The 72,089-nt window shown below is 43.4% G+C and overlaps 1 protein-coding gene across 1 annotated transcript in view; it reads left to right on the plus strand.

Annotated features, from left to right (window-relative positions):
* The first annotated feature begins 71,103 nt into the window (after positions 1 to 71,103).
* LOC123142033 (uncharacterized) overlaps positions 71,104 to 72,089 on the plus strand; it is a 2,312-nt gene continuing 1,326 nt past the window's right edge. Inside the window, exons 1-2 of the mRNA XM_044561068.1 lie at positions 71,104 to 71,290; positions 71,378 to 71,596. Of these exons, the coding sequence (XP_044417003.1) occupies positions 71,406 to 71,596 (191 nt within the window). The 5' untranslated portion in view covers positions 71,104 to 71,290; positions 71,378 to 71,405. The remainder of the gene's footprint in view (positions 71,291 to 71,377; positions 71,597 to 72,089) is intronic.

Here is a 72,089-nt window from a genome sequence, read left to right on the forward strand (position 1 = left end):
GCACCGGCCAAGAGAGTCTGCTCCGCCGCCGGTCCTTTCGCAGCTGCGGGCACTTGCGCCGGAAGTGCCCGTGCTCCCCTCACTTGTAGCAGCGCCTGTGCCTGTTACCGCCGCTCCCCGACGCCACGCTGCGCCTGTCGTCGTCGTCCCGAGCACCACCGTGTCGACGCTCCCGTGCTTCCCACTGCGCCGCTGTGATGAGCAGCTGCTCACCAACGCGCTCGCCGCCGTCTTGTCTATGGTGCCGAACCCGCTCGTCGAACGCACGCAGCCGCCCGAGCGCTTCATCGAACGCCATGGTCGTCACGTCGTGGAACTGCTCGATGCCAGCGACGACGGGGAAGAGGCGATTCGGCACCGTATCCAGCAACTTCTTGACAAGTGTTGTGTCGCCTAGCATCTCCCCGAGGTTGGCATACCTCGCCGCCATCACCGCGAGCCTCCCGACGTACATGTCGAGCTCCTCACCGACCGCCATCTTCATCCGGTCGAATTCGCCGCGCAGCGTCCCCAGCCTCGCCGCGCGGACCCGATCGGCGTCGACGAACCTCACCTTCAGGGAGTCCCATACCTCCCTGGCGGTGAGCTTCGTCGACACCTGCAACAGCACATCCTCCGGCAACGCCTCGAGGAGAAACGCGCGTGCCATCTTGTCCTTCTTGGTGTTCATCGCCGCGTCACCCGGTACCACCGCCTCCCATACGGTGTGGACGTCAAGGATCGCCTGCGCTTTGATGGCCCAGACCGTGTAGTTGTCCGCGGTCAGCATTGGCATCGCCATCGTCGCTGATCCGCCCACGTCGCCACCGTGTGAGACGAGCACCATGGTTGTCGGTGATCGCCCGAATCGAAGTTCTGTATACCAATTGTTGTTTCAGCTTTCTCTCTCTCGTAGCTAGAGGTAGAAGAAGGAGGAGCACACAGTACACTAGAGTTTCACCCGGCTTCACAGCCCCGTTACTTTTCCTTTCCAAAGCACACAACTCATACAAGCCCACGTCCGTAGCTTTATAGTCCTAGCAGATGCAACGCTCATGTTTTCTCCTGTGCGCACATGCACGAAACGGCCAGCTAGTTTCTGCTTGTAAGCGAGCGGTTCGGCCGGCCATGCACAGGACGCGTGATCCACACGAACCGGCCTCCACTCGTGCACGTACGAAGCGGCCTTCCTCCGAGCTGATCGCAAGCCACTACCTGCTCTACTACCTAAGCATGCAACTAATCATTTGGAGACTCACTCCACTAATGCATGCAACACACGCACACCTTGCGGGCACACACACACACCCTACACACATACACACACGCCACGCTGCTGCGTTTCACACATCCCGTTCGTCCCGTGCGTCACCGACACGCCCGACGAACCCGACGAGCCCAACGCTACCGGTGTGTCCCGCCCGTCCCGCGCGCACCCGACACGCCCGACGAGCCCGACAACACACGTCGTGGCTTATTCCAACAAAGCGCAGCCGCGGCCAGCGCGGCGGCAGTAGTCGAGGCGGCTGATGGAGTCGCAGAAGACGACGCGGATGCGAGGGCCATGGGCAGCGCCGCGAGAGCCTTGAGGGGAGAAGGGTGCAGCTGAGAAAGGACACGGAGAGCAGCCTGGATCTGGTCTTGGCAGCCGAAATGGCGGCCGGAGGAAGGAGATCAATGCGGCGCCGTCAGCCGCGGGCGTGAGGTCGCGGGAGCCATATCCATCGGGATAGTATGTTGCTGTTGGACTCAGTTTTCTCATTAATGCATCTAACAGCGTTTTTAAATCAAAAAGCCCACAAGCCCTGTTCCATTTTCATTGAAAACGAAACCAGAGCTAACCAGTGTTACAAGGTTCATTACAGTAAAGCAGCAAGAAAACAGCACTAGAGCATCTCCAACAGCCACGCTATATGCCGCGCACAAAAAACCTGTTTGCCGCGCGCGCTTCGGCTGGTTTAGCACGGCCGCCAGCGCTGGCTCCAGCGGCTGCGCTATAATGCAGCGCGCGCGCCGCTCCAGCAGCGCGCAAAAATACAGCGCGCGCGACTCGCCGGGCATGTCATTTTAGCCACAAAATGAGTTTGAAACAATCATCAAAATGCAATGAACATGTGAAATTTGTCACAAACAAGTTGACGAAAATAAAAGTTCATGCCCACAAGTTCATCCAACCAAGTTCAAAATGCAAACTAAAGTTCAAGACATAAAATGAAAGACACATCAAACATCTTCCTCGTCTTCGTCCTCATCTTCCGAAGACGATTCTTCCACCTCCAAAGATGAATCTTCCTCCCTATCCTCATCACGCATCGCATCACGTGAAGCTCCGACGGTGTTGGCAAGATCTTCAATGACATCTTCATGGGAATGTGTGTGAGGAGCGAAACTCATGCCTCCCATGGCCGAAGGTGCACCCATGCCTCCCATAAGAGAAGCGAAACTCATGCCTCCCATGGCGGCATATCGTCAGAGGGTGCTCCAAAGCCACCCATGCCTCCCATGGCGGCCGGAGGTGCACCCATGCCTCCCATGGCTCCCAAGCCACCCATGCCTCCCATGGTGCCAAGGCCACCGCCACCCATGTCGCTGAGGCCACCGCCACCCATGCCGCCGAGGCCACCGCCACCCATGGCGTGGATCATTGCACTTTTTTGGATCAAGACTTCTTCACGGGCAAGGTTGACATATTCCTTTTGCGCATCATTGAACAAAGATGTGTCCAAGAAGAACAAGTGCTTCTCCCATTCCAACAACCTAGATTGCTCCTCCATGCCCACCTTCCTCTCCTCCAATGCCACTTTCCTCTCCTCGACGGCCACCCTCCTCTCCTCGGCCGCCAACCTCCTCTCCTTGGTGGCAAGAAGAGGCTGCGCATGAGGCCGACGCTCGGGGGAGCTCCGGCGGTGGCGATGCCAACGCTCCCCGCGCTAGGGTTTCCGGCGGCGGCGGCGGCAGCGGAGGGGGGGGGGGGGTCGCGGCTGTACAGCGGGGTGAGCGGGGTGCCGGTGTGCGCGTCCATGGGTGGCAGGGCGCCGGCGCCGGCGTGCGCGGGGCATAGGAGGAGGAGAGGAGAGAGTGCGGCGCGAGCAGTCGAGTGTGCCGCGCGCTGTAGCAGGCGCCTGAAATACACCGCGCGGGATAGTGCTTTCGACCGCGCGCCCAACTTGTTATAGCGCACGCGCTGTTTTTGCGCACCCGCTGGAGCGACCTGCCGTGTTGCGCGCGCTCTAAAACGGTCTAATTTGCGGCGCAGCGCTAGTATAGCGCGGCTGTTGGAGATGCTCTTAAGAAAACATAAGAAGAGCTCCTACACTGCTAAAGCATCAGGAAAACAACAAATTTTGGCACCCAAGCCTCGGAGCATTGATCAACAATAGATGCACACAGGTTCAGTGCTGCCTTCGTCAGTCGCCGAGAAAATGCTTTAGGGCGTTCGCGGCCACTCCACCGCCAACATGAGGGCAACTCCAATGCATGACCCCAAAGGACGTTCGTTTTGTTCGGATTTGGTTCGTTTGAGGATGACAATGGGGTAGCATCTGTCTGGATTTTTGGATGCGCCGATTGTGCACCAAATGAGCGGTTGTATTTCGACTGCATCTTGTTCGGCTGCATGTAAATTTTTCAAAGCAACAAAGATGTAGCTAATGCCAGCGGCCATAGTTCACGTCAGCAGTCGTGGTTCATGCCGGCCGGCAACAAAGCCAACAGCCTACAGAATGGTCACACCCTAGTTTCACACCAATAACAAAGTCAGCGGCCGACACACTAGCCAGCCTTCAAAATGAATAAGTTTTTGGCGCCGACAACAAAGCCTGTGGCCGGCACACTGCCAGCCTTCAAAATGAACAACCATAGTCCACGGCCGAGATCTCACCTAGTTCATGCCGTCTTGGGTGAATATCTCCTTCTGCCGGTTTGCGAACCAAGTCTTCCCCTCCGGTGACATGTGGGTCTTATCGATGCTCATGATTGTGAGTGCCACCTCCTGGCTTTTGTGTCGGCATTGGTGGCCTCGATCGCGAGCTTCTTTAATTGAGAGACCTCCTCAATGTCAAGCTTCCTCCTCTTCACAGCTCCTCCATGTCAAGCTTCTTTGTTTGGAGGTCTAAATATATCTTCATTTGCTCCTCCTTCCCTTTGCTCCTCCTCTCCTCCCTCACTTCCTTTTGACTCATCATGCCTTCCAAAGTTGCTTGCAAGGCCATGAATGACGCATGACGCTTCTCATCGGCCTTCGAATTGGTCTTGCCACTCTACCTCTTGAGCAAGTCACCCTCCTCAGCCACGGCCATCACCCTCCTTTCTTATTAAGAGCGGCATATTGGTCTTTGAACTTCGGACAATCTTTGATGACCGACCAACAACGCATAAGAGTAAATGCCTTGTTCTTGTGCCGAGCTTTGAAGGCTTCCAAAGATTGGAAAGCCTACACAATCAAAGATAGTGTTGCAAATGTAATACTGAAGGACACAAGATGCATCAAACATAAAGATGGCATGCAATGGAAAATACGAGAGAATTGTACCAAGTCACCAACGCCTAGGCCACTCACGGGACAGGCTTGGACACTCTCAAGCGCTGCACAATACTTGTTGCGCCCTTGTTGAATGAACCCCCATCTCTTTTCGATTGAGTTTATGACGCGGGTGCTCGCAAAGTTGTAGGGGGCAAACTTCCTTCGCTCAGGAAAGGTTTTGTGAACTCACATCCAAAATATGGATCTTTTTTATTCGGCACCTTTCATGGGATCTTGGCCTATCTCCATCCAACTGTCGCAAATCAAAAGTGTCCTCCTCTTGGGTGTATGATCCTGTGCGAATAATTTGCCTCCTCCTTTGTGCATCGGCCCTTTGGGTGAGCTCATCGATAAACACCAATGGCTCCTATGAAATGTCGACCTCTTCTTGTCACATTGAGGTCGATGATTCTCGCGGTCGGGATGGCAGGGGTGGCCGGCGTGACCACGCTGCCGTCTGGCGTCGTGGGGAACCGGGTCTAGCCATGGCCATGCAGCGGTGGTGCACGATACCTGGGCATCTCCCGTGTGACGGGCGAGCTCGGGGACCGGTATTGGGATCGGCACTGTGGAGGACAAACGGCCGATAAGCTTGTGCTAGCCGCGGCCATGGCAGCGACCGAGAGAATATCCGACGGGGGTCGGCACAACCCTAACATGAGGAGGGTTTGCGCCTTAGCGATGATGGACTCCTTGTCACTAACGTCAGCCAGGTGCTGCATAACATGTAGCGCGGTCTCCATGGCAGCGCAGCCAACATTGGCTTTCTTCTCCGCCACCCTTGTCTGTCGACTCCTCCTCACAGTTGATTCAGTGTCGAGCTTGATGAGCTCAGCCGGTGTGAGCTCCGACCACAACTTCTTGGGACCCTTCTTCGCCGCGGGATTCTATGGGGCGCTGGCCATGGAGGACGGAGAGGAGGGGGCGCCGAAGGGTTTTGGGTGAAATGGAGGGAAAGTGGGTGCGTGTGACCCTGATGGGCGAGCCAGGGAAGGATAAGGGCGTGCATCCCGCCCGTCCGCGCGTTGTCTATTTCGACGCAAGCGCGACCAAAATTGGCCCGAGAATGGGTCGAAAGCGTACCGAAAGCATATATTTGTCTGTTTGCTTCCATGCGTTGGGCCACGTTTTGTGTCCGTTTACCCCTAAACTGATGCGGCCGGACCATTTGAGGTCGTGCGTTGGAGTTTCCCTAAGCCTCCACTTTTCAGCAGGGCAGTGTTGGGGTTGCTCCTGCCATCTTTTCCAGGGTCAGCATAGATTGGTCCAGGACCGGCAGTTTGCTTGTTGGTCATAGCAAACACCAGCTCCCGAGGGTCTGCTCTAGTCAATGCCAAAATACAAGTGATCAGACAAGAGTAAAATTCATCAGTGGTACCTCAACTTGCATCGGGCGGTCACTTTGGTCACTGTACACAAGAACTCACGCAATACGGTCACTGTGTACGGTGAACAGTGAAAATATGGTCGCTGTGCGCCATAGACCGCTCGTACGCCGCAAATTTGACCAGTCCGCGGGCTCCACGTAGGCGGGCAGAGGATTATGTTAAAGTGTCCTTTTATGGGAGGGTGTTTTTGGAAAAAAACTGTTTAGATAGAAATCCCCAATTCTCCCCCTCTAAATCCCTAGTTCTTGCCGTCACGCGCCCATCCCGCCCTCGCCGCCGTGCGCCCATCCCGCCCTCGCCCCCGACGACGACTTCGCCATGTCTTTTGCTAGTTCTACCCGGTCAGGTTTCCGTGGTCGGACAATGGTGGTGCCACTCATCCCATGTACTCACTGCCATGCGACGGTGAGGTACTATGTTTTGAACACAGAGGATCATGAGGGCTGGGTGTTCTACAAATGTCCTAATCACTCCATAAGTAACTTGAGTTGATTTTGTTCTTGGCAGCAGTTTTCTCCTCTCGTTGGTCAAAGTTCACTTTTTTGTTGTTGGTTTGAAGCCTACTGGGTGTGATTTCTGGTTTTGGGAGATGGAATATTTTGCATACCTAGTGGATGCTCATTTCTTGGTTGGGAACCAAGTTGTGGATGCCGTTGGAGAAACATAGGAGAGGAGGGAAGAACTCATGAGGGCTATGAATGAAAGGACAAGGATTACAGCTCAACTGGCAACTAGTAGAGCTGCTTTGGCAAGGTCTGGCTCTCTACAGTAGAACATGAGCAGGCACCAAGAAAGTGCATTGATTAGATTAGGTGCAGAGATCTTGGTGCTGCTAAAGCTTTTGTTAGGTAGTGTGATGTTGTTGTGTGCCCTCTGTGTTCTTCCATTGATGAAGAAGTGAGGACAAGTGCTCTTTGCAACAGAAGAAGTGATGAAGGAGTACTGTAGAAGAAGAATAAGAAGAAGAAGTGATGAAGACAAGTGCTCATTTTGGTAGTGGAGAAGTGAAGGCCAGCTTCAGTAGTTTAGCATGTTAAGTACTTTCAGTAGCATTAGCATGTTTACTACTTTCAGTAGTTTAATGTTAGGACATGGCTATGAAGTCAGTTTGGTTTTATCAAATGTTATGGTTGTCAAGGCCAAAAATGTATGAAGTGATCTATCTATATATCTTTAATGGAAACATTGTCTTTGTATTCTGTTATCTTTCTGACATGATAATTGTAATGTGGAAGCAGCAAGAATGGGTAATGTTTCATATCATCTTTATGAAATGAAAAGAATGGCAGAAAGAATGTAATGTGGAAGCAGTATTGACATCAACAATAGAATGACAAGAATGGGTAGACAGACAAGACAGTTTTCATACCAAAATATAGATTCTGTAGTTCATCATCATACCATAAGATCTTGAGATAACAAGAAAGGGAAACACAATCATATTTTACATTGTTGAAAGAGTACTCTTGCTAAAACAAGACAAACAGTCTCATAGATCATCTAAAGATGACAAACATGCTTGATCTTTGTGGCACATGCCCAGCTTCCTCCATGTTTGGTGCCCTTTTTGTGCTTATTTCCTCAGCTGCTCCTTCTTTGCTGCAAGGGATTGTCTCTCTGCTTCTTTCTTTGCAGCAAGGGCTTGTTTCTCTTCCTGCTTCTTTGCTAGGAGTGCTTGTCTCTCTGCTTCCTTCTATGCAACAATGTCTTTCTTCTCTTCTAGTTTCTTTGCAGCAGCAGCCTCCTTTTGTGCCTTCTTCTCAGCAGCCAGTTTCTCCTTCCTCTCAGCAGAAAGCTCTCTTTGTGTCTCCACTATTATCTGCCTTATCTCTGCTTTTTCCTGCCTCAGGATTGCCATTGATTCCCTCTTCAGTGCAGCTGCCTCTCTCTTCTTCTCAGATTATCTAGCCTTCTTTTCTACTTTCTCATGCCTTATTCTAGCATCCTCTTCTGCTTTCTTAAACTCTGCTTCTATCCTTGCCCCTAGTATAGCTTGTTTCATGTCTTCAAGTTCCTTCTCTCTTTGCTGCTTCATGGCCATGATCTTCTTAGCTAGCTCTCCCTGCCTGATTGTGTTAGTGCTTGTCTAGAACTGGTTAAGCATTGCTTTTGCATTTCTTAAGAATGTCGATTCTGTAATTGGTGTGTGCTGAAGCACTCTAGGCAAAGGCCTTTGTACATAAACATGTCAAGTGTCAACAAATGGAAACTAACTATGTCACTAAAGCATGACTGAAACAGAGCAAGTGAGCAAGAGTACTCATGTTTAAATTACCTGTTGAAGCATGTGATCCACCATAAGATCTTCTACTACTGTACTGGTCACTGCACTTGTGTTGGCCTACTTTTCATCAAACAAAAAGCTTGTTAGAGTCTGCTGGTCCATAAGATCTGCTAGAGGTTGTGTACAAGAAAACGACAACTACATGGGCTTCTCCTGGAGGTGGCTGTTGCTCCATGTTAGTTTGTGAAGTTTCCAAATTGTCATCATGTTGGGGTGGAGGAGCTTGTGCATTGGGAGGTGGTAGACTAGCTTTCATATATTTGCATCCCTTGATATTGTGGTCAGGCTCACCATAGTAACTGCAGTGCATGATGACACCATGCCTTGACATCCTCCTGCCTCCATTACTACAAATAATCTCTTCTGGTCTCTTCCCTCTGCTTTTGCAAGGCCTTCCAACATGCTTCTGGTAGTCTGGCGGATTAATTGCAGGCCCATTCATCTTCTCCCACTCAGTGATGTCCTTGCAAGGGTAGATGATGTTGCTATAAGCCTTCTTGAACATGGACACTGAGTAACATTGATCCACTAAGGTTAGTGGATATACTCTCTCATTCCTACAACATGCTATAACATGTATGCAAGTCACTCCACTTTTTTGCCATCTCATACAGCTGCAGGACTTGTTGTGCCAGTCTACTATGTAATCTGTTCCTCTATCCACCACTTGAAACACTCCATCTCCTGATTCATACACATAGCATGTGTTGGCCAGCTCTGTCAACTAGTTTCTTGATCTTAGGGCACATTACTCCTTGCATCTTCTCACCCTCACAATGCATGGTGTAGTGCCTTGCAGTCCACTATTACTTGATCCTCTCAAACATTGAAAGAATTGGCAATTCTCTTGCATCCAAGATATATATGCACAAGCATTGCATGTTATGTTAACAACAGTGATAGGAAAGCATTGCATCTTATGTTAAAAAGAGTGGGAGGAAAGCATTGGAACTTACTTGTTGAACACCTCACACAAATTGTTGAGCAGAATGTCACACTTAGGTATATCACTTTGGAAAGCTCTCACCCAAGTGTTTGGCTCCAACTCTTTCAACCATTTGTATGCACCCTCATTTAGCACCTTCATCTCAAGCATGTACTGCTCATACTTAATAACTGTTGTGCTCCTAGCTATCTTCCACAATTGGTTCTTCAAAGCATCACCTTTGTACAGTTGTTGGAAATTCTTCCACATATGCCTAACACAGAACCTATGTTTTGACTCAGGGAATACTTCAATCACAACATTTATCAGACCCTACAAAACAACATAGACCAATACAGAAAGTGTTAAACAAATGTACTCAAGTACACTAATCTAATTAGACCATCAGGCAATGTGGTTGCATATACCTTCTGCTTGTCAGACATTACTGTCCATGAGGATGTGTTGATAATACCAAGATCACTCTTCAGCCTCTCAAGAAACCAAACCCAGTTAGGCTTGTCTACTGCAACCAGCAACTGCCCTCTATATCTTGTTTTAATATGGCAGCCATCTATGAAGATCATAGGCCTGCAACCTTGAAGGTAGACTCTCTTGTATGCATCAAGGCACATGTAGGCTTTGTTAAACCTAGCTTGATTATCTGGTGCAAGGAAAAATGAGCTACCAGGATTACTTATCCTTATCTCATGTCCATAATCCCACAACATCTTGTACTGCCCTTCTTCATCTCCATGGATTATTTTCATAGCCAGCCTTCTTTCCCTCTGAAGCATGGACCTAGTTGATGTCATGTGCCATTCCTTTTGAATAACCCTTGAGAAGTTTCTAAGATTCATATCCCGATCAGCCCTGAAACTCTCAAGGTACTTTCTGGCTAGAAAAGGTGTTGTGAGCCTTGATTTTCCATTTTTTGCAGCAACTATGTTCTTCAACATATTTCTTTACCATGAAACATTTGGTTCTGCTGTCATAAGAAGCCCACAAATACCAGGTACAATTATCATCACAGACTGCTTTGACTCTCTTCATGTCATTCACTGGTAACTTGACATCAACACTGTTCTTGCAGCTGTATTCCTTAATTGCTTTCCTAAGCAAATCAATATTTTCAAACACTTGTCCAACATGAAATTTTGGACAAGTCAAATCCTCCTTTCTAAATGCTCTAAATTTGGTTTGTGCTTCATCATCTGAATCAGGTGCCCAAAGATCTTCACCTTCAGATTCATAATTTGACATGTTTTCTTCCTTTCCTTCCCCTACAACTCCTTTATCTTTTGCTGTTGTTTTCATCTTCACCTCATCCACATTGTCAGCATAAAGGTCATCATAATCATCACTGATTTCAAAGTCACTATCTACCATGTCACCAGGATCAAAGTCACTGTCATCTGAGTCACTATTTGTTCCTACATTGCCTTCAAAACATCTCTTCTTTGCTCTGGTGCTCCTCAATTGATGTGCTTCTGCATCTTCATCTACTGCATGTTGCTCTGCTTCTCTTTGTTGTTGTACTTGCCCTGCATCTTCATGTGGCTCTGCTTCATCTTCTTGCCCTACATGCTCTGCATCATCATGTTGCTATACATCTCCATGTTGTTATGCATTCTCCTCTGATCCTTCACCAAAGGTGAACTGCCTTCTTACAAACATGAATGGATCTTCTTCCCTGTCTAGCACATTCTTTGGATACACAACCTGAATTGGTATAGGGCAGTCTTCTTCTGAATTTCTAGGCTTGCTACTATGAGGATTAGTACCATCCTTTGAAGGGCTAGACACTGGTGAAAGTTCAGCCCTTGGAAATTGGACCATGGCATAAACAACCTTCTTAGTAATCAAGGTGTCATCATGATCAAGATAAATACTGAAGAAATGATGCCCAATAGATAGAAACACCATCATTTGATCAGTATCTTCCTTAGATCTGATAAGTCTCAAATAATTCTGAGTAATGTCAAGTACTGGGATTTGATAATATGCCTTCAACCTACCTGCCATCTCCCATTCAATCTCTTCTACTAGATGTTCCACCATTATTGGAGACCAGGTGAGCTTATCCAAACTGTCGTACCAAACTTGATGTCCATCAACATAATCCCTATTGCTTCCTTCACCCATAAAAATACCACCATGATGAAACTGCACAAAAAACTTCTCACTTCTTGCTCCTGCAAAAACAAATCATAAATGATCACATCAAAATTGACCAAAAATGACCTTTTTGAACAGGACAGCACCAGAAATCCCCAATTTCCTCCATAAACCAGAACTCCAAACCTATGCCTATTCCAATAAAGGTGCACATATAGGTACAACTGCCAGAAACCTAAGCCTATTTCATGTGGAATCAATGAAAATTTGACCCGTTCGACAAGAACCTAAAACCCTATCAGAAACCCTATCAAAAACCCTAAATCGCCATACACACGACAAATACTACCACATATCATAGGCGAGCACAATGCCAACCCTATCAAACAAGAATGGAAGAGAAAGAAGAAGATTTACGGCAGGATTCAGCACTTACGGTAAACGGGGGCAAGGGCACCGTCGGGGCGACGAACAGGAGACATGGCGGCGGCGCCTCCTCTTCCACTACAAGAAATATGTCAACTTGTGACCACCACTATTGGTCACTGAATGGTCATTGTCTTCCATTTGTGACCTTTTTGTGACCAAAACAGAAGGTCAAAAGCTGACCGTCGTAAACTGACATTAACGACCTTCACTGTGACAAGGTCATATACGTTTACGACCAAAACAGAAGGTAGTTGAATCCATGACCTTTTGTTCTGGTCACTGGCTAAATGCCCAGGCCACATCAGATCCAACGTGGCAATCTGACGTGGCAAAATTATGACCAATTGAAAAGGTTGTTACTTAGAATCAGCCCGGTCCATTTTGGTGCTTTAGATGGGCCGAGCCCATTAATTCAGCCTTTCTATATAGTTTTTTCGTGTCAATTTTTGGTCGATTTCATGGGCCTAGCCCAACATTATACCCTTTTTATCTTTGGGCCATAGCCTTTGTTTCTCTTTTTTTTAATGCATGCCAATTGTCAAATTCTGGTAAGTGGATTCCAAATGTGACGTTCTAGTTTGTGGGACCCTACTGTCAAGGTCATGTTCTTTCATATTTCAATATGCAAATACAGAAAACAGACACAATATTTGAAATAACAGCAGGAAGCAATCTACTACATCATATAACATACATAAAAATGTGGTCAGCATCAAGTTTACAATTAGATAACACACATACAGCCCAAGTGTATCAGCCCAAGTCTATCACAGGAGCCCTACAAGTTCTGCTACATCATATAACACACAAATAGGATCAGCTCCCAGAACTAGCACACATACAAGTTCTGCTACAAGGAGTTCGTTACTCCCAGAACTAGCTCAATGAGGTAAAACTATGCTTCATCAAACTTCTTTGTCCTGAATGAAGTGCCAGCATCTGCACATTGTAGAACAAAATGTTTAGGAACAAAATAAAAGTAAATGGAACAGCAAAGTATCAAAAAAAACCAAAGTATTAAAAACTGCAGTAATTTACTCGTAGTTGGCAGGTACATAATACCATGATTTTAATTTAAAATACAGAGCAAGTGTTTGGCTATAACATAGAATGATGTAAAATTTGTTGACTAGCCCTTAAGCAGTCGCATCTAGCTAGCCGATGTGGCAGCCAATGCAAACACGAGCTGGCCGGTTGTATACTGTTCATGTTATGTTAATCTAGCTAAGTAGGTTGGCTAGCCCTTGCCATATTAACCGAAGCATACATAGACTGCAGATTTTGGCATGCTAGAATTCTTACAGCAAACAAGATTGTTTGTCCAGTAAATTATTCGTTAGGAACATCTCAGGTATACAAGAAATGGGATAATGATTCATTATCCATATGAGGTTTGTTGGAAATATGCCCTAGGGGCAATAATAAAATGATTATTATTATATTTCCTTGTTCATGATAATTGTCTATTATTCATGCTATAATTGTGTTACCCGGAAATCGTAATACATGTGTGAATACATAGACCACAACATGTCCCTAGTGAGCCTCTAGTTGACTAGCTCGTTGATCAACAAATAGTCATGGTTTCCTGACTATGGACATTGGATGTCATTGATAACGGGATCACATCATTAGGAGAATGATGTGATGGACAAGACCCAATCCTAAGCATAGCACAAGATCGTGTAGTTCGTTTGTTAGAGCTTTTCCAATGTCAAGTATCATTTCCTTAGACCATGAGATCGTGTAACTCCCAGATACCGTAGGAGTGCTTTGGGTGTACCAAACGTCACAACGTAACTGGGTGACTATAAAGGTATACTATAGGTATCCCCAAAAGTATCTGTTGGGTTGACACATATCGAGACTAGGATTTGTCACTCCGTATGACGGAGAGGTATCTCTGGGCCCACTCGGTAATGCATCATTATAATGAGCACAATGTGACCAGGTGGTTGGTCACGTGATCATGCATTGCGGTATGAGTAAAGTGACTTGCCGGTAATGAGATTGAACGAGGTATTGGGATACCGACGATCGAATCTCGGGCAAGTAACGTACCGATTGACAAAGGGAATTGTATACGGGATTACTTGAATCCTCGACATCGTGGTTCATTCGATGAGATCATCGTGGAACATGTGGGAACCAACATGGGTATCCAGATCCCGCTGTTGGTTATTGGACGGAGAACTGTCTCAGTCATGTCTACGTGATTCCCGAACCCGTAGGGTCTACACACTTAAGGTTCGGTGACGCTAGGGTTGTAGAGATATTAGTATGCGGTAACCCAAAAGTTGTTCAGAGTCCCGGATGAGATCCCAAATGTCACGAGGAGTTCTGGAATGGTCCGGAGGTGAAGAATTGTATATAGGAAGTCCAGTTTCGGCCACCGGGAAAGTTTCGGGGGTCACCGGTATTGTACCGGGACCACCGGAAGGGTCCCGGGGGTCCATCGGGTGGAGCCACCTATCCCGGAGGGCCCCACGGGCTGAAGTGGGAAGGGAACCAGCCCCTGGTGGGCTGGTGCACCCCCCTTGGGCCTCCCCCTGCGCCTAGGGTTGGAAACCCTAGGGGTGGGGGCGCCCCACCTGACTTGGGGGGCAAGTCCCCCCTTTGGCCGTCGTCCCCCCCCCCCTTGAGATTGGATCTCTAGGGGCCCCCCCAGGGCCCCTATATAAAGAAGGGGAGGGAGGGCTGCGCACCCTAGTCCCTGGAGCCTCCTGATACGTCTCCAACGTATCTACTTTTCCAAACACTTTTGCCCTTGTTTTGGACTCTAACTTGCATGATTTGAATGAAACTAACCCGGACTGACGCTGTTTCAGCAAAACTACCATGATGTTGTTTTATGTGTAGAAAAGAAAAGTTCTCAGAATGACCTGAAAATCCACGAAGGGACTTTTCAGAATTAATAAGAATTTTTGGCGAAAAAATCAGGGCCAGGGGGCCCAGGGACTGTCCACGAAACAGGGGGCGCCCCCTAGGGCGCGCCCCCCTATCTCGTGGGCCCCCTGGACCTCCTCTGACCTCAACTCCAACTCCATACATACCGTCTCACGGAGAAAAAAATTAGAGAGAAAGTTTCATCACATTTTACGATACGGAGCCACCTCCAAGCCCTAATCTCTCTCGGGAGGGCTGATCTGGAGTCCGTTCGGGGCTCCGAAGAGGGGGATTCGTCGCCGTCGTCATCATCAACCATCCTCCATCACCAATTTCATGATGCTCACTGCCATGAGTGAGTAATTCCATCGTAGGCTTGCTGGATGGTGATGGGTTGGATGAGATTTACCATGTAATCAAGTTAGTTTTGTTAGGGTTTGATCCCTAGTATCCACTATGTTCTGAGATTGATGTTGCTATGACTTTGCTATGCTTAATGCTTGTCACTAGGGCCCGAGTGCCATGATTTCAGATCTGAACCTATTATGTTTTCATCAATATATGTGTGTTCTTGATCCTATCTTGCAAGTCTATAGTCACCTATTATGTGTTATGATCCGACAACCCCGAAGTGACAATAATCGGGACACTTCTCGGTGATGACCGTAGTTTGAGGAGTTCATGTATTCACCATGTGTTAATGCTTTGGTCCGGTTCTCTATTAAAAGGAGGCCTTAATATCCCTTAGTTTCCACTAGGACCCCGTTGCCACGGGAGGGTAGGACAAAAGATGTCATGCAAGTTCTTTTCCATAAGCACGTATGACTATTTACGGAATACATGCCTACATTACATTGATGAATTGGAGCTAGTTCTATATCACCCTATGTTATAACTATTGCATGAGGAATCGCATCCGGCATAATTATCCATCACTGATCCATTGCCTACGAGCTTTTCATATATTGTTCTTCGCTTATTTACTTTTCCGTTGCTACTGTTACAACTACTACAAAACCCAAAAACATTTACCTTTCTGTTGCTACTGTTACCATTATTATCATACCACTTTTGCTACTAAATACTTTGCTGCAGATACTAAGTTATCCAGGTGTGGTTGAATTGACAACTCAACTGCTAATACTCAAGAATATTCTTTGGCTCCCCTTGTGTCGAATCAATAAATTTGGGTTGAATACTCTACCCTCGAAAGCTGTTGCGATCCCCTATACTTGTGGGTTATCAAGACTAATTTCTGGCGCCGTTGCCGGGGAGCATAGCTCTATTCTCTGAGTCACTTGTTATTTATATCTGTTGGTCACTATGAAGAACTTGAAAGACGCTAAGACCAAGATTTTGCCCTCAACTACGAGGGGAGGTAAGGAACTGCCATCTAGCTCTGCACTAGATTCTCCTTCCGTTATTAGTAGGCTTGCGACACCTAAACCTGCTACTGCTATGAATTCTGATATGTCGCATGTTATTGATGATGCCACTTCTGCTTGCATGACTATGATGAAACTACTTCTGTGCGTGATACTACTTTGCCATTAGGTGAATTTCTTGATGAACAACTTGCTAGAGTTAGGGGGAATGAAAATATTGAAGAATCTATTATTGATGATAGTGATGATGAATGTTCCCCCAATGATTATGTATTACCTGTTGTTCCTAAGGGTTATGTTATGAACAAAGAAGCTGCTGAAGCTATTCTTGCTTGCAATGATAGAAATGATCTTAAGAAATTATTAGCTAAATGGAAGCAGCAGTCTCTTAATGCTAGAATGAAACCCGATCCTACTTTTGCTACTTCACCTATCTGTGTTACTGATAAGGATTATGAATTCTCTGTTGATCCTGATATTATTACTTTAGTTGAATCTGATCCTTTTTATGGCCTTGAATCTGAAACTGTTGTGGCACATCTTACCAAGTTGAATGATATAGCCACCCTATTTACTCATGATGAGAAGTCTCGCTATTTATATATCCTTAAGATATTTCCGTTCTCATTAAAGGGTGATGCTAAGACTTGGTATAATTCTCTTGCTCCTGGTTGTGTGCGTAGTCCCCAGGATATGATTTATTACTTCTCTGCTAAATATTTCCCTGCTCATAAGAAACAAGCTGCCTTGCGGGAAATATATAATTTTGTGCAAATCAAAGAAGAGAGTCTCCCACAAGCTTGGGGGAGGCTTCTCCGGTTGCTTTATGCTTTGCCTGATCATCATCTTAAGAAAAATGAAATACTTGATATCTTTTATAATGGACTAACCGATGCTTCCAAGGACCACTTGGATAGTTGTGCTGGTTGTGTTTTCAGGGAAAGAACAGTCGACGAAGCTGAAATATTATTGAATAATATGTTGACTAATGAAAATAATTGGACTCTTCCTGAGCCAGTTCCTGAAGTAATTCCTGAACCAATTGAGCCAACTCCTGAGCCTATTCCTAAACCCACTCCGAAGAAGAGAGGTGTTTTATTTCTCAGTCCTGAAGATATGCAAGAGGCAAAGAAATCAATGAAAGAAAAAGGTATTAAAGCTGAAGATGTTAAGAATTTACCACCTATTGAAGAAATACATGGTCTTAATTTACCGCCTGAAGAACCACATTGTCTTGATAACCCGACACAGGTAGTAAAGGTAAATTCTCTCTATAGATATGATAAAGTTGAAATACCCTCTACTAAATTTCATAGCCCATGCTTAGATGAATTTGATGACTTTATGGCTAGACAAGAAAGTTTTAATGCTTATGTTGGTAGAGAGTTAAATAATAATGCTTTTGATATAGGACGCGTAGGTGATAATCTGGCTAGAGTTAAAGATGAACTTCACCGCGTTAGCAAATATGCTTCTATGGTTGCTACTCAAGCTGAGCAAGTGCTCAAGGCTCAAAATGATTTGCTTGATGAATTGAATAATAAAAATGACTTTGCCGTTAGAGTGGCTACTAGAACTGGTAGAATGACTCAGGAACCTTTGTATCCTGAAGGCCACCCTAAAAGAATTGAACAAGATTCTCAGAATAATAATCTAGATGTTCCTAGTTCTTCTAAGAAGAAGAAAAAGAAGAATGATAGGACTGTGCAAACTTCTAGTGAACCTAATGCAGAAATACTTGAGAATCCCAATGATACTTCTATCTCTGATGCTGAAACACAATCCGGAGATGAACATGAACCTGATGTTAGTGCTAATAATGATGTTCATGTAGATGCTCAACCTAGTAATAACAATGATGTAGAGATTGAACCTGCTGTTGATCTTGATAACCCACAATCAAGAAACCAACGTTATGATAAGAGAGATTTTGTTGCTAGGAAGCACGGTAAAGAAAGAGAACCATGGGTTCAGAAACCCATGCCCTTTCCTCCTAAACCATCCAAGTCAAAGGATGATGAGGATTTTGAGCGCTTTGCTGAAATGATTAGACCTATTTTCTTACGTATGCGCTTAACTGATATGCTTAAAGTAAATCCTTATGCTAAATATATGAAGGATATCATCACAAATAAAAGAAAGATACCGGAAGCTGAAATTTCCACCATGCTTGCTAATTACACTTTTAAGGGTGGAATACCAAAGAAACTTGGAGATCCGGGTGTTCCAACTATACCATGCTCCATTAAAAGAAATTATGTTAGAACTGCTTTATGTGATCTTGGAGCCGGTGTTAGTGTTATGCCTCTCTCTTTATATCGTAGACTTGAATTGAATAAGTTGACACCTACTGAAATATCTTTGCAAATGGCTGATAAATCAACTGCTATACCTGTCGGTATTTGTGAGGATGTGCCTGTTGTGGTTGCAAATGTCACTATCTTAACGGACTTTGTTATTCTTGATATTCCCGAGGACGATAGTATGTCTATTATCCTTGGTAGACCTTTTCTTAATACTGCAGGGGCTGTTATTGATTGCAACAAAGGCAATGTCACTTTTCATGTTAATGGCAATGAGCATACGGTACACTTTCAGAGGAAACAATCTCAAGTTCATAGCATCAATTCTATTGAAAAAGTTCCAACTATCATTTTTGGAGGTTTTGAATTTCCTCTCCCTACTGTCAAGAAAAAGTATGATATTCTTATTGTTGGGGATTTTCATATCCCCGTTGAGGTAACTTAGTGTTATTCAAAATTTCTCCGGTTCCGTCTTATTCGGAATGAGTTTGTTAACAAGACTTGATCAACCTTGTTAGTGGATTCATTTTGATGACCACGAGATGGATGAAACTAGAAGGCACAACCTTCTATACCCTCTTTTTACTTTCTGTTTTTAGATTAAATAAAGCAAAAATAGTATTACCTGTCTATTTTCTGATTTATCCGTGCAATAAAAAATAGTCCAAAAATAAAAGTGCTCCAAATGTCCTGCAAATTTAGTTTGATTTTTTCTGGAATATTTGAGGATTTTAGGCACTGCAAACACTGCAGGAGGGCCAAGCACCAGGCCACGAGAGAGGAGGGCGCACCCCCTGTCTCGTGGGCCCCTGGTGGCTCCCCTCCACTTATGCCAGCACCCACATACTACATCTTCTACCCCAAAAAATCCCCATCCAGCTCAAGCACGAGTTCTGGCTCGTTTTGCTGCGATTTTTTATCTCCTTGCTCAAAGCTCCATTCACAAAACTGCTTTAGAAGATTGTTGCTTGGTATGTGACTCCTCCATTGATCTAATTAGTTTTTGTTCTAGTGCTTTATTCATTGCAATTCCTTGCTGTCTTGGTGACCCTGTTCTTGAGCTTGCATGTTAAATTTTTGAGGTCCCAAGCAATTCCAATGCATGATATGGGCTCTAGGCACTTGTAGGAGTAGTTGCTATCAATCTTGTTTAGTTTTATACACTTTTATTTTGAAGTTACTAAAATTTCAGAAAATTTCAGAAAATGTTGAGGAAACTTTTGAGGGGCTCTTCTAGCCAAAGCTCCCAGGAAAAACAAGCTAAGGAGAAGGAAAAAGCCAAGTATAATCTTCCTCGCTTAGCGGAAGTACGACCTTGTGAATGGCCATGTGATGATTTCTTGAGAGAGGCTGGAATTCATGAAGACTTTTATGCTTTAATCGAGACTGCAGGCCTCACCGGTTTCATCAACGACCGAATCAATCAGTATCTCTTACTCACCAGTACTTTCGTGCAAAACTTTTATTTTTATCCTAAGAAGTCACCGCCTGAAGTATCATTTTATTTATATGACGAGTTCAAAGAAATGTCTTTACGTCATTTTTGCGCGGTATGAAGGATACCTTATGAGGGAGAACTAGAAGAACCCCATCGTGAAGATGTGGCTGGCTTTTTTAATATTATTGTTGTAGAAGAGCCAAAGAAGGGTTCCGAAGCAAAAGTCTCTAGCATACACTTTCCTGTTTTATGCTACTTTGCCATATTTGCTAGTAGATGCTTGATCGGTCGTGGGAATAGTGGAAACTTGAGTGTTCCTGATATTATCATTCTTCAACATGCTTTGCTTGGAGACAATAGTTTTAATATGGGTGCCATCGTTGCTAAACGGCTAGCCCTTAATCGTACAAAAGGCCCCATATTTGGAGGTATCTATGCTGCACGTCTTGCTAGACATTTTCAGATACCCATTAGGCACCATGAGGAAAAGGAGACAATATTGCCTCCTCACATTCTAGATTACAAGAGCATGGTAGCACATAAGTTTATTGTTGACAACGAAGATAGGATGCTATTGTATAAACTTAGATTCAATAAGAAACACTTTGAGATTATTATCTTGCCTGCACCTCTGTTGTTTGATTTGCTTGCAGAAAAATTCCCTGTCACACCGGAGGCGGTAAACAATCATCGAGCTCAAGCTTTTACTCCAGAACCTGAACCTGAACCGGAACCTGAGCTGGACCCCTATCGTGCATCATCTGTCCAATGGGATCCGGAGATGACCAACCATTGGTATCCTGATTACACCTCTCATTACACCGGAGAGAGTAGCGGCGGTCCTTGGTATTAAACCAACTTAGGCCAAAAGCCTAAGCTTGGGGGAGTACGTATTTCTCACTGACATTACATTCATGTTCACACACTAGTCATCGGTGCTTGATACGTCTCCAACATATCTATAATTTTTGATTGCTCCATACTACTTTATCTATTGTTTTGGACTATAATGGGCTTTATTTTCCACTTTTATATTATTTAAGGGACTAACCTATTAACCGGAGGCCCAGCCCAGAATTGCTGTTTTTTTGCCTATTTCAGTGTTTCGAAGAAACGGAATATCAAACAGAGTCCAAATAGAATGAAACCTTCGGGAACATGATCTTCTCACCGAACGTGATCCAGGAGACTTGGACCCTACTCCAATAAGTGCCAGAGGCGGTCACGAGGGTGGGGGGCGTGCCCTCCCCCCTAGGCGCGCCCCCTACCTCGTGGGCCCCCTGATGCTCCACCGACGTACTCCTTCCTCCTATATATACCTACGTACCCCCAACAGATCGGGGACGGAGCCAAAAACCTAATTCCACCGCCGTAACTTCCTGTATCCACGAGATCCCATCTTGGGGCCTGTTCCGGAGCTCCGCCCGAGGGGGCATCCACCACGGAGGGCTTCTACATCATCACCATAGCCCCTCCGATGAAGTGTGAGTAGTTTACTTCAGACCTTCGGGTCCATAGTTAGTAGCTAGATGGCTTCTTCTCTCTTTTTGGATCTCAATACAATGTTCTCCCCCTCTCTCATCGAGATCTATTCGATGTAATCTTCTTTTTGTGGTGTGTTTGTTGAGACCGATGAATTGTGGGTTTATGATCCAGCTTATCTATGGAAAATATTTGATTCTTCTCTGAATTCTTTTATGTATGATTGAGTTATCTTTGCAAGTCTCTTCGAATTATCCGTTTGGTTTGGCCAACTAGATTGGTAGTTCTTGTAATGGGAGAAGTGCTTAGCTTTGGGTTCAATCTTGCGGTGACCTTACCCAGTGACAGAAAGGGTTGCAAGGCACGTATTGTATTGTTGCCATCGAGGATAACAAGATGGGGTATTTATCATATTGCATGAATTTATTCCTCTACATCATGTCATCTTGCTTAAGGCGTTACTCTATTTTTAACTTAATACTCTAGATGCATGCTGGATAGCGGTCGATGAGTGGAGTAATAGTAGTAGATGCAGAATCGTTTCGGTCTACTTGTCACGGACGTGATGCCTATATACATGATCATTGCCTGGATAACCTCATAACTATGCTCAATTCTGTCAATTGCTCAACAGTAATTTGTTCACCCACCGTAGAATACTTATGCTCTTGAGAGAAGCCACTAGTGAAACCTATGGCCCCCGGGTCTATTCTCATCATATCAATCTCCATCACTTTATTTACTTACTTTTGCTTTTACTTTTTACTTTGCATCTTTATACCAAAAATACCAAAAATATTATCTCTATCAGATCTCACCCTCGTAAGTGACCGTGAAGGGATTGACAACCCCTAAGCGTTGGTTGCGAGTAGCTATCGTTTTGTGCAGGTACGAGGGACTTGCGCGTGGTCTCCTACTGGATTGATACCTTGGTTCTCAAAAACTGAGGGAAATACTTACGCTACTGTGATGCATCATCCTCTCCTCTTCGGGGAAATCCAATGCAAGCTCGAGACGTAGCAAGAAGAATTTCTAGCGCCGTTGCTGGGGAGGCTTACGCAAAAGTCAACATACCAAGTACCCATCACAATCCCTATCTCTCGCATTACATTATTTGCCATTTTCCTCTCGTTTTCCTCTCCCCCACTTCACCTTTGCCGTTTTATTCGCCCTCTCTTTCCCAATCTCCTCCTCCTTTTTCCTTTGCCTTTTGTTTGCTCGTGTGTTAGTTCGCTTGCTTGTCGTCATGACTAGTCTCATATCTTCTCTGCTATCTCCTGAGAATGAAGTTCTAAATTTTAAGCAAAGGGAGGGAGAAAATCTAAAAGATGCTTGGTATAGAATTTGCAATGCTCAAAATAGATCTACCAGGAAGCAATCTACTTCAGTTCTTCTTCATAATTTTTACGTAGGTGCCAATCCTTGGTATAGATATATCCTTGATACCATTACCGGAGGAAATTTCTTGGGTAGCCATACTTTTGATTCTTATAATGCTTTAATAGATTTATTTGGCTCACCTCCTCTTTTGGTTAATGGCACTATGTTAACTTTGGAGCATGTTATGCAAAGGCTTGAAATTATTGAAAACAAAGTTGCTATCATTGAATCCATTGAAAATCTAGATAAAAAGATCCATAATCAAATTACTCAATATGGATCTAAGGTAGGAATGACTTTGAAAAATATTAAGGAAAAGGAACCCATGGTTAATGAGAAAATAAATATAGACTCTACTCGAATCGATAAACCTGAGGGTATCATTACCAACTTGGGAACCGCTTTTTCTTCCGTAAAGAATACTCCTAGTCCTCCCACTAAAATTGCCAAGCTTATGTATGTTCCTAAAAATAAGGGTGAATCATCTAGTAAGGAAAATGCGGATCTTATATCTATAAGTATTCATCCCGATCTTTTTACTATCATTAAGGAACCATTTGCCATGAATGAATTTTTCGATCTTGTGCCTAAAAGTTTGATAATTACTAGAAATAAAGAAAATTCTAAAGGAGGAAGGTGACTCATTAAAGGATTGCCTACCAAAGATGGCAATACCTAGATCTATCCTTGCTTTTATGCCTAGCTAGGGGCGTTAAACGATAGCGCTTGTTGTGAGGCAACCCAATTTTATTTTTTGTTCTTTGTTTTTTGTTCCTGTTTAGTTATAAATTTTGTTTCTACTTTCTGTTTAGATGTGGTTTTATGTTTTAATTAGTGTTTGTGCCAAGTAGAACCTATAGGATAAGCTATGATGATAGTTGATTTGATTCTGCTGAAAAACAGAAACTTTTCGCTCACGAGAAACAATTCAATAAATCACAGGAACGTGCTTTTGCATTGATTCGTTTTGCTGCTGATCAATAAACAAATTGTCCAGTACTTCCTATTTTGGTTGGAATTTTTAGAGTTCCAGAAGTTTGCGTTAGTTACAGATTGGTACAGACTGTTCTGTTTTTGACAGATTCTGTTTTTCGTGTGTTGTTTGCTTATTTCAATGCATCTATGGCTAATAAATTAGTTTATAATCCATAGAGAAGTTGGAATAAAGTAGGTTTAACACCAATATAAATAAAGAATGAGTTAATTACAGTACCTTAAAGTAGTCTTTTGTTTTCTTTCTCTAACGGAGCTCACGAGATTTCTATTGAGTTTTGTGTTGTGAAGTTTTCAAGTTTTGGGTGAATTCTTTTGATGGATTATGGAACAAGGAGTGGCAAGAGCCTAAGCTTGGGGATGCCCATGGCACCCCCAAGATAATCCAAGGACACCAAAAAGTCAAAGCTTGGGGATGCCCCGGTAGGCATCCCCTCTTTCGTCCACTTCCATCGGTAATTTACTTGGAGCTATATTTTTATTCACCAACATGATATGTGTTTTGCTTGGAGCATCTTGTATTATTTGAGTATTTGCTTGTTAGTTTACCACAATCATCCTTGCTGTACACACCTTTTGAGAGAGCCATACATGATTTGGAATTTGATAGAATACTCTATGTGCTTCACTTATATCTTTTGAGCTTGATAGTTGCTCATAGTGCTTCACTTATATCTTTTTGAGTGTGATAATTTTTTGCTCTAGTACTTCACTTAGATATTTTAGAGCATGGTGGTGGATTTGTTTTAAAGAAACTTGATCTCTCATGCTTCACTTAGATTATTTTGAGAGTCGTTAATAGCATGGTAATTTGCTTAATGTTAATATACTTGGTGTTCAAGATATGTGAAACTTTCTTTTGAGTGCGTTGAATACTAAGATAAGTTTGATGCTTGATAATTGTTTTGAGATATGGAGGTAATAATATCAAAGTCATGCTAGTTGAGTAGTTGTGAATTTGAGAAATACTTGTGTTGAAGTTTGTAAGTCCCGTAGCATGCACGTATGGTTAAAGTTGTGTACAAAATTTGAAACATGAAGTGTACCTGGCTTGTGCATCCTTATGAGTGGCGGTCGGGGACAAGCGATGGTCTTTTCCTACCAATCTATCCCCCTAGGAGCATGCGCGTAGTACTTGATTTTTGATGACTTCTAAATTTTTGCAATAAGTATATGAGTTCTTTTGACTAATGTTGAGTCCATGGATTATACACACTTTTACCTTTCCGCCATTGCTAGCCTCTTCGGTACCGTGCATTGCCCTTTCTCACATTGAGAGTTGGCGCAAACTTCGCCGGTGCATCCAAACTCCGTGATACGATACGCTCTATCACACATAAACCTCCCTATATCTTCCTCAAAACAGCCACCATACCTACCTATTATGGCATTTCCATAGCCATTCCGAGATATATTGCCATGCAACTTTCCACCGTTCCGTTCATCATTATTATGACCAATATTTTAAATAGCGCGCTACAAAATATAGCGAGGCCCTTCTCTAAATGCTACACAAGTTATAGCGCGCTAATAGCGTGCTATATTTCAAAATAGCGTTTGCAAAAAAAATTAAATATATCTTGAAATAAAGTATTTAAGCAACTAAATTTTTCATAGGAGCAAGCAATATATGCATCTCATAAAAGGAGTGAGAAAGCTAGTGGGAGAATCTGATAAAAGGAGTGAGAAAGCTAGTGGTCGTGGGTTGGTTTTGGCCTGCTGGGCTTGCTGGGCTGTGCTTATTTCAGTTTTGCATGGTCTGCACACTATAACGTTACAATGTTACAACGTTATAGCGTGTGTAGCGCGCTAATTATGCGATTAGCACCGTAGCGTCGGATTTTGCCAAAACGTAACGTATCCCTTCCAAATATGCTATAACCGTGTTATAACGGCGAAATAGCGTGATATTTAAAATATTGATTATGACATACATTACTTTTGTCATATTGCCATTATATGATCATGTAGTTGACATCGTATTTGTGGCAAAGCCACCATGCATAATTTTTCATACATGTCACTCTTGATTCATTGCACCATCCCGGTACACCGCCGGAGGCATTCATATAGAGTCATACTTTGTTCTATTTTCGAGTTGTAATCCTCATGTTGTAATCAATAGAAGTGTGATGATCATCATTATTAGAGCATTGCCCAAAAAAAAGAGAAAGGCCAAAATAAAAAAAAGAAAGGCCCAAAAAAAAGAAAAGAAAAGGGCAATGCTACTATATCTTTTTCCACACTTGTGCTTCAAAGTAGCACGATGTTCTTCATGTAGTGAGTCTCATATTTTGTGCTTCAAAGTAGCACCTCGTTCTTCATGTAGTGAGTCTCATTTATTGTGCTTCAAAGTAGCACCATGTTTTTCATATAGTGAGTCTCATAAGTTGTCTTTTTCATACTAGTGGGAATTTTTCATTATAGAACTTGCTTGTATATTCCTACGATGGGCTTCCTCAAATGCCCTAGGTCTTCATGAGCAAGCAAGTTGGATGCACACCCACTAGTTTTCTTTTGTTAAGCATTCATAGCTCTAGTGCATCCGTTGCATGACAATCCCTACTCCTCATGTTGACATCAATTGATGGGCATCTCCATAGCCCATTGATTATCCTCGTCAATGTGAGACTTTCTCCTTTTTTGTCTTCTCCACACAATCCCCATCATCATATTCTATTCCACCCATAGTGCTATATACATGGCTCACGCTCATGTATTGCGTGAAGGTTGAAAAAGTTTGAGATTATTTAAGTATGAAACAATTGCTTGGCTTGTCATCGGGGGTATAGAAGTTGGGAACATCTTTGTATGATGAAAATGAATCATAGCCTAACTATATGATTTTGTAGGGATGAACTTTCTTTGGCCATGATATTTTGAGATGACATAATTATTTTGATTAGTGTGCTTGAAGTATTATTATTTTTACGTCAATATGAACTTTTGTCTTGCAATCTTTCGGATCTGAATATTCATGTCACAATTAAGAAGTTTTACATTGAAATTATGCCAAAGTATCACTCCGCATCAAAAATTCTCTTTTTATCATTTACCTACTCGAGGACGAGCAGGAATTAAGCTTGGGGATGCCTGATACGTCTCCAACGTATCTATAATTTTTGATTGCTCCATGCTACTTTATCTATTGTTTTGGACTATAATGGGCTTTATTTTCCACTTTTATATTATTTTTGGGACTAACCTATTAACCGGAGGCCCAGCCCAGAATTGCTATCTTTTTTTTGCCTATTTCAATGTTTCGAAGAAACGAAATATCAAACGGAGTCCAAACGGAATGAAACCTTCGGGAACATGAGCTTCTCACCGAACTTGATCCAAGAGACTTGAACCCTACTCCAAGAAGTGCTAGAGGCGGTCACGAGGGTGGGGGGCGCGCCCTCCCCCCCTGGGCGCGCCCCCTACCTCGTGGGCCCCCTGACGCTCCACCGACGTACTCCTTCCTCCTATATATACCTACGTACCCACAACAGATCATGGACGGAGCCAAAAACCTAATTCCACCGCCGTAACTTCCTGTATCCATGAGATCCCATCTTGGGGCCTGTTCCGGAGCTCCGCCGGAGGGGGCATCCACCACAGAGGGATTCTACATCATCACCATAGCCCCTCCGATGAAGTGTGAGTAGTTTACTTCAGACCTTCGGGTCCATAGTTAGTAGCTAGATGGCTTCTTCTCTCTTTTTGGATCTCAATACAATGTTCTCCCCCTCTCTCGTGGAGATCTATTCGATGTAATCTTCTTTTTGCGGTGTGTTTGTTGAGACCGATAAATTGTGGGTTTATGATCCAGCTTATCTATGGAAAATATTTGATTCTTCTCTGAATTCTTTTATGTATGATTGAGTTATCTTTGCAAGTCTTTTTGAATTATCCGTTTGGTTTGGCCAACTAGATTGGTAGTTCTTGCAATGGGAGAAGTGCTTAGCTTTGGGTTTAATCTTGCGGTGACCTTACCCAGTGACAGAAAGGGTTGCAAGGCACGTATTGTATTGTTGCCATCAAGGATAACAAGTTGGGGTATTTATCATATTGCATGAATTTATTCCTCTACATCATGTCATCTTTCTTAAGGCGTTACTCTATTTTTAACTTAATACTCTAGATGCATGCTGGATAGCGGTCGATGAGTGGAGTAATAGTAGTAGATGCAGAATCATTTCGGTCTACTTGTCACGGACGTGATGCCTATATACATGATCATTGCCTGGATAACCTCATAACTATGCTCAATTCTGTCAATTGCTCAACAGTAATTTGTTCACCCACCGTAGAATACTTATGCTCTTGAGAGAAGCCACTAGTGAAACCTATGGCCCTCGGGTCTATTCTCATCATATCAATCTCCATCACTTTATTTACTTGCTTTTGCTTTTACTTTTTACTTTGCATCTTTATACCAAAAATACCAAAAATATTACCTCTATCATATCTCACCCTCGTAAGTGACCGTGAAGGGATTGACAACCCCTAAGTGTTGGTTGCGAGTAGCTATCGTTTTGTGCAGGTACGAGGGACTTGCGTGTGGTCTCCTACTGGATTGATACCTTGGTTCTCAAAAACTGAGGGAAATACTTACGGTACTGTGCTGCATCATCCTCTCCTTTTCGGGGAAATCCAACGCAAGCTCGAGACGTAGCAGTGCTCATACTCTTTCATTGTATTATCCATGCTAGTTTAAATTTCTTTTTCTAGTTTTCTTCTTGTGTGTTTGATAAACCTTGAGAAAAACCAAAAAATAATAGTTAGTTTAATTTCCATGCTTGTAGTAGGAACTAAAATGAAAACCCAAAAAGATTTCTCGTTCTTCTTTTACTTGTTGGGAGCTTTCCTGTGTAAATAGTTTTATTTTCTTTTCTTTCTTCTAGGGGTCAAGAAGACCATATTGAAAATGCTTAGTGGCTCTTATATGCATGATTATTTATATTTAGAGCCCATATTACTTGTCTTCCCTCTTGAGTTGAATGCTTGCAGATTCCAGCTTAGTCCAATGCACATACACTCTTATTATTATACACATCGTTCGGTCGTGCGAGTGAAAGGCAATAATAACGATATATGATGGACTTATTGGGATGAGAAACGTTGGTATGGACTCGACCTCTCTTGTTTTTGTAAATATGATGATTCATCGTTCCTGATTCAGCTATTATGAAGTGAACATATTTGCAATGACATTTAGAGATTATAGTTACTTGTGCCATGCTTGATTAGCTATGAGTTATAATGGTTTACCTTGCGTGCCAACATGCTATTAGAATGATTATGATGTGATATGATGGGATGGTATCCTCCTGTGAATGAATTGAGTGACTCGACTTGGCACATGTTCACGCATGTAGTTGAATCAAATCAACATAGCCTTCACGATATTTATGCTCATGGTGGATTATATCCTACTCATGCTTGTATTCGGTATGAATTTATTTTAATGCATGATTACGACTGTTGTCGCTCTCTCAGTTGGTCGCTTCCCAGTCTTTTGCCAGTCTTCACCTGTACTAAGCGGGAATACTGCTTGTGCATCCAAACTCCTTAAACCCCAAAGTTGTTCCATATGAGTCCACTATACCTACCTATATGCAGTATTTACCTGCCGTTCCAAGTAAATTTGTATGTGCCAAACTCCAAACCTTCAAATGAAATTCTATTTTGTATGCTCGAGCAGCTCATGTAACAACTAGGGCTGCCTATATCTTACATGCTAGGTGTGATATTCTCAGAGGAGTGGACTCCGCTCCTCATTCACAAGAAAGGGCCGGTAACCGGGATGCCTAGTCCCATGATCCAAAAAGATCAAAGCAAATCAAAATAATTAAACAAAACTCCCCCAGGGCTGTTGTATGTTGGAGGCACTCGTTGTTTCGAGCAAGCCATGGATTGATGCTTGTTGGTGGTTGGGGGAGTATAAACCTTTACCATTCTGTTTGGGAACTGCCTATAATGCATTTAGTATGGAAGATACATCCATCTCATAGGTGTTGCATTGACAGCAAAAGTATATCACTCAAAATGTTATTCAATCTCTATTTTAAAATCAAGCTCTGGCACCTCTACAAATCCCTGCTTCCCTCTGCGAAGGGCCTATCTATTTACTTTTATGTTGAGTCATCACCTTCTTATTAAAAGCACCCGCTGGAGAGCACACTGTCATTTGCGTTCATTATTATTGGTTTATATTGTGTATGACTTGACTGGATCTCTACCATGAATTACAATGTTTAGTCAGTCCTTGATCTTTAAAGGTGCTCTGCATTTATGTTTTGCAGTCTCAGAAAGGGCTAGCGAGATACCATTTTGTTATATCATGTTATGATTGTTTTGAGAAAGTGTTGTCATCCGAGTTTTATTATTATGGCTCGCTCGCTGATTATGCTATTGATATGAGTAATTGTGAGACCTATGTGTTATTGTGAGTATGGTTAGTTCGTAATATTTGCTGAAACTTGAATGCTGGCTTTTTATGTTTACAACAACAAGAGCAAACAGAGTTTGTAAAAGCTTTTCTTTATCACTTTCAGTTTGTCAACTGAATTGCTTGAGGACAAACAAAGGTTTAAGCTTGGGGGAGTTGATACGTCTCCAACGTATCTACTTTTCCAAACACTTTTGCCCTTGTTTTGGACTCTAACTTGCATGATTTGAATGAAACTAACCCGGACTGATGCTGTTTTCAGCAGAACTACCATGATGTTGTTTAATGTGTAGAAAAGAAAAGTTCTCGGAATGACCTGCAAATCCACAGAGGGACTTTTCAGAATTAATAAGAATTTTTGGCGAAAGAATCAGGGCCAGGGGGGCCAGGGCCTGTCCATGAGACAGGGGGCGCGCCCCCCCTAGGGCGCGCCCCCTATCTCGTGGGCCCCCTGGACCTCCTCCGACCTCAACTCCAACTCCATATATATCGTCTCACGGAGAAGAAAAAATCATAGAGAAACTTTCATCGTGTTTTATGATATGGAGCCGCCGCCAAGCCCTAATCTCTCTCGGGAGGGCTGATCTGGAGTCCGTTCGGGGCTCCGGAGAGGGGGATTCGTCGTCGTCGTCATCATCAACCATCCTCCATCACCAATTTCATGATGCTCACCGCCGTGTGTGAGTAATTCCATCGTAGGCTTGCTGGACGGTGATGGGTTGGATGAGATTTACCATGCAATCAAGTTAGTTTTGTTAAGGTTTGATCCCTAGTATCCACTATGTTCTGAGATTGATGTTGCTATGACTTTGCTATGCTTAATGCTTGTCACTAGGGCCCGAGTGCCATGATTTTAGATCTGAACCTATTATGTTTTCATCAATATATGTGTGTTCTTGATCCTATCTTGCAAGTCTATAGTCACCTATTATGTGTTATGATCCGACAACCCTGAAGTGACAATAATCGGGACACTTCTTGGTGATGACCGTAGTTTGAGGAGTTCATGTATTCACCATGTGTTAATGCTTTGGTCCAGTTCTCTATTAAAAGGAGGCCTTAATATCCCTTAGTTTCCATTAGGACCCCGCTGCCACGGGAGGGTAGGACAAAAGATGTCATGAAAGTTCTTTTCCATAAGCACGTATGACTATTTACAGAATACATGCCTACATTACATTGATGAATTGGAGCTAGTTCTATATCACCCTATGTTATAACTATTGCATGAGGAATCGCATCCGGCATAATTATCCATCACCGATCCATTGCCTACGAGCTTTGCATACATTGTTCTTCGCTTATTTACTTTTTTGTTGCTATTGTTACAACTACTACGAAAACCCAAAAACATTTACCTTTTCTGTTGCTACTGTTACCATTATTATCATACCACTCTTGCTACTAAATACTCTGCTAGAGATACTAAGTTATCCAGGTGTGGTTGAATTGAAAACTCAACTGCTAATACTCAAGAATATTCTTTGGCTCCCCTTGTTTCGAATCAATAAATTTGGCTTGAATACTCTACCCTCAAAAGTTGTTGCGTTCCCCTATACTTGTGGGTTATCACCTCCCTCTCCCCCGGCAACACCTCTCCCTCTCGCTGAGCTTGGCGAAGCCATGCCGAGATTCCCCGCTACTTCCACCACCACGCCGTCGTGCTGCTGGATCTCCATCAACCTCTCCTTTCCCCTTGCTTGATCAAGAAGGAGGAGACGTCTTCCCCAACCGTACGTGTGTTGAACGCGGAGGTGCCGTCCGTTCGGCACTAGGATCTTCGATGATTTGGATCACGAAGAGTACGACTCCATCAACCCCGTTCTCTTGAACGCTTCCGCTCGCGATCTACAAGGGTATGTAGATGCACTCCTCTCACTCGTTGCTAGATGACTCCATAGATTGATCTTGGTGAAGCGTAGAATTTTTTTATTTTCTGCAACGTTCCCCAACAAGGGTGACCAATGTGGTGCAGTCTATTGACGGAGGGTCTAGCTTACTGCTGCTACTCCACATATCAAATTTTACTTAATAGAGCAAGATGGAGTAACCCAAAAAAATAACAAGGAAAGCAAATGTACTGCAAATGGCAGTTCACCAAAGATTTTCAAGTTAAAAATACTCCCAGGGGTAAACAACAATGACACATACGGAGTAAAGGATGGATGTTATAAATTAATCAAGTAATTCTTTTTTGTTCTCATATTTTTCACCATCTAGACACTGCCTAGAGCACTTACAAGATGACAAAGTTAATTTTGCATAACACATATGGATTCTTATCTTCTTCAGTAAGGGGGGCACATTTACAGCTAATTAAGCACGATGAAAGGGACCATCCAATTAAATTCCATTCTTATCTTCTTTAGTAAGGACAGGCAGAACATCCTAGCATATCTCAAGTTGATGAATTATTCTAGCAATAACCAAATTAGAAACATCCCTTGTTCCATTTAATCTTACTACAAGATAGTTCAAGAATCACTCTTGGTGAATCAAATCATAACAAATCGAGCAATAGATACAGTAGGCACATCAGGCCTGTCCATTTTCATTTCAGTAATTTAGAAAGAGGGGCGATGGGGAACAGAACCTTGAGGCCCTGTTATGGGGTTGTGTCTGATGAAGGTTTGCCCTTTGGGGCCGCAGCTGCAGCTCCACCAGCACCTCCACCTGGCACGGCGGCGGCGGCGGCACCAATGGTCACCTGTGTGACATTTCAGATCATCATTACAGAATTTTATTTATTTATTTAAGACACAAGCAGCAAAGATCATGTCTACCTTCGCATATATTTCAATAGCCTACTGCTATTGTCATGTATGTTAAATATGCAAGAGGTAAAAAATGACAGTTATGTACATCCAATGCAAACAGACTTATAAAGAAGAATATTTGGTCTATTTACTGATTTTACCAACAGGGTAAGTTGTGTTCTCTTCAATTTACTGATTTAATCTAACATATGAATGCTCTTCTGCACTGTTCCTAATAGAAAGAATCATAGAATGGTCTATACGGCGTTCATTGATGGAGAGTTGTAGACATGAAATGTGACTGCACTGTACATGGGAGAAGATCATGTTTCCGTAAACACTCCAGCAACAGCAATCCAGGGCCTTCTTCTCCTACTCGTTGTTTTTCTCGTGGGCTTGCTCCTTCTTTTCCTGGGCATGCTCCTTCTTCTCCTACAATAGCAGCAACAGCAGGTTAATGACAACAGTAGTTTGACAACAACAGCATCAACTCCTAGGAATGCTTTAATTTAATCCATTTCTTTGATCAACAACTTATCCTAAGGATGACGTGCTATCGAACTTAAAATAAACTACAACAGAATCAGCTGTGTCAGATATAAAACAAACAAGTCGCTCAACTCTGTGTCAAATATAAAATAAACTACAACAAAATCATCTGTTTAAATTGACGAGCATGGGTAAATCTTAAATTTGAACAACCAAATTGAGCATAGGCAGTAGATCAACATTTGCATACAGACTAAACTGCACGAACAAGCACGGGTAGCAGTTTGAATCGATTGGAACAGGATGTATACAACTCTAACGAGGCTACACATTTGAAACACTTCTAATCATAATAGATTTGAACAACCAAATTTAGCATAGACAGTACATCAGCAATTGCGTATACAGACTAAAATTGCAAGTGAAGGCACAGGCGGCAGTTTGAATTTCCACATTTCAACACAGTGAATCACAAATTGAGCTCAGGCAGTAAATCAACAATTGCACGGCGACTGAATTCGAAATCTAACTGACCAACTAGGTGGAACACTGGCCAAACTGACACTGGCTAAAATGATCCCATATCGTGCACAAGGGTGCATATTGGAATGGCAAACAATGTTGCCTAAGGAACTTTTCATTTTCTTTGAACGAAAAAAAATCATTTTTCATTTTTCGAGAGCCCAAAATGAGGTTTTTTTGTGAAGGACCTACCATATATTTGTTGCAAAACAGGACCAAATCATTTTTATAAAATATTAGGCCATATTTAATGCACAAATGACCAACTGGTTGGTTGTCAAAAGATTTGATCCACCTCTGGTGAAAAAGACAAACTTCCGCCATTTCAGTAGGAAGCGGGTCAAATTTGAACTACAACTGCCTCATAGTTTGCTCTTTATTTTTTCCAAGAATCATTTCTAGGTACATAAGTACCTATTTAATCAGAGAAACACCAAAAAAATCCAAGATACAACCATTAGCTAGGAACGGTCATTCCCGCCGTTTTGACCGCATTTTGAAACGGGCATAAAATATTCAAAAAAATCAAAAAAATGCAAAACCTCCATATTGTGTCATTATATGTGGCCAAGTTACCAGGGAAAATAGTAAACTTGTAATATGATAATTCTTTTAAAAAAGTGTTCTCGGAAATGAGCTATCATGTGTGAGATCAATGGCATTCAAGCCAAATGATCAATCTTATGGCCACATTCATGACATAGTTTGTTAAAATGATCCCATATCATGCACAAGGGTGCATATTGGAATGGCAAACAATGTTGCCTAAGGAACTTTTCATTTTCTTTGAACGAAAAAATAATTTTTCATTTTTCGAGAGCCCAAAATGAGGTTTTTTTGTGAAGGACCTACCATATATTTGTTGCAAAATGGGACCAAATCAATTTTCTGAAATATTAGGCCATATTTAATGCACAAATGACCAACTGGTTGGTTGTCAAAAGATTTGATCCACCTTTGGTGAAAAAGATAAACTTCCGCCATTTCAGTAGGAAGCGGGTAAAATTTGAACTGCAACTGCCTCATAGTTTGCTCTTTATTTTTTCCAAAAATCATTTATAGGTACACAAGTACCTATTTAATCAGAGAAACATCAAAAGTTTTCCAAAATTCAACCACTAGCTAGGAACGGTCATTCCCGTCGTTTTGACCGCATTTTGAAATGGGCATAGAAAATTCAAAAAAATCAAAAAATTGGAAAACCTTCGCATTGTGTCATTATATGTGACCAAGTTACCAGGAAAGATAATAAACTTGTAATACGGCAATTCTTTTAAAAAAGTGTTCTCAGAAATGAGCTATCATGTGTGAAGATTCATAGCTTTCAAGTCAAATGATCAATCTTATGGCCACATTCATGGCATAGTTTGTTCAAATGATCTCATATTGTGCACAAGGGTGCATCTTGGAATTCCAGACAATGTTGCCTAAGGGAGTTTTCATTTTCTTTGCACGAAAAAATCATTTTCCATTTTTCGAGTGCCCGAAATGAGTTTTTTTTTGTGAAGGACCTACCATATATTTGTTGCAAAATTGGACCTAATCAATTTTATAAAATTCTAGGACATATTTAATGCACAATTGACAAAATGGTTGGGTGTCAAAAGTTTTGATCCACCTCTGGTGAAAAAGACAAATTCTCGCCGATTCAGTTGGAAGCAGGTCAAATTTGCACTGCAACTGCCTCATAGTTTGCTCTTTATTTTTTCCAAAAATCATTTCTAGGTACATAATTACCTATTTAATCAGAAATACATGGTTTGGTGGCGATACATCGAGGTTTGGACGGTGGCCAAGGGCCCCCAACTGTAGAGCGCGTAAGGTCGCATGCCCGTCGCGTGGTCACCGCGTGACCGTGGTGTTGTCGTGCGCTCTGGGTGGACTAGGAATGTCTAGTGGGTTGGGCACTCCCCAGGTAGGTGCTAGGAAGAAAATTATAACATAAGATTCTCATGAGGAGACCGAACTATGCTCAAACATGAATTAGCAACCAAGTGTTTGATTAGCGGTACGGGAAATACACATGGCCAATGGGCGTGAGTTTTGGCTGAGGATGATCATATACTAAGAACAACATCCTCACAAATTTTTAGGAAAATCAAGAATATATAAATAACACTTCCTTCACAAAGTGCTGCTCTGAACAGAATAGGAAAATGAATATTGTTGAATTATTTTTGAACTTGGCAAGGAAGGTTTTTGACATATTCGATGAAGATATGACCCAAACAATTTATGAGAATTTTTTGGGAATTTTTGGAATAACAGAAATATAGGTTGCCTCACAACCTAGGGCAAAAATTGACACATGGACATGACACATAGGCAAAACTGATGAGATGGCGCCTAGTCATCACAACCCACCACAATCTACAAGGCTATGACCATCTATATTGGTTGTTAACAACTAGAAATAAGGCAGTGGACCAGCGCTGTTTCCTTTATGACCATTTCGTGTAAGGAAATTACGACCTTTCTGACCAAAATGGTCGCAATGGTTTAGGGTTTGGAGCCCCCCGAACAGATTTTGACCAATTGGTCTCAAATGGTCATAGATCTATGACCAATTCTTCCAGGGCCACTGACATAAGGTCACTAGTTGACATATTTCTTGTAGTATTCACCACCGCAAGAAGAAACCCCTCCGCGCCCGCTGCTCCGACCACGGCACCGGAACACGGCGACGACCACGCCACACACGCCTCTGTCACCTTCTCCGCCGGTTTGATCGGGTGGAACAGAGGAGGTGGAGAGACAGGGGAGGTGGAGACGTGGGAGGACTTCGGGTATCTGTCCGACAACGTGGGGGTGTTGTTGCAAATATGCCATCGAGTCGCTCCTCCTCGCAACACCTGGCGTGTGGACTGGGAGCCGGACGGTCAACAAGTGGTCAACAGGTGGCGTACGAGCGGTCTACAATGCACAATGGCCGTATTTTCACTGTTCACCGTACACAGTGACCGTATTGCATGAGTTCTTGTGTAAAGTGACCAAAGTGACCGCGCAACGCAAGTTGAGGTACCGCTGATGAATTTTACTCATCAGACAATATGCATCTTCCAAAGCATATATCATTTTAGGTTTCCATATACACCATAATACGGCAACAGAAATCATATTCAACACACAGCTATTCTTGTTAGGGCATTTCTAACCTATCCCTAAAAATAGTGAAGGATCTGGTGGAGCAAACCCTTAGTGGAGTATTTTTACTCCACTAACCTAGCCGATCCCCTATACATAATAGAGTAAAATTCAAATTTGCATAAGAGTTCAACCTGCTTTTGATTCAAACAAATCGAAATTGGCCAAATTGTCTTGACACCGAATTTAATCAACCGAAATTTAACTCATTTGTCTTGACATACGGAATTTAAACTAAACATAAACTTAAAACTATAACTAAACATAAACTAAAACTAAAACTAAACTAATCTTCATCATCATCCTTGCCATAGTAGAGATTGAACCAATCTTGCCTCGACATGCCTCCGTCCATGGGGTCCAGGCCGGTGCCGTTGTCGCTGGAGTCGGGGAAGATGCGCCGCCACTCCTCGGCACCGAACTCCTCCGCGCTGCCTGATACGTCTCCAACGTATCTATAATTTTTTTATTGTTCCATGCTATTATATTATCTGTTTTGGATGTTTAATGGGCATTATTATACACTTTTATATTATTTTTGGGACTAACCTATTAACCGGAGGCCCAGCCCAAATTTCTATTTTTGCCTATTTCAGTGTTTCGCAGAAAAGGAATATCAAACGGAGTCCAAACGGAATGAAAGCCTCGCGAGAGTTATTTTTGGAACAAACGCAATCCAGGAGACTTGGAGTAGACGTCAGGGAAGCAACGAGGTGACCACGAGGGTCCAGGGCGCGCCCTACCCCCTGGACGAGCCCCGACCCTCGTGGCTCCCCTAACCGACTTCTTTCGCCTCATATACACCGAAAACATCCAGGAGCACCATAGATTGGGAGTTCCGCCGCCGCAAGCCTCCGTAGCCACCAAAAACCAATCGGGACCCTGTTCCGGCACCCTGCCGGAGGGGGGATCCCTCACCGGTGGCCATCTTCATCATCCCGGCGCTCTCCATGACGAGGAGGGAGTAGTTCACCCTCGGGGCTGAGGGTATGTACCAGTAGCTATGCGTTTGATATCTCTCTCTCTCGTGTTCTTGATTTGGCACGATCTTGATGTATCGCGAGCTTTGCTATTATAGTTGGATCTTCTGATGTTTCTCCCCCTCTACTCTCTTCTAATGGATTGAATTTTCCCTTTGAAGTTATCTTATTGGATTGAGTCTTTAAGGATTTGAGAACACTTGATGTATGTCTTGCATGTGCTTATCTGTGGTGACAATGGGATATCACGTGATCTACTTGATGTATGTTTTGGTGATCAACTTGCGGGTTCAGTGACCGTGTGAACTTATGCATAGGGGTTGGCACACGTTTTCGTCTTGACTCTCCGGTAGAAAATTTTGGGCACTCTTTGAAGTTCTTTGTGTTGGTTGAATATATGAATCTGGGATTGTGTGATGCATATCGTATAATCATACCCACGAATACTTGAGGTGACATTGGAGTATCTAGGTGACATTAGGGTTTTGGTTGATTTGTGTCTTAAGGTGTTATTCTAGTACGAACTCTAGGATAGATTGAACGGAAAGAATAGCTTCGTGTTATTTTGCTACGGACTCTTGAATAGATCGATCAGAAAGAATAACTTTGAGGTGGTTTCATACCCTACCATAATCTCTTCGTTTCTTCTCTGCTATTAGTGACTTTGGAGTGACTCTTTGCTGCAGGTTGAGGGATAGTTATATGATCCAATTATGTTATTATTGTTGAGAGAACTTGCACTAGTGAAAGTATGAACCTTAGGCCTTGTTTCCTAGCATTGCAATACCGTTTACGCTCACTTTTACCACTTGTTACCTTGCTGTTTTTATATTTTCAGATTATAAAAACCTATATCTATCATCCATATTGCACGTGTATCACCATCTCTTCGCCGAACTAGTGCACCTATACAATTTACTATTGTATTTGGTGTGTTGGGGACACAAGAGACTCTTTGTTATTTGGTTGCAGGGTTGCTTGAAAGAGACCATCTTCAACCTACGCCTCCCACGGATTGATAAACCTTAGGTCATCCACTTGAGGGAAATTTGCTGTTGTCCTACAAACCTCTGCACTTGGATGCCCAACAACGTGACATCACTTTTGTCGACGTTGCCACCTTGCTCCTCATCGTCGGAGATGGTGGTGACCCTGCCGTCAACCGCCCGCGACGGAACTATGGCACACTCTGCCTCCACAAGCTCGGGGTGCTATCGACAGAGCTCCACCATGTATTCCTGGGATCAGAATAGAGTTGCTAACCGCTTGGCAAATTATAGTCGTGTAGAGCGTACCACGGCTATGTGGATGCATCTAGGACCACCACGTATGGAGGATCTTTTGCCTCTTGACTGTAACTCTATCAATTTGGAATAAAACTCTTTTTTCATCAAAAAAATGTATTCCTTGGTGGTGAGGACCGGCCGCACCCGACGCCATCCACGAACCCATACTTACCAAAAAAGGGTTTCCCCCCGCTTTGTATTCCAAAGCAACCAACACCGATACAAGGAACGCTGGGGCGAACAGCACATCAAGCCCAAAGAAAAGGAAGAAGAAACAAATGCTAACAACGACAACTCGACCATGCGCGGATGACCCGCCACCGCTATGCCCTCCAGAGACAAACCACCACAACCCGAGGCTCCGAACCGCCATCCACCAAGCAGCACCTCCAAGAAGGAATGTGACGCCGACAACGCTGCTGCCCGGACATGTCCTAGGGTTTCCCTCGGCACGTGGAGCCGAAGAACCGGCAAGAATTTCTCCCGCACTCCAACCCCACCGCCCAACGGACCGGAGCCGACCAGCCAGACTGCCGCCCACCACCATGCGCCAACGCGATTGTGCCGCACCCATGCCGCCTCACTTCAACCACCAACACGAGGCCAAGAGGACCGGAAAGAAGCGCCCTGCGGAGGGAGAAGCAGCACTGAAGCCGAACGGGTGGGAACCACCTCCACCATCGTCGTGCAGGAGGCCAGACCCTCTGGCATCGTCGCAGTAGCCATCCGGACGCGGCAGCAGGGCATGCAAGGCCACCCCTGGCCCGGCCAGGCCCGAAACGGGCCCGCTAAGCCCTGCCGCCACTCTGCAGCAAGCCGACGATGGTGCCGCTAGCGCCCTGCCACTCATCACCTCTCCCCTGCCTCTCGGAAGCCACGAAGCAGACCCACCCCGTCGCCGGCCCACCCAGGCCCAGATGGGGCCCGAAGGGCCCATCTGGGCCGAGCAGTCTAGCCAGACCGCGTCGCCGCGTTGCCCCGCCGCCAACGGCGACGCCGCCGTCCAAAAGTCCGTCCCCGCTCGCGCCAGGGACCCCTGCTACCGCTCTGGACCGCCATCGCCTAGAAACAATGCCCGGGGTCGCCCCGTCCTGCGTCGGCTGACCCTGAGAGGGGAAAGGCCAGGGGGTCGCTGCCACCAGTGTCTCCCGGGCCAGGCCCGCAGCAGGCACCGGCGACGGCGGCAGGGAGGAAGAGGGAGGGGGAGGCGCGCGGGGAAGGAGGAAGGGCGCGGCCGGCCGCCCGTGTGGGCGGCGCGGTCGCGGGAGGGAGAGGGGACGTCCCGATATTTTTTTTAACTCGCCAGCTTTCTCCCAACCCGTACTTCCCAACCCGATGCATACCCATCCGGTGCAGCTCGATGGAAGGAGCAAGGTCTGGGACGAGCACGTTGCCCTGACGCTTGCGGGCAGCCGCGGTGGCGCCTTGGCGACGGTGGGGCCAACATGGCCGGCGACGAGATCCGCCCAAGAGAATTGAGCATGCGCGACCTCGACGGAGACAGGGGAGGGCAATGTGTCATCCATGGCGGTGACAGATCGCCAGGGAAGATGAATGGGAGTGGAGGTGGCGGGAGCAATGGTGGTCGGGGGTGGGAGGAGCGGGAACGGCCGTGCGGAAATGTCCCTCCCGCCAAATCTCGTTGCGGATAGGGGCCGAGCTCCGATCGTGCTCCTGCCCCGTGAAACTAGAGGTCGGGGGAGATCTTTTGCCGCGCCCCGCAAAAAAAATTCGGGTTGGACACAGATGCGGAGTCTGTTCGGGCGGGATTTTCCGTGCCGACCCGCACACTACTAGGAAAAGGCATGATAGTGGCGCACAAGTTTTGTCTTCTAATGGCGCACTACTGGTGCGCCACTAGCATCACGCCATTAGAATAAAATTCTAATGGCGCACCACTTGTGCGCCATTAGTATCTGGTGTTCTAATGGCGCACCACGTAGTGCGCCATTAGAATTGCCCAGAGTGCGCCATTAGAATTCCTCCCAGGGTAATGGCGCACCACATAGAAGTGCGCCATTAGTAACAAATTTTTTTCAAATTTTTTTCTATGAATTTTTTTAAAAAAATTCAATTTTTTTCTTAATCTCAGGTCAAATAGCACTCTGTGGTTAAACTTCCCAAAAGGTCACCCATCCTCACACTACTCCAACCCAAGCACGCTTAACTTCAGAGTTCTATCCAACCTCAGCAACAGCTCACTTCACAGGCACTTGTTGATATATCTAGCATATCAATCCTATTATACCTTGTTGATGTCTAGGACTTTGTTCATGTTCATTGACTATGATGAAATTTTGAAAAATATTTCAAACTTCCCGGTCATATTACGTATCATTTTTTGAAAAAAAATTCAAAAAAAATAAAATTCAAAACCAATTTTTTTCTGTTACTAGTGGCTCACCGCATCCACGGTGCGCCACTAGTAAGTTTGAAATTTTTTGAATTTTTTAGCCTCTAGATCATGAAAGCCCCGTAATTTTTTTTCTGTTAGGTTTTGGGGGATTTTAAAAATGTATAACGAGGTTCCCCAGTTAAATTCGGATGTAACTTTTCGAGTAGATGATTTTTCATATAAAAAACTTTTTAATCCGAGTTTGTATGCAAAAGTTATGCCCATTTTACAAATTTTCAGAGAGATTTTGCAAATAAAGTCGAAATTCATATTTGTAAATTTTCCCAACAACTAGACCACATATCATATGGGAAACTTATTTTCTTTTATTTTTTTGACATTTCCATCATTTTCTTTTATTTTTTTTGAAACTAAAAAGGCGGTCCAGGGGGTGCATTCGGTGTTGGCCAAGTTAGTAATGGCGCACCGTGGGGTGGTGCGCCATTACTAGTTAAACTAATAATGGCGCACCACACCCATAATGCGTCATTACTAGTTTTGAAAAAAAATAAAAAAATTGAATCTTTTTTGAATTTTTTTTGAAAAAACTTAGTAATGGCGCACCAGTGGACAGTGCGCCATTACTAGTAGTAATGGCGCACTGTCCACAGGTGCGCCCACAGGTGCGCCATTACTAACAAATATTTATTTTCTTTTACTTTTTTTTTCAAAACTATTAATGGCGCACGGCGGATGTGGTGCGTCATTACTATGTCAATTAGTAATGGCGCACTATACAACGGTGCATCATTAGTAATAATTTTTTTTATGTTTTTTTTTAAAACTACTAATGACGCACCACACATCAGGTGCGCCATTAGTAATAGCACCGAGACATGGTGCGTCATTAGAATATAGTAATGGCGCACCACATGACAGATGCGTCATTAGTTGCCATTACATCTATAGCCCTTTTTGTAGTAGTGGCATTTTTGCGGTTATTTTGCAGGTCGGTGCCTTTTGCAGGGTCTGCTAGAGTTGCTCTTATATAAGGATGTAGCCTTACTTCCCCCTGCTAGAATATAGTAATAGCGCACCACATGACAGATGCGTCATTAGTTACCATTCCATCTATAGCCCTTTTTGTAGTAGTGGCATTTTTGCGGTTATTTTGCAGGTCGGTGCCTTTTGCAGGGTCTGCTAGAGTTGCTCTTATATAAGGATGTAGCCTTACCCCCCCCCCCCCCCCCCCCCCCAATTCATGGTAGAGAAAGTAGCCAGCAGAAATACAAGGCAAAAGTCTTGTCGATAGGAGTGAGAGGAATGAGAAACACATGTTGACTAGGTCATGTGTCTACGCGAAGAAAGACATCTCCAGTCAGTACAACACTTGGATATGCAGGATTTGGACATTAGATGTGACCATGCGATCGAGCAACACATGGTTTATTTTTTATTTTTTGGGAAAGCATATTGCTTTATTACGAAACAATATGTGCACTGTTGGCCCTTACATTTCTAGCAATGTGCGCTGGTACATCATCATCCCATGCAAGGGTTAAATCGGATGGAGCATTGAGGCCAAGTTGCACTAGAGCATGAGCAGCAGAATTAGCATAGTCTCGCTTACAGTGGACGTGCATTCAGAAAATGACAGCTTAGACTGAACGTTGATATCCTCGATCACTTGGGCCTCCCTGGGTAGTCTATCAAACGTTTGTTGAGGCCTTGCACCACCAGAAGTGCATCAGTCTCAGCGATTAGCAACACATTGTTCATTGGTTGTCATGGAGAGTGGTATGAAACAAATCTAGTGGACTAACTACATATACTAAAGAATACAACGACGTGAGGTTGATGTTCGACAGGTAATTTCAATCACTATCACACTGTGTCGACCTCTTTAGTTCATTTCCTGATATCAACTAATTAATAACTTTTTTATTCATTTTCTTAAACGGGCGCAGGGTTTGCGAAAAGTTCATCATAGAGATTGACGGCGAATGGCAACCAAAGTTGAAATGGTGGCGAACCAGGGTAATTAAGTTGTACTAGCTACGTCTCCGCGCATCTCTTTAATTCTAGTTTTAATATCATTATTGTGCTTGATTAATTATTATCTAATTGAATTCTATTCTCGTAAAGTGCATGAGGCACGCGCCGGAGAATAATTTATGTGCATACTACGTTTGGAGAACATTCGCATTATGACGTCCGAAAGAAAAAAAAAGATGAAAGATATTTTGGGTACGTAATAAACACTATTCACAAATACTTTTATCATGATCTAATATATATAGGCATACACAACTAATATATTCATATTGATCTCATTCTTTAATAAAGATGAAAGAGATGCGGGATAAGCTCATACCAACGGACCACATACGAACACTTCAAGAAGAAATGTCGGGATTTTTACTTGAGCAGGTCATAGATCCCAAAGGAGGATACCGTTTCACCTAATGCCTGCATGTAATGATGTGCAAATTATAGGAGAAATTGTATATACCAAATTATATAGGAGAAATTGGCCTCAATGCTCCATCACGCTCATGCTCTATATAACAATTATGTGTGTGTGTGTGTGTGTGTGTGTGTGCGTGGTCGTATTAGAAACTCTATGATATATGTTTGGTTGTGCGAGAAATTTTGTTACATATGTATGACGTGTATGCTCGTTGACGAGTACTGTTGGGGAACGCGGTAATTTCAAAAAAAAATCCTACGATCATGCAAGATCTATCTAGGTGATGCATAGCAACGAGAGGGGAGAGTGTGTCCACGTACCCTCGTAGACCAAAAGCGGAAACGTTTCAATAACGCAGTTGATGTAGTCGAACTTCTTCGCGATCCAACCGATTAAGTACCGAACGTACGGCACCTCCGAGTTCAGCACACGTTCAGCTCGATGATGTCCCTCGTTCTCTTGATCCAGTTGAGGACGAGGGTGAGTTCCGTCAGCACGACGGCATGGCGACGGTGATGCTGATGTTACCGGCGCAGGGCTTCGCCTAAGCACTACGATGGTATGATCGAGGTGTGTAACTGTGGAGGGGGCACCGCACACGGTTAAGAGAAACTTGTGTGTTCAAGGGTGCCCCCAGCCCCCGTATATAAAGGAGCAAGGGGGAGGCCGGCCGGCCCCTAGGGCGTGTCCCAAGAGGGGAGTCCTACTAGGACTACTAGTCCTAGTAGGATTCCACCAAGAGGGAGAGAGGGGGAAGGAAGGAGAGGGAGAGGGAGTAGGAAAGGGGGGCACCGCCCCCCCTTCCCTAGTCCAATTCGGACCCAAGGGGGAGGGGCGCGACTTGCCCTCCTGCGTCCCTCCTCTCTCTCTCCACTGAGGCCCAATGTGGCCCATTAGTTCCCCGGGGGTTTCGGTAACCCCTCCGGCACTCCGTTTTCACCTGAAACTTTCTGGAACTCTTCCGTTGTCCGAATAACATGGTCCAATATGTCAATCTTTATGTCTCGACCATTTTGAGACTCCTCGTCACATCCATGATCTTGTCCGGGACTCCGAACAAAATTCGGTCATCAAAAATACATAACTCATAATATATATCGTCATCGAACGGTAAGCGTGCGGACCCTACGGGTTCGAGAACTATGTAGACATGACCGAGACACATCTCCGGTCAATAACCAATAGCGGAACCTGGATGCTCATATTGGCTCCTACATATTTTCCGAAAATCATTATCGGTCAAATCGCATAACAACATACGTTGTTCTCTATGTCGTCGGTATATTACTTGCCCGAGATTCGATCGTTGGTATCATCATACCTAGTTCAATCTCGTTACCGGCAAGTCTCTTTACTCGTTCCGTAATACTTCATCCCGCAACTAACTCATTAGTCACATTGCTTGCAAGGCTTATAGTGATGAGCAATACCGAGAGGGCCCAGAGATACCTCTCCGAAACACGGAGTGACAAATCCTAATCTTGACCTATACCAACCCAACAAACACCTTCGGAGACACCTGTAGAGCACATTTATAATCACCCTTTTATGTTGTGACGTTTGGTAGCACACAAAGTGTTTCTCCGGTATTCGGGAGTTGCTTAATCTCATAGTCTGGGGAACATGTATAAGTCATGAAGAAAGGAGTAGCAATGAAACTATAACGATCATAATGCTAAGCTAACGGATGGGTCATGTCCATCACATCATTCTCCTAATGATGTGATTCTGTTCATCAAATGACAACACATGTCTATGGTTAGGAAACTTAACCATCTTTGATTAACGAGCTAGTCAAGTAGAGGCATACTAGGGATATTATGTTTTGTCTATGTATTCACGCATGTACTAAGTTTCTGGTTAATACAATTCTAGCATGAATAATAAACATTTTTCATGATATAAGGAAATAAATAATAACTTTATTATTGCATCTAGGGCATATTTCCTTCAAGGACGGGCTCGGGGGCGGCGGCGAGCTCCGGCAATATGTAGTAACGTAAAATATGTTTGAAATGAAAAGAAATTAAATAAAAAACAAAATTAAAAGGTAAAATAAACCATAAACCCTTAAACCCCTAAATAAACCATAAACTTCTAATATAAACACCTAAACCCCTAAACCTTTTAGTCCCGGTTGGTGTCACCAACCGGGACTAAAGGACCCCCAGCCCCAGCATGGGCTCGTGCCACGTGGTGGGTCATTGGTCCCGGGTCATGACGAACCGGGACTAAAGGGGGGGGGCTTTAGTCCCGACCATTTAGTCCCGGTTGGTGAACCGGGACTAATGGCCAATTATGCACTAGTGATAGTCGGCTATTTAAAACTATCTCACGAAACACAAGACAAAGAGCAGTCTAGGAAAAGATAATTCAAATTCAGAGTATTGTCGGTAGGAGTGATAGGAATCACAAACACATGTTGTCTGAGTTTTGTGTATATATTAAGAGTGATCATGGATCATAGATATGACCATGCGATCCAACAACTTTTTTTTAGAAAAGGAGGATGACCCCCGGCCTCTGCATCTGGGAGATGCATACGGCCACTTTATTGATTATTCTCGAGGACCTTACAAAGTATTACAACAATATGCCTGAATCCGCCATCTTGACAACATATGCCACTACTCCTATCCAAATGATGCAGGGGTGCTACCTGGGCCACATACCCAGACTACTCACCTAATCCTATCATCCAAAGCCAGAAGCCCCATCCAAGCCACATACTGGGTCTGGGGCATAAACTGGTCTGATGCACTCACATGTGTCGTCGCCGCCATCTTCCACATGTCCGTCTTCAGAGCAGATATTGAGGCTTCTACCTTGTGAGGTCACTCCGTCATCGACGCCACCTTGACGCCAGACAACTACCTCCACCTGCGCGAGTCCATCACCGCGCATCGGGCGCCGAGTCTCCACCGCACCACGCCGCCGAGATCCGCCGTCATCAATGTGAAGGATGAAGCACCGCTCCACCAAAAAGGCGCCCGCTGGTCCCTCGATCCCGTGTACGCCTCCAAGAATGACGCCCCCAAGGAGGAAACGACGCCAACGCGCCGCCGTCATCCGATCAACTGATCTAGGGTTTCCCCCGGAGGTAGCGGATAGAGGTCTAGAACTTCTCCACGGCGATGCCTTCAAGAAGGTAATGACACAACAGGGTGTCACCAACGCCGGCCATGGCATGAAGCCGAGCACAAGGTTTTCACCCGGATGCGATCCAACAACTATAGTTCATTGGTTGTGAGGGGGAGTTGTATGGATCAAATCTAGCAGATAGAGTGAATATCAGAACATTCATGGAACTAACATCCTGTTGTAAACACTTTTATGTAACGAATTCATCATTCTCAGTAGTGCACTAACGGATAAGTGCGCAACAACCTCTTTTTCAATAGTGTCCCCTGGATTGGTATGTAGTATGTTGTTGTATTTAGAAACTTGGCAAGTTCTTACTCAATCAGGAACGATACGGTGTTCCAGGCCGACGAAAGTTCAGACAAACTGATAGGAGACACATGGCCGCTTACCTGCATGCGCTCCCTTGCCCTGGCTGAAACTGAACACTCTGGGCCTTTTTGATTGGTAAGATTCTCAAAACACAAAAAATAGGAAAAACTCATGACTAGAGTGTAACTACAGGAATTTGGATGAATTAGTATTTGATAGCACATGAAAAACACATAAATTCTATCAAGTAAATTGAGTGAATGGAATTTTATCTCCAACATGTAGTACAAAAGAATCCTATGGAAAACAATTCTCCAACAGCTGAAGCTCTACTGTACGGTGTTCTCCAGTTGCAAAAGAAGATTAATAGGCTCAGAGATTTCCTTGACTTTTGGGAGAAATGAAATTAGCACTTTGGATCAACAGGTTCATGCAGTTCTTATCACTGAGACTTTGCGTTCTTCTTTGTTTCTTTTCTGTTTGTTGAAATAAGCCAAACATGTGCTTCCTGGTCAGCAAACATGTCGTGGTAACTTGTAAAGAGATGGTGTGTGTTCGGTGGGTTACTACCATCCTTCACATGCCATGAGCAAGCTAAGTACTGGTAGCTGAACATTTGATGCTTATGGTGTACCCAGTTTGTACTAGGATAGTAGTACTATATATTTATGCTAAACATGTGAAAGAACTGACATGCATTCTATGCGATTGTTATATTGTACACCACTGGAGTTGTGTGTAACAAATAGGCCAAAAGACCGCTGACTGAGAGTTTTGTCTGCTTAGCTCTTGAAACTTAACTTCAGTAGTTCATGACTGATTTTAAAACTTTCAAGTGCCAATGAAATGCCATGGCTAATTTATGTTGTTGATTTATCCTCTACAGGATAGCAGATCTCATGTAGTAACATGCAGTATTGATTTTTTTCGGAAGCTCATGTTATATGAGGATGTAGCCTTGCTCCCCCCGTCACTTCCCATCCCCATCCAATGGAAGAGAAAACAGCCAACCGGAATACAAGGCAAAAGTCTTGGCGATAGGAGTGAGAGGAATCAGAAGCACATGTTGACTAGGTTCCGTGTCTACGCGAAGAAGGACATCTCCCGTCTGTACAACACTTGGATATGCAGGATTTGGACATTAGATGTGACCATGCGATCCAGCAACACATGGTCTATTTTTTATTTTTTGGGAAAGCATATTGATTTATTACGAAACGCTATGGGCACTGTTGGCCCTTACAATTCCAGCAATGTGCGCTGGGACATCATCATGCCATGCAAGGGTTAAGTCAGATGGAACACTGAGGCCAAGTTGAACTAGAGCATGAGCAGCAGAATTAGCATAGTCTCTGGCTTACAGTGGACAATCGTGCATTCAGAAAAAGACAGCTTAGACTGGACGTTGATATCCTCGGTCACTTGGACCTCCCTGAGTAGTCTATCAAACGTTTGTTGAGGCCTTGCAGCATCAGAAGTGCATCAGTCTCAGTGATTAGCAACACACTGTTTACGCGCCGGAACGCTCCCATTGCGCCATGTGGTGCGCAGGTGTGGCCAGTACCGCCACGTATCGTGCGCTGGGCGCACCAGGAAACATGTTTTTTTTTCTGCACGTGTCTTTTTTGTGCTTCTTAGATTGTGCTTGGTTTTTTCTAGGTTTTCATGATATTTTTTGTTTTTCTCATGGCGAAGCACAAGTGTGCTTCCCAAAAATGAAAAACACATTTGTGCTTTAACGTGAAGCATAGACATACTTTCCGAAAAGTGAAGAACACAAGAAACACTAATGTGCTTCCCAAAAAATTGCAAAACATAGTAGTGTGCTTCACGATGAAGCACAACTATACTTCCTAAAAGTGAAAAGCACATTTGTGCTTCCCAGAGTTGTCTTTCCAGGAGAAGTGAAAAGCACATATGTACTTCCACTCGTGTGCTTCCAGAAAGTGAAAAGCAAAGTTGTGCTTCATGGAAAAGCACAGTTTTGCTTCACACATCTGTGCTTCCAGAAAAAGTGAAAAATATAGATGACCACGAGAAGCACATTTATGCTTCCTAAAAAGTGAAACGCACATCGCGGTAAAGCATAGCAGTGCTTCCGTGTAAAGCACACCTGTGCTTTTTCGAAAAGTAAAAACCACATGTGTGCTTCACAATCAAACATAGCTATGCTTCCGCGTGAGGGACACAAGCACAGGCGTGCTTTCCAAAAAAGTGAAAAAACACAACTATGCTTCCCAGTTTATAGTTTTTTTTCTTTCTCTTTTTTGCTTCAAGTTTTTTTGTATTATTTTGGTTTTTTTTCAGGTTTTTTGTGAAAAAACTTATCCAGACCTATTAACAAGGAATCTAGTTTTTGCAGATCTCGACGCGAGAACCCAAGGATGAAAATGGTACATAATTCGAACACATGGTTCAAAAAGGTAAAATGTAAAGAAAACGAATCTGTAAAAAAAGTTCAAAACTCCTGGGTTGACCTTTGCCTTCTAAGTACTCCCTCGCATCTCTCTCTCAAAAAAAAAAGGTACTCCCTCGCAACACTTCTCCATCACGACACTATGGGCACGGGGGATTCTCCTTGGCCCATCCATTCCTGGATCGTTCACTTCACGTAGCGACCCGTTAGAAGAGTGGCAGTGACATTTTCTCAAAAGGATGAAAAGTAGCCATGACATATTTGACGGTTGATTCTATATGCCGCTCACAGCACCCGCATATGGGCAGTCCCAGTTCACGATAACAAGTGCTGTGCGTTGTTCGTTGCTTCGTTTTTGTGTGTGTTTCTTTTCTGGTTCTCTTCAGGATTTTTTTGGGTTTTCCTTCCGTTTTTAATTTATTATTCTTTTTTCCTTTAATTTTTCTTTTTATTGATACATGATGAACATATTTTCATATGTAATAATACAAGTGAACTTTTTTGTCATACATGTTGAACCTTTTATAAATACACAGTGACAATTTTTATAATATACTATGGAACATTTTATTGATATACAATGAATATTTCTATAATATACAATGAACATTTTTAACACATGGTGAACTTTGTTTAAAGTATACGATGAGCATATTTTTAGTATACACTGAAATTTTATCTAATACACCGAACATTTTTTAATATATATGGTGAACTGTTTATACAATGAATATAATTTAAATATACATTGAAAAATAGAAATATATTTTTACCTATTACGTTCTTAAAACACCAGCCGGTTTTTTTTTTGCGTGTGGTTGGGGGGGGGGGGGGGGGGGGGGTATTGACTAGAAAAACAAAGAGAAAAAAACAATATACAACTTTTGCTTCAGAGTGGGCTTGCCGTTTGCTTTGCATGCACGCGTGGCCTCTATTGTGTGACGCCCACGAACATCATACAAGAGGTCTCATATTTGTCCTCAACACAATGCCCCATGCTCCAATCCTCACCAATTCATCAAACATGAAACACAATTTTCAAATCTATGAAAGAGGACAATATAACAATATTTGATCAAACGGCTCCAAACCCTGTTCCATCTTCACCTACTAAAAAAACATAGGTTTTATGTGTCTAATTCTCAAGCAGATGCATACCCAATCCAAAAGTTTCTTACACAGCAAAACAATAGAGTAGAATTCACATCAGGGTGTATATAAAGGCAAAGAACATATGAATTTATATGGTTCCTACAATGATTTCCATTCACATGGACAATGCATACAAATATATCTTGACATGGTAGCATTCAACAAAATATCGATTACCTGAATTATGGTATTTGGCAAAATAGTAAGAACAGTTTATAGGGCGCAATAGATACAATGTAATGCATCTTTTGTTGGATGCTACAATGAAGAAGAAGAAAAAGTTAACCGCGGTACAAACTGAGAAGAAAGACATAACTAAGAGACCAACACAATATGAGCTACTGATAATATTACTTGGTCAGTAGGTCATACTGATGCTACTAATTAGTCTCTCAAGCATGAATAAGAAGGTACATAGCATGTATATGACCAACAAGTTATAGTTACAATGATTCTCTCTCTTGAGAATAGTTACAATAGGTAACATAAACTAGTCCTAAAATCAAACTACAAAGATGCTTCGCCAACATCAAAATCACCCAATAAACAAATCACTAGTGATATTTTATTTTATCTGTCTTCATTCTAGATATGTGACGGCACAAAAGTTATGTGATTATTGACTCGGACTGTGCTATCCTTGGAGCGATGCCCTAGGAGCCATGTACTGCTCCTACTATCAGCACATCAAGGAAGGGCCTCGTAAAGAGATGTTCATTGAGATGAACGATTGCTGACACAATGCGCATGCAGCCGGCGAAGATCCAGACGTGGTCTGCGCCGACAACATGGCTGCATGGGAGGGTTGCATGAGATCTCCGCCCAATGAGTACTATCAAGCAGCCCTCCAAGTTATAGATTACAAGCGTCGAAGGAGCGCCATCGTGATGAGAGGGGCCATCCATCGGCATCAATGCTAGCCTCGGTGCCTCAAGCTCTCACGATAACACAATCTTCGTTGATTGTCGTGGCCAGTCGAGCACGCACACCTCTGGTGCAATGGACAATTGGCCTAATTGCTAGATGTGATTTGCCATGCTTCGTAATGTACCAGTATCTATTCGTTGAGTTTCATTGCTATTTATACATAATGGGATAGCAAACAATACATAGAGTAACAACCAAAGACATGCTGCCAGCTCGCTTGGAGGAAGGATCACAAGGCGACTCGGCCGTGATAACAGGCTCAATGTTGCTCGAGCTCTAAAGAGCATTTCTTCTATCTTCATAGCTTTTATAGAATAAGAAACCCCGACATAATGACATGGGTGCCACCGCAGTTTTCATGTTTGTTTATCCTTCTATGAATTAGTTTTGATTGCCAATGAATGGAGATGGTAGTTTTCTTGAAATAGCATAGTCATGGTTGTTCATTGAAATTTCTCGAGGTTGCTTGATTCAAGTATCTTAAAAACTATGCATAAGAATACAAATTAGCTAAACATTGTGTATTTTCTGGTGGTAACTAAGTTTTTTTAAAAAAATTGTAGGTACACATAAAATTTTATTTTAACCATATGTGATTGATAATACCTAGGGAGAACTGGAGAATATCTACACAAATCTGACATTCTGAGCTTCATCTACTCCCACCGGGGTTATGACCAGATGCCAAAGCCTCGACGGGTGATCTCGATGGCCAGTTGCGTCAATGCCCGTGGGTACTACCAATACTCATAGTTCGTCGTGCATGGGTGCAACAAGATCATTCTCGCAGACATCTACATCACTGGGTGCCCTCCAACTGCCAAAGCTATATTGTATTGTGTTTTCTAGTTGAAAATGAAAATCAACATGCACAAGGATTTTCTTCTCTTGTGGGAGAAGTAATCAACATAATTTTAGATCATCGGGTTCGTTCATTTCTTCTACGTATTGTTGGAACTTTGTGTCCTTTCTTTTTCTCTTTTCTATTTGGTGAAATAATTGAAACATGTACCTCATGGTCAACAAACATGCTACGGTAATCAGTGTGTAAACCAGTGTGTGGATGTGTGCTCTCGATACACCATGCAGGCGGCTCGATGATGGCCCCAGTTCTAGATGGTGGGGCGTTGTCATGGCATTCCCCATTGTCGAGTTTGTAGGTGTGGAGTGATGGCTTCGGGTTGTTGATAAAAATCTTTGCCACACATTTGTTAAATAATTTAATAAAGATGTTGTGTGCATCTTTTGATGCAGAGGCCGAGGCTTTCAACTTCCCTTTCTAAAAAAAGTAAGCCGGTGTGTGCTGGCTGGTGGGTATGTGGGTTCCTACCACCATCCTTCACTACTTCACATGCCACGAAACAACCGACATACTAGTGGTTGCCTAGTTGGTGCTTATGGTGTACCCAGTCTGTAATGGTAATGTATATTTGTACTGCACATATGATGGAATGCATCCTATGCATTTGTGATATGTAGATGTACACTATTGGACTTGTGTTTAACAAATAGGACGGAATACTGATGACTGAATTGTGACTGTTGAGCTCTTCCAAGTAGTCTGAGACTCCTTTTAGAAGTACTTGAGCATTAATGAAGAGCTATTGCGAAATATTAATTAAAAATTTCCTACTCTAGTAGGCAGTGGCGTGCATACACCATTAGTGCGCAAGATAGCAGGTCTCATGTGTTAACATGCAACATTGGTTACTTTACTGGGAAGCTCATGATATATGAGGATGTGGCTCTGCTTCCCCCTGTCACTCCTCATCCCCATCCATAGAAGAGACAGTAGCTAGCCGAAATAGAGGATAAAGAGCAAGCATGAGGAGGATAACTCAAGTTCAAAATCTTGTTGATATGAATGGGAGATATCAGAAACATAAGCTGGTTGTGTTCAATGTATGTGTACACAGTTCTTGGCCAAGTGGTGTTGGCTTGAGAAAATGAAGGACGGCAAGCCATTGGCTGGGTTGTAGATTCAGTTGCAGCTAGAATCTGGCGGTTTGTTCAGTACAAGTTCCATGAGGTGCACGTTAGGGGACGAATAATGTCCTCTTTTCTAGACTGGCAGATTGTTCCGAGGGAGTAGCGTGGCACATACTATACTATGCCTCATATGTTCTAGTTGGTGCGAGTGCTAGGCGACGGCAAGTGGAGGATGCCTTACCTACTGACTGGCATGTCATATCAGTGGCACTCTTTCGGCACCGATTATCGTTGTACTCCTTATGTTGTGGCCTACACTACAGCCGGAGCAGTTTCTCTCTCAGATTGTCGGATACATCAGGCAGGTTCTGATATCAGGTATCTTCGGATGGGGGATTTTCAACTCGAACTGCATGCCTTTCTTCTTCGGCCGTGAGTTCGCTCCTTGCGTGATGGAATTGTAGACCTCTTGAGTGCGTCTGGAGATAATAAAAATTGTCTGGTTGACGATGTTTCCAAATTGTCAGCGGACTGCAAATCACCTTGCTCGTTGCCAGATGCAACACCCGCCTTGATGTGTCCTTTGCTATCTGTCTCTCCTTTAGTGGCATTATGGCAGAATTCTGCATGTGGATGTTAGCGAGAGCTCGCGTAGGTTTGTGGGCAATGTTAGTTAAGTTGTAGTGTTGTGCAACGTTGGCATGTCGTTTCAAACCTTGTGGTTTAGTTATCTCTCTGGTAGTGGAACCCAACCCTTTTATGGGTTCGTAAGGAAAAAGAGTTGTAGTGATATGTGTGTTCAATAATTCAGACATCAACAATTCTCCACAAGGTTGATGCTAGAGCCTCGATGGTTGATCTCAACGGGAAGTAGCACTAGCGATGGTGGATACTACCATCACTCATACTCTGTGTGTGTGTGGGGGGGGGGGGGGGGGGGGTGAAGTGTGATAGATCGTTCCTGTGGACGTCTACGTTGCAGGATGCCCTCCAAACGTTGAAGTTGTAGTGTATGCATGCATTACCCAGTTGCAAAAGAAGACTATAACATGCACAACTGTTTCCTTCACTGGTCGGAAAAGTGAATCAACACTTCTATCAACACATTTTGTTTGGAATTGTGTGTAACAAATAGGTCAAAGACCGCTAACTAAGAGTTGTGCCTGCCGAGCTCTTCAATCTTTATTTCAGTAGTCTGACAATATTTTGAAAACTACTTGATATACCATGAAGTACAAAATTAAATTTTGCGTACTTGGGTAGGCAGCATCGATGTGTGTTTATGATATAGCATCAATAGTTGTTTATTATATATTGGGTGAGGTAGCCCGAGAGGATAGCGGGTCTCATGTTATGGCATGTAGTATAAATTTACTCAGGAGCTCGTGATATAGTATGAGGACGTGGCTTTGTTTTCATCTCGTCAATTCTCATGTCCATCCAATGAAGAGATGGTAGCCAACCAAAACACAGGACAAAGAGCTAGGAGAAGATTATTCAAGTTTGAGGTCTTGTCGATAGGAATGAGAGGAATCAGAAACACATGTTGACTTAGGGCATGTACAATGGTGCTATCTTAGGAGTGCCACGTAGGATAAATGATGAGGTGGAGGAGAGAGAACTCGTAAGAAAAGGCTTGTCTTCTCTTATTTAAGATAAGACAAGAGATGATCTCTTAGCACAATTTGTCTCATCATGTTTTAAGGAATTGCTAGTTATTGAAGATAAGGCTAAGATATAACCCTTGTAGATATACTTTTTTGTCATCTCTAAATTATATGCAAGACTTAAGATAAGATTGTCTTATCAACCATTGTACATGCCCTTAGTTGAATGTACATGTTGAGACAGTGACGACTTCATCGTATGGGATCTGGAATGTAACCTTGCTGTTGGAAAGCACCGTTGCGTCGTCCACAACAGACCTGACCAAGTCATCGGGATCCATCTTGATTTACGCGCTCGCCACGGCAACGGGACGCATGCCCGGCCCGCTAACGCCGCGTCCAGTGCGCACGTCCTGCCACACTTGTAGCTGCGACGTTGTGCTCGCTAACGTGGCTAGCTCACCTTTGCACATCTATGGGGCTGGCTAGGTGTCAAATGGCTGAATTTATAAATTTTTTTTGCGAGAAAACTTTCAATCTATTTATCTTCCATCACGGCAGTACAACGAACACTAGAAATAATAAAAATTACATCCAGATTCATAGACCACCTAGCGACGACTACAATCACTGAAACGAGCCGAAGGCGCGCCGCCGTCATCACCCCTCCCTTGCCGGAGTCGGGCACAACTTGTTGTAGTAGACAGTCGGGAAGTCGTCGTGCTAAGGCCCCGTAGGACCAGCGCACCAGAACAGCAACCGCCGCTGATGAAGAATAACGTAGATCGAAAGGATCCAACCTGAAGACACACGAACATTGACGAACCACAACCAGATCCGAGCAAATCCACCGAGGATAGATCCGCCGGAGACACACCTCCACACACCCACCAACGATGCTAGACGCACCATCGGAACGGGGACTAGGCGGGGAGACCTTTATTCCATCTTCAGGGAGCCGCCACCGTCTCGTCTTCCTGAGTAGGACACAAACCCTAACAAATTTTAAAGGAACGACTAACAACGGAGCCCTTCCGCCGGCCCTTGCCGAGATCCACCACGCCCCCATGGTCCTAGGGCCACCGGAGACGAGGCGGACCTGCGGCGGAGCCGACGAGAGGCACGAACCCTAGCTTTTCTTGGAGGAGGAGGCAGCGGCTAGAAAAAATTAAGCAGTGTCTTTTAAAGATCGGATTTGCTAATGGCTGAATTTACAATTCGGTCAGTCAATTTTTGAGCAGCCGTTCATTCCAGATCAAACGGGCAGGGTAACATTCATCTAAAGCAAAATAACTGACTGGCCTAAATCCTCTGTAATTCGATTTTCTACGGCAGCCAAACTCAGGCCTATGCTCACAAAAAAAATACTTTATCTAGTGATCATGATGCACCGTAGTCTTCACACATTTATGGGGTAGCGGCCGGGGTGGTACTTGCACTGGGAGAGCCGTGAAATACGAGGGTAAAGCAGCTGCATGTACTGCCTCTGTCCAGAAATATTTGTCCTACAAATGAATAAAATGAATGCATTCTCTACTACCTAAAAAATATTTAAGGTTCCGTTTCCCCTCTTACATCTGCCGCTCTTCGTCCATCCCTCTTGTACGACAGCCACCCCTTCATCGATTTTCTTTCCTTCTTCCTCTAGCGGTTTTCTCTCCTACACTAGTAGAAAAAGGGTCAAATGTGAAGCACAATAGTGCCGGTTTGAATTTCAGCCGGCACTAATGTGTACATTAGTGCCGGTTCGTGGCGGCGATCAATAGCACCGGTTCGTGGCGAACCTTTAGTACCGGTTCATGCCACGAACCGATACTAAAAAGGCTGTGTCAGCCTGCGGTCAACCTATGGCCCCACCATCACCATTTAGTGCCGGTTCGTACCACGAACCGGTACTAATGAGATTATGGCAAGCTGTTTTTAGTCCCACCTCGCTCCCCTAACAAGCCTTTTACCACCTTAAATATGTTATTTCTCAAACTATCACAAGCACTTGGTCTTCATTGAACTCTATGTGTAGAATTTGTGGCCGCAATATGAGTCTTCATCGGTTTATAAATCATTGATGACTCATATTCACAATTCAAATTGTACACACAAAGATCATTGATGATCAAAGTATTTTTGATGTTATAAGATCATATTGACAATTTAGACTGTAAAGAAATATAAGATCATGATCTAAATGCTCTTATATTTTTTGCGTTCAGTATGCACCAACTGCTAGGCGGGAGGAGCTGTTTAGTACCGGTTCGTGGCGAACCTTTAGCACCGGTTCGTGCCACGAACTGGTACTAATGAGGTTGTGTCAGGTAAGGCTGGGGCCCCACGAGCACCTTTAGTACCGGTTCATGGATGAACCAGTACTACAGTTTCTTAGTAAGCTGTTTTTTAGTCCCACCTCGCGAAGAGAGAGGGACTAGGAGCGGTTTATAAGCCCTGAGTGCAGAGACGATGAAGAAGAGGCTCAATGCTCACGTTGCTTAGCTTCAAGCCTTCAGGAATATGGTAGACTGCACGGAGCTATGCGCAGTGCAGTTTACACTATTCCGAAAGGCTTGAAGCAAATTAACGAGCATTGCACCTCTTTTTTATTTTTAATAACTTATTACAACTCCGGACTTCTTCTGTTATGGCAAAAACTAATTGCACGTCGGCATTTCTTTTTTTTAAACTTTGGTTATAACTCCAGACTTTGACCATCAAGTTTTGCAGAAAAGAAAAAATAGCAGGAAAAAAACTATAGCTGAAAAGAAAAAAACTATATAAAATGACCGTGAAATTGAAAATCACTACAAAATGAACTCTGAAAATGTTGAATTTTGGCAAACTAGATGAAAAACTACTCAGAAATAAATAGAAGAAAATAAATATAACAGAAAAGAAAAAACTATACAAAAAACTACGCAGAAATAAATAGAAGAAAATAAAGCAGAAAAGAAAAAAACTATATAAAAAATTGGGGCGCTGCCCTGTGGGCCTGCTAGGCCACGGGCGTGCAATTACAGGCCTTAAAGGCCCAGCAGACTCACATGGCAGCGCGCAGAATTTAGGCCCACAAGTCTGCTATATAGAGGAGTTTAAAGAGGTAGACGCGGCTGGGTTTATAAACCAGTGCGGCTACCCTTCGCCCGGCGATGTGGGACTAAACTTTGGGGTGGCAGCGCGAGGCCTTTAGTACCGGTTGATGGCTACAACCGGTACTAAAGATCACCCTTTAGTACCGGTTGGATCCACCAACCGGTACTAAAGGCCTGCTCTTCCCGCCTCTTGGCCTGGCCAAAGTTGGCCTTTAGTACCGGTTGGTGGCTACAACCGGTACTAAAGGCCCATCCTATATATATAGCACTTACGAAAATTTTAGTTACATCTCCCCACTTTCGTCTCCAACCTCTCGACATCGCCGCGCGCCGCTCGATCCCGTCGTCGCCGCCCGTCGCCCGTCGTCCGTCAGTCGTCGTCGTCTCGCGCCGCCGCCCCGAACGCCGCCGCCGTCCGTCGTCGTCGCCGCGGTCCCGTACGTCTCTCGCACCCGCGCGCCGGCGCCCCCGCCCCGTACGCCGCCGCCCTCGCCCCGTACGCCGGCGCCCCCGCTCGTACGTACGGGGCGGCGGCGTACGGGGCGGCGTACACACACATACACACATATACACACACTACACACACACATACACACACACACACACACACATTTTTTACTTATTTTCTGTTTTCTGTTTTCTGTTTTTTAGAAAATTTAATTAGATATTAATTAGCTAGGTATGTGAGATTTGAACTAGTTGAATAATTAATATAACTAGTTTATTTTTAGTAAGAAAATTGTCGAACTAGTTTATTTAGGTATATGAGATTTGAACTAATTGAATAATTAATATAACTAGTTTATTTTTAGTAAGAAAATTGTCGTATCTAAGATTTGATTATCTAATTAAAATATTATTTGTTAATGAGTTTTTCTGTTTATTTAATGTTTTTATATATTTTGAGTTTATATAAATGTTAGATTAATGTCGAATGTTAGATGAATTAGATAGAAAAGTTAATAGAACTAGTCTATTTTTAGTAAATGCTTAGTTGAACTAGTTGAATTAATATATAGAACTAGTTTATTTTTAGTAAATGCTTAGTTGAACTAATTGAATTAATATAACTAGTTTATTTTTAGTAAATGCTTAGTTGAACTAATTGAATTAATATAACTAGTTTATTTTTAGTAAATGCTTAGTTGAATTAATAGAAGTAGCTGAATTAATTGAATTAGTAAGTGTTTAATGTTTCGCCTAATATGAACATAGGAAATGTCGTCTGACGACGGAAAAAGTTTCGGTATATGCACATACTGTGAAGACGAGCGCGGCCAGTGCGACAGAAATTTCCTTGTTGATGGTAGGCGATTCAGCATCAAGCTGGATGAGACTTTCGAATTCGATACAGTAAGTCACAACGACAAGTCTGTTTTCGTAATTAAGCATGACTTATATATGCTTCATTTGCCTGACTTATAATTTTTAATTTTCACTATTCTACTAGCGCATCCCATGCCATGCAAGAATTTTGTCTTGGATAAGATAGGTTTCAAAGATATGGAAACTATGGAGGTAAAGAGAGCTTACCTGAAAACTGAGCATGATGGTTATACTTTCAACGTCAAAGTATACAATGCACACACGTACACCTATTTTGAATGCAAAACTTGGCAAGCACTATGCAAGGCTTATGCATTTGAGCCTGGTATGGTTATCACCTTTGATATTCGTCCGGAAGATGATATTGAAGGTAATAGAGACATATGGGTCGATGTGCAGACGCCTCCAGTTCTACCATTATGTGAGTTCTTCTCAAATATATTTTTGTCTTTGATATTGCTTATTTCAAAAATAACTGACAACTAATTTCTATTGACAGCTTATCTCCATTCAACCAAACATGTCCGGCGCTTGGTAGACAGGACCTTCTACTGTCCCGGAGCTGAACTAAACTGCGAGGAGATAAGTCATTATGTTTCATGGCTTGAGGATCTTCATACTGTCAAGACAAATTTTTTTCCTGCACTTGGAAATGTTAGTACTCAAAACGTGCGACCAATAGTGATGGTATTGAACTACGGTCACATCTATTTAGGAATGATGGTAAGATATTTACTATTTGTCCTCAGTGCATATTTTGCATACATATTTTTTTTAAACTTTCATTGCTGAGTATATTAATTAAGTACTATACGATGTTCTTCAACAGGGACTCCCGATGACAGTTGTGCCTCAGGGGATTGAGACTAAAGGTCAGATGTCAATTGTTAGCTTAAGGCCAAGATATCCTGCATTGCACATGAATGCATTCAGGATTTCTAGAAGCGATGAATGCTTAATAGTGAAAGATTGGAGGAAAATTGTTAATGATCGCAGAGAAGTACTAGGGGGCAGCAATGAGAAGCGCAGCCCACGATTAGGAGACAGGTTCATCGGCATGCTCCAGTATGATCAATCAGGAGAGCTATACATGTTCTATGCTATTTTACCAGAGAAAGAGTAGCTAGCAGGAGTGATTTAGCTAGTTCTTCATGCTGCTCTTAATTAGTACTTGGCCTTTCATGTCCGTGTTCTTCGTTCTGAACTTAAGTGATTTGCTTTTGTGGTGTTATATATGAACGCTTATAATATCATGACAATCATGTTAAACTCGATGATTGGTTCTACTAAAAATTCTATATATATATATATGCATAACGTTTATAATGTGTAGTATTGTAAAATACCAGTAAACGAAAAAGAATTAAAATGGAAACACAAAATTAAATGAAAAAGAAATCATAAAACTAAAAACCCCCAAATCTTATAGTACCGGTTGGTGTTACCAACCGGTACTAAAGGGCTCCAGGCCCCCGGAGCTGACTCGTGCCACATGGTTTCCCTTTAGCACCGGTTCGTGCAGAACCGGTACTAAGGGGGGGGGCCTTTAGTGACCACACTTTAGTGCCGGTTATAAAACCGGCACTAAAGGGCCTTACGAACCGGTGCTATTGCCCGGTTCTGCACTAGTGCTATCAGGTTGATTACGTCTGATTCCCTTAATTAATCCCGTCGTTAATTGCTCCCGTGACTCCCGTTTAGTTTCCTGTTTTTATTCCTTCCAAACCTTCCCTGCCCGATCTTCTACTGCCCCGCTCGATCTGATCTAGAGGAGGGGCCTTTCTTTTGCCATCGTGGAAGATGCTGAGAGGGAGAATGAGCGAGAGCAGAGAGGAGAGCAGCCGCGGTACTGGCCGTAGAGGCGCGCGATCGGTGTGCGAGGCGACCGGCGAAGGGATCCTACGGCCGTGGTGTGGTGATCGGCTCGCCGACCGAGCGGTTCGATACGGCCATGACGCAAGGAGCCCGCGGAAGTTCTGGAAGCACGTGATCAGGCAGGACATGTGTATCGGCGCGGCGGCAAGGCTGTCTCCACCGCCGCTGCCATAACCAACCTACACAGTAAGTAATTAATCATGCCGTCTTGACCTTGTGCGGAAGAGGTTAATTATCAATAGACAATATCCATTGCTTCGCCTGCTCGCAACCACCGTTTTCCGGAGCTGCCACAGATTGGAACCTCTGCGGCTCTGCCGGTGGAGAAAGAGTCGAGATGGACTGCCTGCTCTGGGTCGGTCTACGACTTCTTCCCGTCCAACCCGAGAGGTGAGGAATCGAGACATCAGTACCATGGCTTGAAAATATGTAGTAACGTTTAGGTCACCGGCAAAGCAACGCAACGACAATTATGTGCATTCTGATTCTGTCAGGTGATGGCGACCAGGCCGAGATCCGACATCTATGTCAACCTCCCCGCGCGCCATCGATTGAGAAGCTCGACGGCATGCTGCTTGTAAAATCCGAGTCCCTTTGTCATTGCCGAACTCTGGAAGACGCACAAGGTAGCTGTAGAACAAGTGGAGAAGAACGATCAAGACGCTACACAGGCAAGATAATTTTTATGCTGCCAATGTCACAGCGTTTTCTGTTATCTTTTCATTCCTTTATGCGAGTACACACAAAGAAGCTATAACAACCTCCCGGCCAGGCCGCCATGATCTGCAACTATATATGGCTCCATCCGGCGACTGCTAGCTTCCGCACAGCTCACGCCAACAACCGGGAGAAAAGAAAGGAAAGGAGAGATGCGTGGTAGGAGCAGCTCCCCACTACGTACGTGCATGATGCATGGGTCACATCACGACCATGCACACATTATTCTAAACAGAAAACAACAAACGGTGCATGAGATTAGCTAGGCCTAACATCGATCCTACGCGCCTTCCGAGAGATGGAGTCTATGAAAGAATCGCTACCGTTCACTTAATTTGATGCTGTGCGCGCAGGAGATCCTGAACGGCTTTTAGACCGGGTTCTACGTCAAGACAAGAGGCACAAGGATAGCTGCAACAACTTGGCCCTGACATCCGGCGAGCCACTGCGGCGAGGAGAGGTGGTGAATGCCCCGGCCATGCGTGACAAAGTTAAGCTGACAAAGATGCTATTTTCTTCCCCATTTAGTATTGGCGCTTGAAGAGATATATGCACACAATACAGTATGTACGTGAAGATTCTGGGCTCCAATGCATTGGATGGGTGTGGAGGGAGAGCACCTGTCGGCGCGTCCTTTCGGCCTCCTTCTACACCTCTCCACCCTAGATCTGCCTCTCCTCGATTGGCTTGTCTTCCTCACATCTTTCCAGCGTAAATGATTGAATTCTAAGCAAGGGATTCCTAAATTTGAGACCATTCTTTGTTGCATAATTTTCTTATTTTTTGGCATGTTCTATCAAGCACACATTTACATAATAGTTGAGAAGACTTTCTGGAAATGGATGCAATATCAAGGTTACGTGTCAGATTATAGGCCGGCCTTGAAAATAGCCAGGTAAATATTGCAAGAGGTTGCTCCTGATGTGTGGACTTGTAGTGATTTCATGATACATATTCAACATTTTATATTGTTTTTATTGGCGAAAAGGAAATTGAGTTAGGCTCTCGTGACATATAGCATGAGGTATTCAACCATATACCAACTATATATCTTTATGTTGAAAACAAAAAATACATGCATTAGATGATGCCTCGCAAAAGTAAGGTTAATCACATTGAAATTTTTGGTTCTGTTCAATCTTCATAGCATAGCGTGAATATATCATCCACCCATACATAATTTTCACCCCGTGCAACACAAGGGGTTGTTACCTACCTCTGTAAACTAATCTAAGACGTTTTAGATAACTAAAGTAGTGATCTAATACGTCTTATATTTGTTTACAGAGTATACTACTTAAAAGAGAGAAGCGTTCTGTTTCCTGCCGGCAGAACGCTTTGGCAACCTGTTCTTCTCGATCCCACCACATCCCTGTCGATTTTTCTGCCGCACCACACCCTATGTCCATAGCCCCCCCCCCCCCCCCCCAATGCTAATCAACTATCTTAATTTACTTACCTTCTTAATCAATTCCATCTTTATTTAACTATCCAACTTTTACTTATCAAACTAATTAAAGGTAAATACGGGCAGGATTTTATAAACATTTATTTACACACTTGCATTTATATGGACAAATAAATCATGAGCTAATGTACTATAATATTTATATCCCGTTGCAACGCACGGGCATTGTCCTAGTATAACTAAAATAAGTCTTGATACAACCATTTTTAGGACAGGTATTTCCGGACGGAGGGAGTATTAGTCTTTTGCTGAGTCAGGGCAGCATACACATATTTTACCCGGCCCATGATATTTTAGCCCGAATTTTGATCTCAGTATGTCCAAGATTAACAATCACCTTTGTTATATTCTTATAATGTCTCTGCGTTGCACATAACTAGCTAACAGTGATGTTCATCTTCCTCAAAGGAAAAAGAGATAGAAGTGTTCGCTCTTCAGCATGTAGAAGTGTAGAACAACTATGCATGAATAGTGAGAGCATTTTGCCAAAAACAAAAAATAATAATGGACCGAGACCAATAGATAGACGCTAACCTGATAGCGATGGAAATTGAAAAAAGAACGCACGTCTAATTATCTTGTAAGAAAACAATGCATGAATTGAAAAAAATTGATTCACAAAATCGTAGAGATAGGTGGTGGTCATAGACAGAAGATTTGTAGAAGAAAGAGTTTGAGGCAGCCTGATGGATAGAAGGTTTTCTAGAGAAGAAAATGCAGCCTACTACCTCCTGAAGAAAGAGAGAAAATAAACAGATGGACAAAAGGCTTTCTAGAGAAGAAAGAAATCGAGGCAGCCTATTACCAATAAGATTGGAAATTTACCAATAAGGAACTGCCCTAAGAATGAATGAATTAGTGGCAATGGTATTAACCTTAATCAAGAAATAAAACTAAATAAAAATGAATAAAATAAAATAATGAAGTTTTCTAAGAAAGAATAAATTAATGGCACCGGTATTACTCCTTAAGATTAAAGAAAGTGAAAAAAGAAATAAAGAAGAAACAAATAATGACCAAATTTGCGCATATTTTCTCCAAAAATTGTGATTTTCTATAATATGCAAGAGTAATCATATAAAAGTGGAAATTTCGCAAACAAGAACTGCCCTGAGAAAGAATGAATTAGTGGCATTGGCATTGTCCTTAACAGGGCCGTACCTGAGAAAAGGGAGGCCCGGTGCGAAATCAAATTATGGGCCCTTGGCATTTTTTTCCTTTTCTTAACTTTTCCATGTCATGACTCATTGTTCCTTTTTTTGACATCATGACTCGTAGTTCGTAATTCTTCTGAAGACACTGAAGAAGGTAAAACTAAGAGACAAACATCCAATGTTAAAAATTGGACATATACAGATAAAGAGGATTGAAGCTACCTTAGCCTTCAATTGCAGTCAGGCTCCAATTGATGCTGATGCACATAGGTTGCAGCGGTGGCAACAGGCAGCTAAGTGGTCGAGAGAAACACTGATATGCAACCCTACCGATTTGAGATCTGAGAAGAATAGAACACAAATAAAAAATGGGGATTGAGAGTGGAACTTTACCTATTCAATGTTCATCGCAATGGGTTATTTGTGGAAATAGCACAGAATTAGCAGATGGGGATTGGGAGTGGAAACGTTACCTATTGGAAGTTCATCGCAATGGATTATCTTGTGGTAAATGCAAAAAAAAAGATGGGGGATTACCTCCGTTTCAGTTTACAAGTCCTACACGTATACCTAGGTTGCCAATTTGATCACCTTAATATAAACTATATAATACGAAAATTATATCTTTTGAAAATAGAACATCTAAAGTTTATATTGGTATATTTTTTGTAACATATGACTTGTATTAGGTTGGTCGAATTGACGACCTAGAGGTACGTGCACGCCCTGTAAGCTGAGAGAGAGGTAGTAGTAGTATTGCCTGAGTTAATTAAGCACCAGGTTCCCATGCGTGAGGAGAGGCTGGTACGTTCCTGCCTTGATTATTCAACCGTCCATGGTAATAAGTGTACCTACCTCCTACTAACCCCAACAATTAACTAAGGCTGGTCATAGTAGGAGTAACATAGGTAGTAACATAGATGTCACATAAGCAAAAATGTTGATGTGGCAAGTAGTTAATGAGGAGAGAGGCAAATAAAGTAACATAATATATTACCATCACATAGCGCTTTCCAATGCAAAATGAGTCTACAGGACAATAAATGAACATGTGTATGTTACTACACATATGACACTTCCCACTATAAGGGTAGTAACATAGAGTAGTAACGTATGCATGTTACTACTCTAGGTTACTCCCCACTATGACCAGTCTAATACTCTCGCTGATTGGGGGCCCCCGCTGACTTTGGGGCCCTGTGCAGGCGCACAAGTTGCACATGTGCCTGGTACGGGCCTGGTCCTTAATCAAGAAAGAAAATGAAATAAAACCAAAAAAACCAAGTAATACAGTTTTGTAAGAAAGAATGAATTAGTGGCAATGATATTACACTTTAAGAAGATAGAAAATGAAATAAAACTAAAACAAAAAACTATAAACTATAAACTAATCATAAGTTTTGTAAAAAAATAATGAATTGGTGGCATTCATATTACACTTGAAGAAGAAAGAAAAAGAAAATGAAAAATTTCCACATAATTTATACCAAAAATACGCTTTTTCATAATATGCGAGAACAAGCATATAATAGTGGATTTTTCGCAAAAAAATGTAGTTTCTAAGAAAGAATTAACTGGTGTCATTGGTATTACCCTTAAAGTAGATAGAAAATAGAAAAAATGATTAAAAAAATTGCACACAATTTGTAAAAAATGCAGTCTTTTATAAATGCAAAGATAAATCTATACTACTATTAAACAATCAAACAAAAACTTCTTTAAGCACACCCCACAAAACGTACACGAACAGATTACCACCGTCTGATTAGACCCGTTGAACTTAATCTAACGATTAGATTTAACTTAATTCGTTTTCTGTGTGTGCTTAGTGATTTGCCTTGGCTGACCATACTCCACCCCGCGGAGAATTTTCTATTTTGTCTCGCGTGTCACCCAATCTTCCCGTCTCTGAAGGATACAACAAGCAGCGCGCTAGGCCGAGCGGCAGATGGCGGCGGCGTCGCCGTGGGGGGCGAGGAAGACAGCCGCGTCCGGCGGCCTGGAGCGTGCTGATGGTCGCGGCGGGGGGCAGCCCATGCCCGCCGATCTGCTCCTCAACTGTGACCTGCCAAATTCTAGGGCCTTTCCCCGAACAGATTGGAGAGCGACGAGAAGGGCGGCGACCGCGACGCGACTACGACCTGCGGCGAAGGAGAAACTGGCCGCGAGCAACGGAAGCCTGGAGGCGCTGCCCGTGCGGGACTCAGTGGTGCTCTCGGGTCTCGGCGCACCGCCGATGGGCCATGATGCTCGAGGGTCGAGGGTGAGAACTCCGTGTTCGGAGCCACCGGCGGCCGTGATTTGGATCGGGGTGACAGCGGCTAAGTAAGGGCACTGGTGCGGTCGAGGTACATCTCCTCCCTTCATTCATCCCTCCCTCTCTCCCTGCCCACTCCCTCTCTCTCCCCCAGCGGGGTCACCGTGAGTCCGTGACCGTGGACCGGCGGGGAACTGGGGAACTACGGCAGTGGGGAACGGAGAGCAACGGCGAGGAACTGGGAACTTCGGCTGCGGGGAACGGAGAGCACCGATGCTCTGCTGGCGAACGCACGATGCGGAGACAGGGAGATCTCCGCCGATGGGGAATGGAGCGAGCTTTGGCAGAATATAGTTGGCTGGTTCGCGGATCGAAGGTGCGATCCCCGTCCCGGGATCGATCGACCCAAATCGAGGTTTGTGAACGATGGCGGGTCGAGCTGGGTCTCTTGCCGGATCGCGCCACGATCGATCGATGCTGACCCAGATTGAGATGCAAGAAGCCAAAAACTGTAAAACATCTACTCCGCAATCGAGGAATCGAGGCTGGCGTCGAGCCCTTCCGCAATCCTCCACTCGGCTGACGTCGAGCTATCCGCCTGAGATTCCGATTTTCCGACGCCAGCTAGGGAAGTGCGACGCAGAAGGAGTGGCCGGATAGCTTCAGCTGGTGGCGTGTGCTCGGCGTGTTGTTGCGGTGCTAGGGTCTGAGGATGGTGCAGGTCTTCCTAAACGGCGATGTGATCGGCGGGAAGGGCAAACATGACAGTGTGGAGGCTGACGGTGGGAGGGTTGGAGCTAGATCCATGCCGGACTAGAGCTCTGAAGATGAACTGACCAAAAGGATGAACAAGATTTGGGGAAAGAAAATTCTGAATCTCGATGAGCTTGTTGTGCGACCAACCCTTCGTGTGAAAGAAATAATGGCCCCCGTGATTTACAGCCCTAATGTTGTATTAGTATTATGCAAATTTCAGGCGGGAGTTTTCCCTCCCTGTAATATTGGCAGAATATCAATACAGATAGTAAAGGTCTTACTTTTTCTTCCATGGAAAAAAGTCTTAGCAGAGAATTTGTAACTGGGCAAAATGAAGATCTAACCCACGGCGTACCACGACCCGATCCATCGTTACGGGGTCATCGACCCAAAAAAAATTGTATCAAGTTCCGGAGGGGTGGCGACCCTCAATTAACATTCCGAATAAGTATACTGCTGGTTGCACCAAGTTCCGGAGGGGTGGCGACCCGCAACCCTCGACCCGGCCCATTCCTCGACCCGGTCGACCCAAGTTCCTGGCAACTACTGATAGCCCTGTTCTCTATGGATGCAAACAAAATTTCATCTCTCTCGGATTTTTTTTGTGTGCAGATAGGAGAGAGGAACACTACTGCTGAGAGGATTCTTATGACTACCAGCAGATCAAGCCTTCCCATGAGTTTGTTGCCAAGGATTTGCATGCAGCGAAGTGGAGTTTCCGCCATTTTAAGAGGTGAGATCAATGCTGTTGTACTGCTTGATCAGGAGTATGCAATGCTATATTTTGATGTATACTACAGTATTATTTTGTTGCTGGTAAACATTATTTCCATCTAAATTATCTGTGAACTAAAATTATGCCCTTTTGTTCAAATAAGATGGATAGCACAGACTGTAATACCGAATTAGACTATCTCCATGGGAGATCGAGATTGTTGGTGGTTCAATCTCTATTGCTCAGTGTCTGGCACTATCAATGACCTGCAGACACAAACAGTGACCACCCAAGCTAATGGTTTTAGATTTAATGTAGATTATATATGCATGAACCCTGTCTCTGGCAGCATCAACGATTTGCAGACACAAACATTCAAATGCTTCTATGTGTAAAATTAAACCAATTGTGATCAGCATAGATTGGTGAATTGTTCCTTGGACCTGCACGGTTATAATTGACATTGTTCTACGTGCTAAGAATGATATTGATTTGTGAATCTAGCGTTATTGTCATGCATGTATGACATGAGCTTGTTCTTATAAACCAGATATTATTGGATGCCTTTTTCTCTGTTTGTTTTTTGGAAAATTTGTGGTTCAGCGTGTAAGAACCATGAACAATCATATTACGATTATTCTTGCGACGGTGTATGGCCCTTAATCAATTATACTGCTGATAAAGTTTACTGTTTTGGGCTCATTTAGTATGTTCCTATTTTCCATTTTTGTACGTTTGTTCCAAGTTTGTGTCTCTACCATGTCCATTTGTACAATGCTTAATGGTATCACAAGTCCTGTGAAGTTTGCATTGTAAAATAGAGACATTGTGGAATATTTGATTCCATTATTTTATTATAAACATGCTAAATAGCTTATGCCCATAAGTTCTCTACGGAGAAGTTTATCGATTCTTGCAAGTGGTTGGTACAAGTTCATACAGTTACACCCACGATATTGGGTTTTCGCGACACATGTTCTACCTAACTAAACTAAGAGCGCTTTCATTTATTCAAAAAGAAAATCTTTTTATGTTCCTAACGTCTACTTTATGTATTCCAGAATGCGTAAAGTTCACTGAATGTACAGAAATGGCTAAGTTTCTGGTCATTAACACTGTTAAAACTAAACTGCTTGAGGTCTAGGTAAAAAGAGGTACTCTTTCTACAACTATATTAGTATTAGTACCGACATTCATTAAACGGAAAATAACTAATGTAAAATTTATCTGTGAATGACCCATGCATTCGCATAATAAGAACATGCATGGTCTGGTCTGCTAATTATGAAGTGAGAAGTTTATCCAATTTTTTATTTAATTTCTTCATAGGGGTTTGTAGAAACTCATCCAGTTAGCTGCTTTTGACGTGTGACATACACATATGATTGTGATTTTTTTCTCTAAAAGAATCATCCCATCATTATGAAGGGAGAATTTCCGTTGTACGCTTATTCGTGCGTTGCACGTGCACACTTACTAGTATGTAATAGTGTAAAATTCACACTCCAATATAATTTACACACATATTATGTTATACACACGTACATACTAACACTCATCCAACATTTACACATACACATAAAAACGACTCAAGAAAAAAGAAATAAAGAAGAAAAAACAGAGATAAACACGCATAAAAATAAATAAATTAGCATGAACCTGAATTTTTAGACGACTGTCACATAGCAAAAGCACCATAAAATTTATCTTTAAATTTAAACTAACGCCACCATGCAAGACTGCCCTACAAACACACTGATCAAATTATTGGCCGTCTGTCAATACGCATGCCAATTAAACGCACGCCAATTAAGCAAGCTTGCATGCTGCATGCATGCTGTAGTGCTCGTCAGTCGTCACATGCATGAGGCGTTTGAAAAAGTAAATCGACTGACCATAAATTTTATTCCAGGCGACTGAAGTGTGGCTAAATCGATTTTATATTAGTACAAAAGTTGACAATACAAAACTGTAAACAACAAAACTATAGTTTTCCGCTCTGATCTGGACTGAGCCTCAAGTTTTCTTCTTCCCGGAGTTGAGGTTTAATATTTTCATTATCTGGACCAACCGAGAACCCTACCATTCAGTTTAAACCTGTTCTGCCCAAATTTTCTTCATATCCATCTCATCTTAACCTAGTCTTAGTTTATTTTGGATTTATAAATCTTTTATTTTAAAATATACTCTCTTGGTCCTAAAAGAAATGAATAAAAATAAATACTCCCTCCATTCCCTTATCCATTTTTTCGATAAGTTTGTTTTTTGAGGGATCATTTCTCTGATAAGTATTTCCGAACAAAGGGTATTAAAGTTTGCAAATCTTGAAGCAAACCCGGTATGAGCCATTCGGCCCAACTGAACCAGCAGCATTGACCTCTTCTCCAAGCCAAGGAAAAAGAAAAGCCCTCTCCAACCTCCCCTCCTCTGCCCTCCCAAAAGCCGCCCCCTTCCCAAAGAAAGAACCACACGCGCAGGCACAACCCACACCCCCTCCGCCGCCGCCGATCTCCCTCCGATCCCCCAAGGTAAGCCCCCCTCCCCCCATCCGCCCGATCCCGGATCCCCTCCCGCGATCTCACCTCACCGCATTCCCGCGACTCCCCCTCTCCCAGGAGCCGTCGCGTCGCAGCAGATCCGTCCATGGCGGCGCTGGGGTCCAAGCTGGCGCAGCTGCAGGCCAAGGCCTGCGAGGCGACGCGGTTCGTGGCCAGGAAAGGGTGCGCCTACCACAAGACCCTCATGGAGAAGAACAAGCAGTTCGTCGTGCAGCCCCCCACCGTCGAGAAGTGCCAGGAGCTCTCCAAGCAGCTCTTCTACACCCGCATCGCCAGGTCCATTCCCCATCTCCCTCTCTATACCACCCCGCGGCCCTTGTCTCGCCGTGTCTGGTCACGGATCGATTGCGCGGTCCTCGATGCACATGATCCTGATCGATGCGGTTACTGATGCCATCTGTCAAACCTGTTGTTTTGTTCGTGATTGGAACTGCTGTCCTTGCGTGACTTGTCAGATAGACAGTGCCCTAGGTCATACTGTTAACATATCTTGTTTGGTAAAACCTAATTTATATCGCATTGCATCTTTTGTTGACTTGTGGCTGCTTGATGAATGGTAATACTACATTATGCAAGTGCTCTGATTGAGCAAACTATGAAACAGTGTTACGAAAAATGGGGTGATGCGGTGATCTTATCTTATCTGCAAGAAATGGAACACCGATAGATAAATTGCCGGTATTCATAGAACCTAATTTAGGTTGCCTCTTTGTTTGATTCGTGGATTCTAGATATAAACTAGTAATACTAGTGCATTACTAGAAGTGTT

Source organism: Triticum aestivum, chromosome 1B, assembly GCF_018294505.1.
Source record: "Triticum aestivum cultivar Chinese Spring chromosome 1B, IWGSC CS RefSeq v2.1, whole genome shotgun sequence".
In the NCBI taxonomy this organism is placed as follows: Eukaryota; Viridiplantae; Streptophyta; class Magnoliopsida; order Poales; family Poaceae; genus Triticum; species Triticum aestivum.